Genomic DNA, 61,281 nt, shown 5'->3' on the forward strand with positions numbered 1-61,281 from the left:
CCTTTAGAAAGGCTATTCGTTTCTTACCTTTAGACGTGATCTCTGCCGCGCCGTTCCTCAGAAATACCAGTTTTTACCAGTATGCAAGTGAGTTCTCTCACAGCGATGAGGGCGCCCCCACCGCTGCCAGAGAAGTGTCTCCAAGTGCCGCCTCCTTCGTCCACCGCATCATGTTCAATGTCTTCTAACGATGCAGGTGCATAACCTAGCAGAGCGGACTGCACAGGCCACGGGAAAATGGCTGCTTGCACAGTATTGTTAGCTGCCATTTTCCCGTGGCCTGTGCCCCTGCACAGTCTGCTCTGCTTCCGGCGCAGGCTTGTAACCTAGCAGAGAAGACATTGAAGATGACGTGGTGGACTAAGGAGGCGGCACTTGGAGACACTTCTCTGGCAGCGGTGGGGACGCCCTCATTGCTGCTTGAGTGCTGGGGCCCGCCCCCATTGCTGCGAGAGAACTCATTCGCATACCGGTAAAAACCAGTATTTCTGAGGAACGACGCAGCGAAGACCATGTCTAAAGGTAAGAGACGAATAGCCTTTCTAAAGGCTATTCCAACATCTTATCCACAAAAAAAAAAAAATTTAATGGTAGAATCCCTTTAAGACTTGCCAATGGCCATGTCTGTAGTTGTATGTAGACTTCACGGCTTTCCTGTCTCTTCCTTCCAGGTTGCGATGGCGGCTTCCCTTACCTGATCTCTGGCAAGTACATCCAAGACTTTGGCATCGTAGAAGAGTCTGACTTCCCATACACCGCCACCGACTCCCCTTGTACCCCGAAAGACAACGCCTACAGATACTACTCCTCTGAATACCACTACGTGGGCGGCTTCTACGGAGGCTGCAACGAGGCCTTAATGAAATACGAATTGATTTTGGGGGGTCCTCTGGCCGTAGCCTTTGAAGTCTACGATGACTTTATGTATTATAAGGGAGGGATCTACCACCACACCGGGCTTCAGGATAAGTTCAACCCCTTCCAGATAACTAACCATGCTGTCCTCCTGGTGGGGTATGGAGTAGATTCCACCACTGGTGAGAAATACTGGATCGTGAAGAACAGCTGGGGAGAGTCATGGGGCGAGAAGGGCTACTTTAGAATACGCAGGGGCACGAATGAGTGCGCTATCGAAAGTATAGCCGTTGCTGCAACACCTCTACCTAAACTGTGAGGAGCCCGGGAGTCCTCCTAGGTGTGAGGTGGAAGGGCTCAACGCTGGATATACAATCTTGCTGACTTGGAGATTTCTGATAAAAATTTGGGGTTTTTGTTTTTTAAGAAAAATTGTATTTTTTTTTTTAGTCTGGAACCCGACCATGTTGTGTGGGCTACATACTGAGTATCGGTAACGTAAGGCCCGTATACCTATACAATGGCATGTGCCTACAAAGCCATAATTTGGGTTGTGACTACTTTACACCCCCTCCTAAATCAAGAGAATTTGGCAAGGGGTTCCCTGTAAGCCCCTGCTAGAGTTCACGTCCTCTGCTGCCTACACCCCCACTGACTGTAATAAAAAAAAGCCCCCATTTCAGTATTGGTATACCCATAGGGTATAGCCTTCTTGTTTTTATAGATGATTTTCTATACCTGTAATGCTTTGCCATCAGCAGGGAAAATGTGAAAAATCACTGACATGGCGGGCAGATCTGTATGTGTGCAGAGCGCTCACTCCTTAAAGGGATTTTATGTGCCTTATGACGTAATCAGGGACTTTGTTATCCCCGTTTGTGAATTTTATTGATTATGAATAAAGTTTTTCTTTGTATAAAACAAAATGGCGTCCTCTTCTCTAGTTCTATATCGGTGGTTGAGGCTAGAGTTATAGGGTTTTTATCTGCATGGCTGCAACACATTTTATGTTTGAGGCTGGGGTATGCACAACCTAGAGCAGCCTGCCCACTTTCTTATTTATTGGTTTCTTTACATGTAATTCCGCCAGGAGTAGCAGTAAAATGTCAAACAAATGGCTGAGAAAACCAGGTAACCATAAAATAGGACAGGGGTCTCAAACTCAACTCAGCATGTGGGCCGCAGAGCAAGATCCCAGCCAGTCGGCCGGTCGCACTGTGTCAAATTTAGCTCCACCCACTTTTATGTTGACTCCGCCCATTCTCATTCATTTTTTTTTCATGTGCCCCCACACTGTATAATCCTCCTACAGTCACCTGTAAACTGTCCTCCCCTCCATCTTTCTTTCCCTTAGTTACATATACACCCTCCATCTCTGCCCCCAGATTCATGTTCCCCCCCCCCCCCCCAATCTCTGCCCCAGTGTCATGCCGTTCTCCCCCCCCTCCCTTCGTCTGCCCCCAGTGTCATGAGCCCCGTCATTCCACCTCGATGTTTAACACACAAAAAAAACACTTATACTCACCATCCAACGCTCCCCCGCCGCGCTCTGCAGTTTCACTAATAGACCTGTAGGCGCGCTGTGATGAAGTGATGTCATCACATCGCGCCTATATGTCCACTAGCCGGAACGTAGCGGTGGATATAATCATCTCGCAATGTATTCAACTCTGATCCGGCGTCTCTAGGCTTGTGCGGGCCGCACAAATTTGTTCGGGGGGCCGCATGCGGGCCGCGAGTTTGAGACCCCTGAAATAGATCAGGGGTGCTGCACTGCAAATATAGAAGATCCCTGACAGAGATGAACACAACAAGGAAAGCTGCTTAATGTCAATGGCTAAAATCCTATCAGCAAAAACAGCAGCTAGTCAGAAGTAGGCACACTGTCCTTACACGTACCGTGAGCAACTGCAGACTTCTCTATGAGCAGTGTATAGGCAGGAAGCCCAAACAGCAAGGCCGAGTGTATATAGAGGCACAGAAGAGAAGCCAGCCCCTCCACTCACTAACAATCTTCAGCCTGCTGGTTTCTAAAGTTGGACCTTCCTTAGTGACAGGGAGTGAGCAGCAATTTGTCAAGGTCGGAGAATGTTCACCTTCACGATATCCAGTAACTTTGGCTGTTTGTTCATTGGATTTACCAGTCAGAACATCATGCTGGAAGCTGAACTCTTAGCAGTATAGTTATCTATGATACTAGATGTCCCTGCAACATGGTGTCCAATAATCACTATGGAACAGAACGTTGTTGGGAGGCGGTATGATTTGTGTCGGCTATACTGCTAAGAGTCTGGTTTCAGTTTTTTTTAATGCAACCTTAGTGGTAGCTACTCTAGACCCTTCCCGCTCTGCACATTAATATTGGATCACACTGAGCTTATGGTTAATACTTAGTGTAATAATAGTATGACTCTGTAATGTGACGGGCAGCGGAGCGGTGCTTGCAGCATTACTACACAGCCATGGCCCAGGACTAGAGATGAGCGAGTAGTATTCGATCTAATACCTCCCTACCATAGGTTTCTGTATAAGCGCCCAAACACCAAGGGGTTAAACACATCAAATAGTCGATGCACTTAACCCCTTGGTGTTCAGCCACTTACAAGGAAACCTATGGTGGGGAGATATTCGATAAAATACTACTCGCTCATCTCTACCCAGGACTAACCATTAGGGTTGGAAGATGATCCAGCAGATTAACCCCTCGAATGGCGTACTTTATCGCAATTGGACAAGATCTTCCAATCTCAATCAATCCCAGGTTCAAAGTGACGGTCACCCCAGCACACTGGGAGTACTTAGGAGGACTTTTGGTCCCCCATTATTCTGATTACTGGTGGACCCAGTGATCAGATACTTATCCCCTGTCCTGTGAATGGGAGATGCGTATCCGGAACCCCTTTAAGAGCTAATATTGCTGTCTCAGATTATTTAGATGTCTCGTCTGTTAGGTAGTGCTCTGCCCTCCCAGATCCTCCCTGAAGACCATAGACAAGTCATTTGTCACCTTCTTATTATCCTCATAGAACAAGTCCTGTGTGACTGCTGCCCGCTGACAATGGTCGCAGAGTATCTCAGGTTGTCGTACATCATATAGGGATCGCTGCTGTATTGTGTCTCGGCCAGCTCTTACATTGTGGCCCACTAGAGGGAGCCCTCATTACTGTGTCATACATAACGTTATGTGGTCAAGTGTTAGCACATTATATGGAAAAAAACAAAGCAAAATAATATTGCATAAGATGAAGTTATGTCATATCGCCAATATTCTGCCAAATAGATGTAAGCTGTGTATAGGGGTGTATTATATAAAGACCGCCCGTATAATACATAATGTACTTAGCCAGAAGAGCAATGTAACCTGCATGGAGGATATTATACATGACTGTGTTATGGAGACACTGGCTGACATTGTAGATGACCATGTTATGGAGACACTGGCTGACATTGTAGATGACCATGTTATGGGGACACTGGCTGACATTGTAGATGACCGTGTTATGGGGTCACTGGCTGACATTGTAGATGACCGTGTTATGGGGACACTGGCTGACATTGTAGATGACCATGTTATGGGGTCACTGGCTGACATTGTAGATGACCATGTTATGGGGTCACTGGCTGACATTGTAGATGATTGTATTATGGAGGCACTGGCTGACATTGTAGATGACCATGTTATGGGGACACTGGCTGACATTGTAGATGACCGTGTTATGGGGACACTGGCTGACATTGTAGATGACCGTGTTATGGGGACACTGGCTGACATTGTAGATGACCGTGTTATGGGGACACTGGCTTACATTGTAGATGACCATGTTATGGGGTCACTGGCTGACATTGTAGATGATTGTATTATGGAGGCACTGGCTGACATTGTAGATGACCATGTTATGGGGACACTGACTGACATTGTAGATGACCGTGTTATGGGGACACTGGCTTACATTGTAGATGACCACGTTATGGGGTCACTGGCTGACATTATAGATGACCGTGTTATGGGGACACTGGCTGACATTGTAGATGACCACGTTATGGGGTCACTGGCTGACATTATAGATGACCATGTTATGGGGACACTGGCTGACGTAGATGACCACGTTATGGGATCACTGGCTGACATTGTAGATGACCATGTTATGGGGTCACTGGCTGACATTGTAGATGACCACGTTATGGGGTCACTGGCTGACATTATAGATGACCGTGTTATGGGGACACTGGCTGACATTGTAGATGACCACGTTATGGGGTCACTGGCTGACATTATAGATGACCGTGTTATGGGGACACTGGCTGACATTGTAGATGACCACGTTATGGGATCACTGGCTGACATTGTAGATGACCATGTTATGGGGTCACTGGCTGACATTGTAGATGACCATGTTATGGGGGCACTGGCTGACATTGTAGATGACCGTGTTATGGAGGCACTGGCTGACATTGTAGATGACCATGTTATGGAGGCACTGGCTGACATTGTAGATGGCCATGTTATGGGGTCACTGGCTGACATTGTAGATGACCATGTTATGGGGGCACTGGCTGACATTGTAGATGACTATTACAAGGGCACTGTGACCATTGTGGAAGCGCCGGCTGTCTTGTGCACTTTTCTGGCACTTTTGTCATCTTTTAGGTGGGATTTATTTGTTTTTTAATTATTTTTTTTTCATTTCTTGAGATCCAGATATTAAAAAAGCATCTCCCAAACTTGTCTTCCTTCATGTGCTCCCTAAGTGCTCTCCATCATCACAACCCGGGTAATTAAAATGCACCATCTGACTGCAGCAAAGCCATGTAAATGAGCAGATTAATGTGCCATCCAACGTCTACCATCCATTTTTAATAACCGCGTTGCTGAGGTTGAAACAAACACGTCCATCACTCTCGGCGTTCCTGGAATTTTAACTACATGAAGTAGTCCAGCTGTCATCGGAATGGCCCAGAGACTCCAAAATAAATATGCATAGTATTAATGATCACATCAAGACATTTCTGTCACAGCCGGCGCCAAGAGAGCTCCTTCCTTTTTGCAGTGTATCATGATACCCGTCAGATAAGAGGTCACGGGCACCAAGTAAGGAACCACATAGACCCTTTGCACTTATTTGACCTACAAATTTTCCAAGATTTTTGATGTTTGCCACCCACAAACCGTTATTAAATGTTGGGGACTCCATAATATAACAAACGGAGTCCCAGGAGAACTTACTTACCTCTCTTGGGTCCAGTCTTCTCTTCTGGCGTCCAGGTGTCTTCACCCTTGGGTTCTTGTAGCCTCTTATGGGATCTTCTCTGACGTCAACATGGGGCACGCCAATATTATGATGCTTTAACCCAGTAGCATGACATTGGCCTCAGTGGTGATGGAAGGCTGCAAGAGCCCATTGGTGCAGACTGATACTAAAGGCAGGGAGTGCAGGGTAATTTCTAGATGGAGGGGTCAGGATCTAAGGAATCATGAAGGAAGGATAAAATAGGATAAGAAATGTTAGTGTAGTAGGCAGAGGTGATCTGGTCACGTGATAAGCCTGACTTTAGGGCAGTTTTGAAGCTGGTGTAGTTGGGTGCTAATCCGATTGCCCGAGGTAAAGCATTCTAGAGCACCGGTGCAGCTCAAGAAAAGTCTTGGAGGTGAGAGTGGGATGTTCAGATAACAGAAGATACAAGTCTAAGGTTATTGCCACAACGGAGAGGACGGTTTTGGTGGTAGACAGGGACAAGGCAGGAGAGGTAGGGGGCACAACGCTATGGAGGGGTTTATCGGTGAGAGACGAGAGAGAATCGGAGACAATGAGGGGTTGTTGAAAAGGGCGAATTCTGGAGATGTTTTTGAGGTGCAAGTGTCTGAATATGACGGGTGAAGGTGAGATCTGAGTCAAATACAACCCCAAGACAGCGGGCATGGTGCCTCAGTGTAATAGTAAGGCCACAGACAGAAATGGAGATATCAGGGTTAGGTCGTTTAGTAGATGAAGGGAACACAAGACGTTCGGTTTTTGAAAGATTCAGTTTCAGATAAAGAGAAAACATGAGGATAGAGACAAAGAAAAAACACCATGGAAAGAAGTGTGAAGGCGATGTAAAGGAAAATAAATATAGACAACTCACCAAAAATATTGAGTTTGGAAAATGGTGTATAAGATGAAGCCTACAACTATGCAATCACCATGTGGAAGATACTGAAGACCTCATAGGTTGCTGTCTTTGACTTACGTCAGTATGTTCAATCTGCCCTGGTCACCTCTAAGTGCTAGTATTGTAATGTGGAACCATCCAGGCTCAACCAAAAAGAGGTAGACCACCCTAAATCAAAGAGCCAGGCCACCAAGTACTAAGATATATGGAGCATAACGGTCTCAAGAAGCGACAAGTTACAAGAATTGGGCACTTTATATAACGGTCAGTTTGACGGACAGATTTTGGTTTAGTGAAGGTCGCTACTTACTGAAAGTGCCAGCTGTAAAATTTGACAATTGTCTCTTGGTTGGAACAGTTTGGGGATGGCCCGTTTCCTGTTCCAGCATGGCTTTGCACATATCGAGCTCCAATAAGACATGAAGTGATGGGTTTGGTGTTGGAGAACTTGACTGACCAGGACCAAACCTCAAACCAGTCCAACGCTTTGGGAACCTACTGTGAGTCCAACCTTCACCAAAGTCAGTGACCAGGGCAGCACCAGGATAAAAACAGTCCAAGCATTTAAACCCTTACCCCATCAGTGATGGTTGAACCTCGCGAGATTTTAATGGAAAATATTCACAAGGTCCACCAGAAAGTTTAATTTCAGACAGAACTTATTTGGTCCAAGTGGGTCTTTTCATGACCCATAGTATGATACGTGGAAGTCCAGGGAAGGTGCAGTAGAGTAATAAAGTCAGACTCACCTTCTCTCACCTTCCCGATGTCTGGCTATCCTTTGTGGACATCTTTGGTTCTCTTCTGGCCTCTTGGGTGATATCAGTGGTCCCAGAGTCCACTGCGGCCCATGATTGGGCCTCAGTGGATATGTAGGATGCATTGAAGTCGTGAAGCTTTGACGCAAGCCTGATGATGCCGGTGGACGCCATGTGACCTCTTTCTCTCTGTCATCCTACGTTATGCCAAATGACTGACTCAGCTTTGCTTCAAATGTATATTGTAGAAACTCCATTGACTATAGATCACGCGGTGCCGGCCATACTGCTCAAGGGGCGGTTCTATAATCTATCTACGTTTAAGGTCTGGCAGCTCAACAGTCCAGGGTATTCATTGTGGTGAATTCTGAATTTTGCCCCATAGATTTTTCTTTAATGGTATTTTCTCCAGGCACATGATGAACTCTCCGACCTTGCATGATGTTTCACTACTTGGCCTACGGTCAGATTATAGGGAGAATGATGAAGAGGGGGAAGATGGCCCCCTGTCCTCTCGAAAGGGAAAGCAAGTCCGATGGGTCTGAGTGTCAGCTGATCGGGAAACACTTTCCTAGAGATCAAAGCAAGGATAGGAAGTGATAAGTGAGCGGCCACTTGTAAATTGTATTTTGGCAGACCTATTCATTGAAACATACTGACCAGCATTTTCCAGAGAGACATTTTCTGTCTGACACTGACTATGGGGGTATCCTCTATCTTGCATTGGTTATGGGGTATCCTCTATCCTGCATTGGTTAGGGGGTATTCTTTCTCTGGCAGTGAATAAGGGGACATTCTCTCATGGCGGTATTCTGTGCCCGGCACTGATTATGGGGGCATTCTCTGCCTTGTTTTGAGTCTAGGGACATTCTTTGCCTGGCATTGATTATGGGCATATTCTTTATCTAGCACTGATTATGGGGCCATTCACCTCTTGGCACTTACTATGGTGAATTTTCTGTCTTGCATTGAATTTAGGGACACTTCTTGCTTGGCACTGATTATGGGGATATTCTTTATCTAGTTCTGATTATGGGGATATTTTCCTTCTGACACTGACTATGAGGGCATTCGCGCTCTGACACTGATTATGGGGGCAATCTCTGTCTTGTATTGCATCTAGGGACATTCTTTGTATGACACTGATTATGAGGGTATTCGTCTTTTGGCACTGAATATGGGGAATTTTCTGCCTTACATTGACATATAGGGACATTCTTTGCTTGTCAATGATTATAGAGGCATTATCAGACTGATACTGATAATATGGGTATTCCCCATCTGGCACTGATTATGGTGATACTTGTTGTCTTAAACTGATTTTGGGTGAATTCCTTATATTACCTTGGTTATGGGGGTAGTCCCTGACAATGATAATAGGGGTATTTTCTTATTTTCTGTCAGATACTGATTATGGGAGTATTCTCTCTATACAACTGATTATAGGGTATTTTCTGTATGGCACTGATTATAGGGGTATTCTCTCTATACAACAGATTAGAGGGTATTTTCTGTATGGCACTGATTAGAGGGGTATTACCTCTATACAACTGATTATAGGGGTACCGTATTTTTCGGACTATAAAACGCACTTTTTTTTCCCCAGAAAAAGAAGGGTGCGTCTTATAGTCTGAATGTGGCCGCTGGCATCCACTGTAATAGAAAGGCGGATGACAGGGAGGGTTAGACGCCGGCACGGGTGCTGGGGCTACTACTCTGCCCCCCCCCCCCCCAGAATAGCAGCATCGCTCCTGTAATTGCTTAATGATGTCGCAGGCCCCGGCACCTGTGCCGGCGTCTAACCCTCCCCGTCATCCGCCTTTCTAATACAGCGGATGCCGGGTCTGTATTGGTGGCCCCTTCCCCTCAAGGTGTAAACTACCCCCCCCCCCCATATCCTATCAGTATGTCTTTTGTTAAATGGGAGGAAATCCACACAAACACAGGGAGAACATACAAACTCCTTGCAGATGGTGTTCCTGCCGGGATTTGAACTCAGGACTCCAGCTCTGCAAGGCTACAGTGCTAACCACTGAGATTATTTTATGTTCAGACTATATTGTATAGATCTGGAGGGCCATATACCATAGTACACATTGATGCATATAACACACTTGTAGGCCATATACATAAACGTGTAAAAAAAAAATAAAGAATTCAGAAAAATGTTTAAAAAAAAATTAAAAAAGAAGAAAAAGGGAAAGCCGATGAGAAAGTCACACTGAATAATCCCTTGACATTCATTGCTCATGTGATTCGTCACACTGATGGGGTCAAACTCTAAAGTCATGTGAATATCTGACGGAGACAGTACAAATTACGATGCAACAAAAAGAGCATTGATGTTCCCCACCCTTCGCTTCTGCTTAGGTTTTCTTATATGGGTCTTTACAAAACCACGTAACCCTGTAGTCAGTGAACCTATATAGAGCCCGGACCTGTACAGAACCCAGACCTATACATCCCTGTACATCCCTTGTCATATAATGAACTAGACTTATATATCCGCATAGGTCTAGTTCATTATATGTCAATACCTAATTAGTAATTGCTACTAATTATGAAACAGTATTCTTGCTTATTTCAGCCACTAGGTGGCACCTATCTAGCTTGTTGGCAGCACAGGTTGCCACTGCCAGCTAAATATGTTATATGAGCAACAGGTTAAAGGGGAACACCAATTAAATGTACAGTAGTCATAAAGTTAGTGGAAATTTGGTGCAGTCTGTGCAGGGATAACTCTGGTGTTTTTGCTAATGTAGTAAAATATGAGCTGTAGACCCCTTTCCTTAACCCTTAAATACTATCATGGCTTTTATCATACACCACTATCATACATGTATCATTATGATAGACACCATGACAGTACTGAAGGGTTAAACTGGAGAAGAAAAAGTGAAGAGGTACCCCGTGCATGGTGTACACTGTGACCTGTATCGATTCCCACACCATGATCCCAACACAAGAATTTCCTACACAACACTCTCTGTAGTGCCATAGGTTATTACTGAGCTTACTGCAGACGGCTGATACAGAATTTGGACTTTCTAAGCTACTGTCTAGATGGGGATACAAAGTATAAGGAGTCTTCACCACTAACCCCTCAAGAAAGTATGAACCTTGCTGTACTAGAATTTCTATGTTGCAGCTCCCAGAATAGTTACAGGTTGGTGGTAGAGATAAGTAAATCAAGATTCATTTTGCTTTGGTTTTGTGTGACTCAGGTCCAAGATTTGTTTCAGGTCGAACAAGTTCAGTACAAACCACAATTTGAACATAGTGTATAAAATTGTCAGGACTCCTAGGAACCTATCTATAAAATATAGTGTATAACACTGTCAGGGCTCCTAGGAACCTATCTATAAAACATAGTGTATAACACTGTCAGGACTCCTAGGAACCTATCTATAATACATAGTGTATGACACTGTCAGGGCTCCTAGGAACCGATCTATAAAACATAGTGTATAACACTGTCAGGGCTCCTAGGAACCTATCTATAATACATAGTGTAAGACACTGTCAGGGCTCCTAGGAACCGATCTATAAAACATAGTGTATAACACTGTCAGGGCTCCTAGGAACCTATCTATAAAACATAGTGTATAACACTGTCAGGGCTCCTAGAAACCTATCTATAATACATAGTGTATAACACTGTCAGGACTCCTAGGAACCTATCTATAATACATAGTGTATAACACTGTCAGGACTCCCAGGAACCTATCTATAAAACATAGTGTATAACACTGTCAGGACTCCCAGGAACCTATCTATAAAACATAGTGTATGACACTGTCAGGACTCCCAGGAACCTATCTATAATACATAGTGTATAACACTGTCAGGGCTCCTAGGAACCTATCTATAATACATAGTGTATAACACTGTCAGGGCTCCTAGGAACCTATCTATAAAACATAGTGTATAACACTGTCAGGACTCCTAGGAACCTATCTATAATACATAGTGTATAACACTGTCAGGGCTCCTAGGAACCTATCTATAATACATAGTGTATAACACTGTCAGGGCTCCTAGAAACCTATCTATAATACATAGTGTATAACACTGTCAGGGCTCCTAGGAACCTATCTATAAAACATAGTGTATAACACTGTCAGGACTCCTAGGAACCTATCTATAATACATAGTGTATAACACTGTCAGGGCTCCTAGGAACCTATCTATAATACATAGTGTATAACACTGTCAGGGCTCCTAGGAACCTATCTATAATACATAGTGTATAACACTGTCAGGGCTCCTAGGAACCTATCTATAAAACATAGTGTATAACACTGTCAGGGCTCCTAGGAACCTATCTATAATACATAGTGTATAACACTGTCAGGGCTCCTAGGAACCTATCTATAATACATAGTGTATAACACTGTCAGGGCTCCTAGGAACCTATCTATAAAACATAGTGTATAACACTGTCAGGGCTCCTAGGGATCTATCTATCTAATTTCTACCTCTCTAAGGCAAACACCACCAAAGTTATGTCATCGCTTGCCGGTGGTTTTTTTAAACATATGAAGACAAATTTGCATTGCAGAAATGTTTTGATATGGGAAGGTCCAGTCTTCGTTCTCTAATTGTATGGCAATGTGAATTCATACGCATTCTAAGCTGCGGTCCGGTCTCTCCAACATACAGATTATCAGTGGGACATTTGGTGCACATTATTAAATACACTACATTAGGTGTGTTACAGGTGAACATACCTCGGATTTGATATATATTTCATATATTGATATATATTTGATATCCGAGGTACGTTCACCTGTAACACACCTAATGTAGTGTATTTAATAATGTGCACCAAATGTCCCACTGATAATCTGTATGTTGGAGAGACCGGACCGCAGCTTAGAATGCGTATGAATTCACATCGCCATACAATTAGAGAATGAAGACTGGACCTTGCGGTATCAAAACATTTCTGCAATGAGGATCATAATATCACCGATCACATGAAAATTTTCGTTTTAAGAGGGAATTTTAAATCAAAGAAAGAGCGACGGATTTAAGAGTATAAACCTATGACCCTGCTTCAAACACTGGAGAAGGGGTTAAATCTGTCACATGGTTTTATGGCATCTTACAGAAATCACTGACCTGAGACCCTGAGAACTGATAAGAAGCTGGAATTGTTTACATTGTTTCTACCAATAACTACCCCCCTTCCTCCTAGAATTCTATCCCTATGTGTCCTTTTGTATATAAATATGCAGCCTTCAGAAATGGTTTTTAAATTTACTTGAGAAAGGAGCCTAGAGTTCTGAAACGTTGTAATCTGTCATCATTATTAGTTAGCCATTAAAAAGGTATCAACTACTGAAGACTATCCAGTTTTTTGGGGTTTTTTTACATTTCCTACCCGCTGGCTAACATGGTAGGAGAACAAACAGATTCCTTATACAGATTAGAAGAGACAGATTACTCAATTCCATTATGCAGCAGAAACATGTGAAAGTTATACGTGCGTGTGACACGTGAACAGGTGGTGTCACATGTATGTGCGAAGCCGGAGTGTCCTGGACTAACTGCTTGGTATGATACAGTTTGTATACTATATGAATACTTCAGTAGAATTCATGAAAGATGTCAGCGAAGCGTATAGTATGAACCAACCATAGACATCTGAGGAGACATGTCCACATGGAATAAGTCGCTGGATGTAAAACTGGTCAGGCAGTTCCATTGAGTGGTGTTCATGACATGAAAATTGCCAAAATTTCCTTGGGAGAAGCTATATAGGTCTTGTGCAATAAAACTTGTCTATAGGTAATAACAATACAATAATACAATAACATTGTAGCCTCTATATGTACAGTATACAGTATAGCCAATGCCAGTGAGCAGCGGTGAAAGCTTATATTGTTGTACGATGTATCATTCCTAGTGTCTGGCTACATCATGTTTCTTTAGAATTTTATAGATTTCATACCGGAAATTGAATTACAAAATTTTTAGCTGGAGGACCCATTTTGTCCTGCATTACACAGCCAATGTTGATATTTGAACAGGTGCGGTGTAGTGCTTCATCTCTGCTGTGGGGGCACTGTAGAGAAATTGAACACCTTCTATAAGGATTTCCCACAGATTACAGATAATCACTGGAGGTCTAGAAGGGGATCAGCTTATTGTAGAGGGAACCATCTAACCTATAGGCATTGTCCAAGGCGGAGATACCCTTTAAACTAAGACAAGGCACCAAGACTAAGAGACCTCAAAATATAATAATTTCACATCTGGTTCTATTTGAATTTGTTTGTCTCAAAATGTATCACCGTTATCAGGGTGTTATCTCAGTTGACTATAGGGCCTCAGTAACTGCCCACCTCCGTTGACATTCCAGAGGGTGGCAATTGGTAAAAGATGGTAGCGCCCATGGTCCATGCGCCCTTTAGATGCCATGGTCGTATTTAACCCTGTCATCTAAAGTGTTGACAGCTGCGGTCGAGGTATTTCGTAGCTTCTGAGCCCTCTCCATACAGGCTCTTGCAACCAATGGTCATTGGTCGTGAATGGGTTAAAATCCTGTAGTTCTGACTCCAGCCACTAAACTAAATAATATAGTGAGACTTTCCGTTTTCTATCAATTTTTTTTACAGCAGCTGCCTCACTTACAGCACACTGATGCATGTGTATATGAAACACAGGATCCATCAGCCACAATAAAGAATTTCACATCCTATCCACTCCCCTCTCTGCACAATGACCTCTATCAAGGTCACAGAGCATCTCCTAGAAAGTCAATAGGGCCTTCTCCAGATCATTGTGTCTATGGCCCATGGTCCATCTCCAGGAAACAAGAAGTCACAGACTAGTTTAGGCTTAGTGGTTAGAGTTGGAATTGCAAGGCTTTTAGGATTTTGTACAAATGATAGATACATCTTTAAAAATATGTTTAACATAAAAAACATGATTTAACCAGTAAATACACATTCCCTTTAAGCAAGGGATCCTGGGAATTTAATGGGAATTTTCCGTATACATGTATAGGTATCAGATTGGGAAAACTGAACCCCCCAAATTTCCTCCATTCCCTCCATGTTGGTGTCCTCCTCCTGTACAAGTTAACAAACACACGGGGGACAAAACCGCTCTAAAAGGCTCATAAATTCCAAATCCACCCGAATACACAAAGGGACAGCGTCGGATGTTAAATATATGCAGCAAATGAGTGTTTTGTGTCTCATTATCATGCAAAAAGCCTCTTTCCCACCGAGGATAAACGGAAAATTGTTGCGGTAATTTGCATACGTCAGTAATTATGTTGACAAAGTAAACACCTAGATAACGAACACATCATCTCTAAATCCCAAATCTGTCACAATCTGCCTCCTATATCATCCTGCGGAGCACCCGGGCCATTCCCGTAATAAATCTTTGCAAACATCTAAAGCGGAGGAAGTTTCGAGAGCCTCCAAATTTTCTCTAAATCATTGATGGGAAAATTTTTTGCCTGCAGGAAGGCGACCAGATAGGAGGTGAGCAGATCACATGGACCCAATCTGCAGCCTTGACGGTGTCACAAATGAGAGTCTTGGGCCGACCAAAGAGTGGGCTTAGAAGGACTGGACGATTGAGCTTCACTTCTTCTCCTGAGAAAGTGATTACCTTCTTTAGTCACATTGCCTTGTGCTAGCTCAGTCCCATTCACATGAATGGGACTGATCTGTAATACCAAGTACAACCACTATATAATGTAAGGCAACTGCGTACCCATGTCTATCATTTGCTCCCATGTCTAGATTGCGTTTTTGCAAATCACTACAGAGCTAATACTAAAATGGACCTTCCAGGACCTTAGACTGTGAGGATGATGTCACCAAAAGTCCTGGAGGGTCCTTGTAAAGTTGCTAATAACATTCAGGAAGGTAATGAGGACGTGCAAGAAAGACTGGACTGCACTCCGGTTAGTGTTCAATGGACACTGGGTTCACACCAGCGTCTGGACTCCGTTATCAGGTTTCCGTCTTCTGCATGCAGAAGACGGAAACCTGTCATGCCGAGTCTGGCTGTGAGCACCAGTCAGCGTTTTGAGCTCTCCGTTTTTTTTAAACCGGACACAGAGTCCTGCATGTCCGACTCTGTGTCTGGTTTATAAAAAACAGTTTCGCGCGGAGAGCATAAAACACTCACCGGCACACACGACCGGACACTTTGCAAACCCATTCAAATGAATGGGTTTGGAAAGATGCCAGCAGGTTTCCGTCTCCTGCCCAGTTTTGTGCAGGAAACAGAGACCTGCAGAACGGAGTCCCGGGCGCAGATGTAACAATATATCACAGTTTACATAAGAGAAGGAGTCGCCGTTGTCAGATAGGCAACGTTTCAGGCTAACACTGCCCTTCATCAGGTAAGTATGGATAGATTAATACAAAATGGAGAGCGCCACTAAGATACATGGTTGCAAACCAAATAGAAGGCAAGGAGATAGAGGAAGCAGCGGCCAATGAAGGGCAGTGTTAGCCCGAAACGTTGCATATCTGACAACCAAAGTTCTCTGAGCCATTATCATGTGGCTCCCGATCTTATGTGGACGCTGACATATTGTTATATTAAATAAGCTCACTTGAAAACTATCCAGAGTTCTGTCCATTCTTTTTTGAGTGTCTGACGTCATTGGAGAAGTCCGACCATTCCGCCCTGGAATTGTGCACCCGATGTTTCCCACTTAGAGAGCACTGCCTATTAGAGATGAGCGAGTAGTACTTGATCGTGTAGGTGTTCGATTGAATACTACGGTATTCGAAATACTCGTACTCGATCGAGTACCACTCGCTGTTCGAATGTAAAAGTTCGATGCAGAACCAGCATTGATTGGACGAATGCTATACAGTCGGCCAATCCACGCTGGTTCTTCTCCTACCTTTAGAAGTCTTCTCCATGCAGCGTCCCCGCGGCGTCTTCCGGCTCTGAATTCACTCTGCCAGGCATCGGGCCTGGGCAGAGCCAACTGCGCATGTCCACTTGTAGTGCGGGCATGCGCAGTCGACTCTGCCCAGGCCCGATGCCTGGCCGAGTGAATTCAGAGCCGGAAGACGCCGCGGGGAAGCTGCGCGGAGAAGACTTCTCGTAGGATCCAGCCCGACCCTCACTCGTGGACTTGGTAAGTATAATTTGATCGAACGTTGCCTACCCCTGAAACGAGCATTTTCCCCCCATAGACTATAATAGGGTTCGATATTCGATTCGAGTAGTCGAATATTGAGGGGCTACTTGAAACGAATATCAAACCTCGGACATTTTATTGTTCGTTCATCTCTACTGCCTATCCATGCCTTTGGCTAGTGAGGGCATGGTGACCTAACTGTAAGAAAGGGCTATAGGGAGTTGATTATGTCAAAGGTAGAGGAGGAGCAGAATAAAGGGAGGGGCAGGATTGAAACTTTGGTCACATGATAGTTTTCAATAGTATCTAAAGGCAGTAGAGAGAGACCTTCTGTTTGCACAGCAATTTCTGCTAGAAAAAAGAAGTCACGGGAGAATATAAAGCATTGAGTCCCCACTCTTGGGGACTTCTTACCATATGAAGGGTGGGTAGTCTTACCAGGGTGGTAATCCTGATGATTGATATGTCAGTAGATCCACTAAGGGCCCCACCCAAAGTTGGTGTCATCCCTTATTGTAATGGGTGGCAAGAACCTATCCCGAGATGAGGTCCTTCTGTCCCATGTGTTTAGGAGTGATGGAGGTCCCTTTTAAGGACCTCATCCAGGAACACACCTATTGGTGGTGCAGAGGTAACAATTGCACTGAGGTACCTGAGGAGGCCCAATGGACTCTCTGCTACATAAAAAGACACCAAGATTATCAAAGACATGTTGGCCTATGCCATGTACATTGGGACCTGGAAGGTTCATATTTCGTCACCTCTTCCACCATTGGTTCTTTTCTCTCTTGCAACTTTAGAGATTTCCAATCTCATTGTAAGATACTGAGTGTATCCTGGAAAGTATCGGTCAACTCCCCCTCTATGGTTCCATTTTTCACCAAAAAGTGTGACTGGGTCAGCTTAATGGTAAAATACCAAAAACTCTACCACTGAGCAAACGATTCCTCGTACAACCGATAAGACGGTTACATGGTGTTCCACTACCGAGACCTCAGAGATCAGCCGTAACCTGTAGGGGAACCCAACACCAAGTGTTCCATTTCCATGTAGCGCCTCCAGAGGACAAATGAGACATTACACAGTTGCAATTGCAATCAATGCATGGATTTGTTCGGGTTAAGGGGGTATTGTCACTCCTTAGGGAGTGTGGAGTCTTATTAAGCCATTGTTAGGATCCGGTCTCGCAAGGTTCCGTCCCAGCGCACAGCACCACCTGCGGGTCAGTCAGACTCATGCCCTCATGCAGTGAGGCGACTGGAGTATATGTCCAGTTTTCTCCCTACTGAGCATGCTCAGAGGTTTTGGAGCTGCTCAGAGGCCAAGTCCCATTTTGGCCATGCTGAGCATGACCGGTGAGGTCATGGCCGCCGCCCTGCTGGGCAGGGACTTCCCTTTATATAATTTGAGTGGGCCGCCGCCCGGAGCTCACACTTTGACTGGTAATTGTTAATGACAGTAGTTCAGGGCTAGGTGCCACTGTTAGTAGGACCTGTAATGCTCCTGAACTGTCAGCTCTACACTAGGGCTTGGAGCCGTGGTCTCTGTTCCAGCCCGTGGCGCTGTCAGCAGGTTTGGTCTCTGAGTTAGCCTGTGCTCCGGCCCTCTTTCCCTGTCTGTTCTGTATACTTGGGCTCTGTAGCCACTGAATTCTGTTTTGTGTTGCTGACCAGGAGTGACTTTAACCCCTGGCAGCCTGCACCTGTAGCATCTACTCACAGGTGGGTTTATCCAGTGCTATTAACTGGTGAATGTTTTCTTGCAGTCTGTTCACACTGTATCGTACAAACCCTGACTGTCCAGTGCACTTAACTGGTAGTCATGACTAGGGCCTTGTTCAGACAAACGGCTGCCCTCTGGGCCTGTGTACCTCGGCTGCAGCTACTAGCACAATTTAAAGGGTCCTGCCGTCATTTGCATTATATAGGCAGAACCGTAACAGCCAGTTACGCTCCACTGTGAGGGATCATGGGAAGAATATGCAAATCTGTCTCTCATGATGTAAATAGGGAGACAGTGCCTCAGTCATGCTGCTCACTAGGGGGAGCTCCCTTTAACATCACGCCTGACTTTCCCAGAGGCCTTTGCTGCAATGTGGGATTTTACCAAGTCAGTTTCTCATCCGAGGACAGCTGTTTCTATCTGATTGGATCTTTTCAGCCCAGCGCAGAGAAGACTGACTTGGCAGAAGTGAGAGGACATACCTCCCAACTTTTGAATAGCAGAAAGAGGGACAAAATGTGCGGCGCGTGCAGCACACTGTGGCAAATTTGGCTCTGCCCACTTTTATGTTGACTCCGCCCATTCTCATTAATTTTTCATGTGCCCCCGCACAGTATAATCCTCCTACAGTCACCCATAAATTATATGTCCCCCCTCTATCTCTCCCCCAGTTTCATATACACCCTTAATCTGCCCCCAGTTTCATGTCCCCCCTCCATCTCTGCCCCCAGTTTCATGTCCCCCCTCCATCTCTGCCCCAGATTCATGTCCCCCCATCTCTGCACCCAGATTCATGTCCCCCCATCTCTGCACCCAGATTCATGTCCCCCCCCATCTCTGCCCCTAGATTCATGTCCCTCCATCTCTGCCCCAGATTCATGTCCCCCCCATCTCTGCCCCCAGATTCATGTCCCTCCATCTCTGCCCCTAGATTCATGTCCCCGCCATCTCTGCCTCCAGATTCATGTCCCCTCCATCTCTTCCCCCAGATTCATGTCCCCTCCATCTCTTCCCCCAGATTCATGTCCCCTCCATCTCTGCCCCCAGATTCATGTCCCCGCCATCTCTGCCTCCAGATTCATGTCCCCTCCATCTCTTCCCCCAGATTCATGTCCCCTCCATCTCTTCCCCCAGATTCATGTCCCCCATCTCTGTCCCCAGATTCATGTCCCCCATCTCTGCCCCCAGATTCATGTTCCCTCCATCTCTGCCCCCAGATTCATGTCCCCCATCTCTGCCCCCAGATTCATGTCCCTCCATCTCTGCCCCCAGATTCATGTCCCCTCCATCTCTGTCCCCAGATTCATGTCCCCTCCATCTCTGTCCCCAGATGCATGTCCCCTCCATCTCTGCCCCCAGATTCATGTCCCCCCATCTCTGCTCCCAGATTCATGTCCCTCCATCTCTGCCCCCAGTGTCATGCCGTCATCACATCGCGTCTACAAAGCCAGTAGCTGGAGGATGCAGATCTGAGTTGAAGTCAGGACATACCTCCCACCAACCGGGACCGCGGGACACGTCACCGGAATCGTGAATGTCCTGCGGAAATCGGGATGGTTGGGAGGTATGGAGAGGCTTCTAGACCAGGTTAAGGGGATATTGTCACTCCTTAGGGAGAGACCACCCTGTAGGTGTGTGGAGTCTTATTAAGGACATCATTGCAAAATCCCGCATCATTGAAGCAAAGGCTTGTGGGTAAGTCAGGTATGATGTTAAAGGGAGCTCCCCCTAGTGGGCAGCATGACTGAGGCACTGTCTCCCTATTTACATCATGGGAGACAGAGTTGCATATTCTTCCCATGGATTCGTTTGGTCATCTTAAATTACCGATTGACGTCTACAAGAGTGTTATGGGCCTGCTCCATGACCTGTGAGGGTGGGATGAAGGTGAGCTGTGACCGTCGCCTATTGTCAATGGTGGATCCTGATCCCGAGTGGTAAAACCCAGTATTTTAATGGGGGCTCATTTCGATCTTTGATATTTGCCCCTTCTCTTCTATCTACATCACTACAAGCTGTAATAGACGGGAAACACAATATGATGCAACCCCTTATATCTAGCGCCCAATAACCCATAAAATCTTATAATCCAGCTCGTGTTTCCTGTGCACATCATATTATAAGTGAGTAAAACTTATAGGGTCAGAGCACGGTGGGGAAACAATTGATTTTGGGCCATGGAGACCTAATCTTACAAGGGAACGTTATATCCTTTACTATACCCATCTGATATTCTGGAATATTTCAAAATCCATCTTCTATAGTTCTTTCAAAAACTTGAAATTAAAACCAAAAAATTTCAAAAATATCGTCTGCAACCCATCTCCTTGTAAACAGGGGAAATACAGTAATATTCTTCTGCTGCAAGATATCGATCTTAGAATTATCTTGATATAATGTAACCACGCAAGCTTCCGTCTTCTTTCATCTCGCTACGTTTGGGCATATTGTGAGACCGTGATACTTTTTGCGGATCTTTTTTTTTTTTTTTTCTGTCTTGACTGTGTGTTGTATTCTATCAGTGCTGTTCCCTCATCCCTCCCCCTTTCCATCCTCCTGACCCTGGCAAGAATTTGCTACAGAGCATGGGATTAGTCTTCTGGGAGTTTGGGAATCAAGATGCACAGCCATCACACGGAACATCTCTATAAGATCCTGGTGATTGGTGACCTGGGAGTCGGCAAGACGAGTATCATCAAACGCTATGTCCACCAGAACTTCTCGCCTCATTACCGCGCTACCATTGGGGTAGATTTCGCTTTGAAGGTTCTAAGCTGGGATTCGAATACTGTGGTCCGTCTACAGCTATGGGACATTGCAGGTGAGTGGCGTTGTAGTCGTAGTTGAAGTGGAGTCGTAGTCATAGTCCAAGCAGCAGAATTTTGTACTAGTGGAATTGTAGTCATAGTCCAAACAGTAGAATTTTGTACTAGTGGAGATGTAGTCATAGTCCAAGTAGTAGAAGTTGTACTAGTGGAGTTGTAGTCGTAGTCATAATCATAGTAGTCGTAGTCCAAGTCCAAGCAGTAGAAGTTGGAGTTCTAGACGTAGTCATAGTCCAAGCAGTAGAAGTTGTACTAGTGGAGTTGTAGTCATAGTCCAAGCAGTAGAAGTTGTTCTAGTGGAGTTGAAGTCGTAGTCCAAGCAGTAGAAGTTGTACTAGTGGAGTTGTAGTCATAGTCCAAGCAGTAGAAGTTGTTCTAGTGGAGTTGAAGTCGTAGTCCAAGCAGTAGAAGTTGTACTAGTGGAGATGTAGTCATAGTCCAAGTAGTAGAAGTTGTACTAGTGGAGTTGTAGTCGTAGTCCAAGCAGTAGAAGTTGAAGTTCTAGCTGTAGTCATAGTCCAAGCAGTAGAAGTTGTACTAGTGGAGTTGTAGTCGTAGTCATAATCATAGTAGTCGTAGTCCAAGTCCAAGCAGTAGAAGTTGTACTAGTGGAGTTGAAGTCGTAGTCCAAGCAGTAGAAGTTGTACTAGTGGAGTTGTAGTCGTAGTCATAATCATAGTAGTCGTAGTCCAAGTCCAAGCAGTAGAAGTTGGAGTTCTAGACGTAGTCATAGTCCAAGCAGTAGAAGTTGTACTAGTGGAGTTGTAGTCATAGTCCAAGCAGTAGAAGTTGCACTAGTGGAGATGTAGTCATAGTCCAAGTAGTAGAAGTTGTACTAGTGGAGTTGTAGTCATAGTCCAAGCAGTAGAAGTTGTACTAGTGGAGTTGTAGTCGTAGTCCAAGCAGTAGAAGTTGTTCTAGTGGAGTTGAAGTCGTAGTCCAAGCAGTAGAAGTTGTACTAGTGGAGATGTAGTCATAGTCCAAGTAGTAGAAGTTGTACTAGTGGAGTTGTAGTCGTAGTTCAAGCAGTAGAAGTTGGAGTTCTAGCCGTAGTCATAGTCCAAGCAGTAGAAGTTGTACTAGTGGAGTTGTAGTCATAGTCCAAGCAGTAGAAGTTGTTCTAGTGGAGTTGAAGTCGTAGTCCAAGCAGTAGAAGTTGTACTAGTGGAGATGTAGTCATAGTCCAAGTAGTAGAAGTTGTACTAGTGGAGTTGTAGTCGTAGTCCAAGCAGTAGAAGTTGGAGTTCTAGCCGTAGTCATAGTCCAAGCAGTAGAAGTTGTACTAGTGGAGTTGTAGTCGTAGTCATAATCATAGTAGTCGTAGTCCAAGTCCAAGCAGTAGAAGTTGTACTAGTGGAGTTGAAGTCGTAGTCCAAGCAGTAGAAGTTGTTCTAGTGGAGTTGAAGTCGTAGTCCAAGCAGTAGAAGTTGTACTAGTGGAGTTGAAGTCGTAGTCCAAGCAGTAGAAGTTGTTCTAGTGGAGTTGAAGTCATAGTCCAAGCAGTAGAAGTTGTACTAGTGGAGTTGTAGTCGTAGTCATAATCATAGTAGTCGTAGTCCAAGTCCAAGCAGTAGAAGTTGTACTAGTGGAGATGTAGTCATAGTCCAAGCTGTAGAAGTTGTTCTAGTGGAGTTGAAGTCGTAGTCCAAGCTGTAGAAGTTGTACTAGTGGAGTTGAAGTTGTACTAGTGGAGATGTAGTCATAGTCCAAACAAGCAGAAACTTTACTAATGGAGTTTTAGTCGTAGTCCAAGCAGTAGAAGTTGTACTAGTAGCAGTAGTTGTAGAAGTTGTCCAGAATTCTAGAATTGTTACATTGTTCCGATCCAGTCTCGGAATCTTAAGTTAGTCCCTTGTGAACATCAATATAATGATTTCCAGCCTGTTACTCTCCTTCCGTTGTGAAACAACTGGAGGTCCTTAGATCCATAGACATTACCAAACAAAACTACAACCCCCAGCATGTCCTGACGGATCTGATCAGAACATGTTGGAGGTTGTATTTTTTCTACAACCACAGAGCCTCCGGTTGCGATTCCTTGGTAACGTCTACGGATCTAAGGCACATGGACTTCAATCAATCCAATTCTGGACGGAAAATTCTCAAAAATTGGGTCAAAATCGCAGGGATTTTTGGAATTTTGGGATTCCTAGTTGAAGCCGTTTCTGATTTCTGGACATCCCCTTTAAATTTTTTTGTGTTTTTCCTGGGTTTACAAAAAATAGTGGTGTGTTTAGGGGCCAAATTTTTTTTATTTTATTTTTATTGTTGATTATTTTTGTACTATTATCCTATCATTGTCATGGAGAAATCGCAGCACGACACGCAACCTCAATGGGGAAGCCAAATGTAACTTGTGATACTTCGCGTTGTGAAAAACTGCAGATATGTGATAATGGGGGTGTAACATTTTGCAAAGGAGTCCTAAAGTTTTCATGGTTTTAGGACTCATCTGATTGTTGGAAAGACATTGTATTAATATTCGGACGAATCACCAAGATGTAGCAGAGCTGAATGTTATACGTTACATATGTAATATATTATATTAGTTATAATAGAATTATTGATTAGGCAATCCATGATGAGCAATTTGACCCATTTTCTGCAAGGCTGGCCGTTGTACTACCACCCCAAATGGTGGACACCACCCAGCTACCCTTCATCATATCCCTATAACGTTTCATTATATTACAATAACAAAGTCAGCTCTGCTACATCTGAATAGCGCTGAACGCTCTGCTAGAAGAAACAAGCATTTGTAAATCTATTAACATGGCTATGCTAAATATCACACAGCGAGTATAAAGTTCAGGGTTGTCTGAATGTCTCCTCTATATTACTTTCGAATTTCTGGATGTAGCAGAGCTGAATTTGCTTTTTGTACATTGACTGCTGCGAAAGCACGTACAGCAACTGGCAAGGGTGTAAATATGGGGCGTAATTTTAAGCTTCTGGGCCCCAGTGCAAAATCTGTCAAAGGGGCCCCACCTCATTTGTACGATTTATAACAGGGGTAGGAAACCTTCAGCTGTTATAAAACTACAACTCCCAGCATGCATACTCGCTCTGCTCTTCTTGGGACTCCCATGGAAGTGAATGGAGCATGATGGGAGTTGTAGTTTCACAGCAACCGGAGTGCCGAAATTTGCTGACCCCTGATTTATAGGTTATGTAGGGTATGCATAGGACTGCCTGGGCCCTATATAGTAAAATGGTCAGGGTCCCTTCCCACGTTGGCTAGGCTTCCAAGAAATTGGCCCATGTGTTATATGGAAGTTAGATGGACACAAACTCCAGAACCTGCTATTCCTGGAAGGTGAGGGTGATGGTTGAAACCATTTAGGCCCATTTAGAATGAGACGTAAGTACTGTGTACACAAAACCTAAATACATCATTTTGATTTGAGGCCTGGGAGCAATTAAACCACATTGGCCCAGATTTATCATTGTGATTATGACTAGACACTGTTGTAAACATGGCGCATCTTTTGGACTAAAATGTTTCGACATGCTAGACAAGTGGATGTTAAAAAAAATTCTGTCTCAAAGTACACCAAGAAATATGTTATGAATGCACACCACATTTACCATCCAGCATCAGTCACTGTGATAAATCTGGTGTAGTATCAGACTGCCTGGCTAAGTTTATACTATCTATGAGTAAATCTGGTTCATGATTTGCTAAAAGTCTACGCATCCTTTAAATAGAAAGGCCAAGAGCAAGTAAATTATGGAAGTAACATGGGTATGCCGGTAGTGGTGTGGTATACGGTCAGGTGGTGACGGAGGAAAAGGGGAAGTGAGCGAACCGCATAACCACAGGATATTCTGCAAGTGCTTGATAGATTCTGGGCCTACCTCAGAGGACATGCTCACATGTAGAATAGAGTTTCCCCGATCGATCTGGTGAGGCAGCCATATCTAGCTGGATGGAGAGGGGACCATGGACGTGTCCTTGGCTATATCAAAGGAACGCAATGTATACTACTTGTCCTATCTCCATGGAAATGTATAGGTACAATGGCTACCCATCTCATAGACTTTTAAAGGGTCTCCTAAATATCTGATGAATGGAGATCCAACACTAGGACCTGAACCTATCTCCAGAATAGGAGAATTCCAACTAGAGATGGTAGAACCCCGTTCCTCCACCAGTTTTTATTATACTCTGGGGTCTCTTCACCCCAGAATATAATAAATTGAAGTCCCCCGGAGGTGTGGTAAGATAATACACACTGGTATTCTCCTTCCTTCACCTCTTCTGGACTCTCTTGCAGCATCGGTGCTGCATCATGGTCCTCTTCGGTCATCTTCCAGCCTCTTCTGACCTCCTCCGTAATGTCACAGTTCTTGGGGACCGCTGAGGCTTGTGTTTGGGGTGGAATGCACCGATATTATGACTCTTATGTCACAGCAGAATGAAGTTGACGCACTCCATGTGAGTGTTTAGTAGGCCTCCACTTATTGCATTCTGGGGTCTGAAGAGACCCCACAGTATAATAGAGATTCATGGGTGGTGAATAGGGTTGAGCGATCGGGATCGGAAAAGATCGGATTCCGATTGGCAATCGAGTTAATTTCACAATCACGATCGGGATTCCGATCCCTATCTTTTCCGGCGGGATCGAGGTCAGAGGTTATCTCAAGATCGGCTCAACCCTATTCATGTATATATCATGAATAGGGTTGAGCGATCGTGATCGGAAAATTTGACGATCACGCTTGGGATCGGCATCGGCTGGAAAATGATCGGAACTCGGATTTTAAAATCGATCCTGAAATCTCAAGATTGGCTCAACCCCAGTAGTAAACTGGTGAAATTTTGGGTTCGGCTGAACCTGAGATTTTTGGGAAATTCATAACTCGGCTCACACTTCTGTATACCCAACTCCTGTCCTGGTCCGCTCATCTTTATACCAAACCCTTGTCTGACCTAGTGAGAAACCTACGATGTCTAGGTGGAGATGAAAAGAGAGGTGGTCACTTCTATGATACCATGACGCCTGTAGGAGAAGGCTGTTGCAAATGTGGTCACCTCTTTTTCCCTTTCCACCTGGGCACAGTGGCCGCCAGCTATCTCCGGGGTCGGGGGCCTCCATTTCTGAACATAGGATAGGCTAGCCTATGACTATCTAAGATAAGGAGAACATTGAACCCTAAGCTCCACGCCCCAAGTGGGCATATAACAATAAGATAAGAAACCCTTGGTCCCATCTGAATGTAAGAACATGGGACTGGATTGTTTTGGGAATTACCAAGCTCAAGGTTTCCCCAGATTTTAGGAAATCGTTCACATGACTGACTCTTATCCTGCCACGATAAAAATAGTTCATCCAGTGTAATCCTCGGCGGGTTTTACTTCTCTGGACAAATTCCATTGTGACTTTAATGTGGTTGCTGGATCACTAACATTTTAACTGATTTTGCATACCTACTATAATTAAAGGATTAGAAACACATGCCTGAGTTATACAGAAAACAGTGCCACACTTGTTCACAGGCTGTATGTGGCATTGCAATTCCGCCCTATTTACTGTATTCCTGCATCAAATGCAAATTTGTGTACAATTTTCATTGTAAAAGTTCAAAAGTTGTACTCGCCTCACCGATCCCCCTAAGTTCCTCTGTCAGTTTTTAATTCCCTATCTCTCTCGGTAAATGAATGACCTACTTCTGTGACTTGAGTAGTTATTTAGGGTATATCAAGAGGGATCAGGAATATAGAGGACCAAGGAAGCAGCAGGAATTGTTTTGGGCTTTTATGCCTTTCCAATCTTGTTTATTTTTCATTTTTGCCCCTTTAAAGGGGACTTTTCACCTCCTTCACCAACTCCAGCTTTTTGCATCGTTTTAAAGTTCTCCCTCAACTGATCTGGGCGCAGTTGGAATTTTTCCTCTAGCCCCCACCATTCCTGAGCAATCGATGCTACTAATATCAGCACACCATTAGGCTCTCTACTTTAGGTGGGCGGTTCTGGGCTGGATCAAGTGTCAAGGACCGCCCACCTGGAGGAGAGAGTCTAACTGTGCTAAAACTAACAAAAGTGATTGCTCGGGAATGGTGGGTGCTAGAGAAAAAATTCCAACTGTTCAAGAATCAGTGGAGTGAGGCCTAATGAAGAGTTGGAGTTGGTGGGGATGGTGAAAGGTCCCTTTTAAGTTATTTAACTTTGTATCATGAGTCAAACTGACAAACTTAGCTCCGCTACATCTGTATTTTGTTTGCCATAAATAGGATACCACATATTTTGGGGTGAAAGGGCTACAGTATGTGACAGGACAATGATTGGTTTGTTATACTGTATGTATTATGATGGCAAATATCCTAAACATTCCTATAATGTTCCAGCAGACCGGCCGCACATCTTCATGTTCATGTCTTTGTGTAGTAACGCGTGCCCTAATAACCAGAGATAAACTCTCCTCTCACAATGTGAGCTTGTGTAAGATGCTGCAAGTCATGTGTTGTCAGATCATATGATGCCGCTTCCTGCACAAGAAACCAGAAGAAAGTCAAGTGTTTCAGTGAGAGAACATTCCAATCTCCCGGAGAAAACACCATCTAAAGCTCCAAAAACTCCAGGCATAAGCTGAAAATACAACTATTGTCCACCCCAATCCCAAAGTCACACCTGTGGGGTCCCCATCACTCATGTCTTCTAACCTATCTGTATGTTTAGGTTCTGTTCAGCGGTTATCAAAGAGGAGAGAACCAGTTTTGACCCAAATTTTCCAAAAGTTTAGGTTTCGCCCGAACCTAAAATTTTTGAGTTTTACCTCCAAGGATCACTATTATACTCTGGGTTCTCTTCAGACTCCAGACGATGATAATAAGTAGAGGCCAGGGGAGTTACAGAAACTTAAGAAACACTTATACTCCCTGCATGGTGTCTGATGCTTCCTTGGTCCTCTTCCTGATGGCTGCGGTATGTGATCACGCTTTAGAGGTCACACAACAAGCCCCACTTTCATCTGACTTGGGGGAAGAGGTTAATGTCTAAGGGGCTACAGGGGTGTCCAGGTTAATGTCTGAGGGTGGCCCACTTAAGAAACCTTTGACCAGATCATTGGCCATAGGTAGTTCCAAAGGTGGAGCTTTAAAGGGGTTGTCTAGGAATTAGATAACTGTGGTGGCTCTCCTATCCTCGTCCCAGTGGCCCCTGCAACCTCTCTTATGCCCCACAGTGGCCCACCCAACCTCTATTATGCCCCACAGCAGCCCAAGATCTTACCATTAGAGATGAGCAAGTAGTATTCAATCGAATACCTCGCTCCCATAGAAATGCGTGTAAGCGGCCGAACACCAAGGGGTTAAGCGCAGTGAATATTTGTTGCGCTTAACCCCTTGGTGTTCAGCGGCTTACACGCATTCCTATGAGAGCGAGGTATTTGATTGAATACTACTCGCTCATCTCTAATTACCATACATAGGCCCGAAGCCTGCTAGGCGTAACATCAGATCCCGGAGAGGTGAGTAACACTGTTTATTATGTTCCCTCATCTCCGCTGGGGCTCCAATTATTATACTCAGGAGTCGGTAGTTGGGGTTCACGGGCCCGGGCCTGTTCACAGCTACACCCCACGTCCTATAGTAGAAAGGGAAGCAGGGAGAGGCCATGAGCAGGCCAGAGGAGGTAGGTAAAGAGGCCGCAACCTGCTGGAAGATACTATTACATAAAAACAAAAAAGTAGCTTTTACTTGCCTACCCTGCGATCCCTTGATGGAGCCCTGTGCTGCTGCCGCCACCACTTCTTCTTCCTTCGCCCGCGAAGACGTCTGTGTCTCACCACAGCAGATGTGATGGCATCCTATCATCGCCACCTGCGCTGAGACACAGACGTCTAAGTTAGCCCAAGACAGGGCCACTCACATCTGTTTTCAGTGCGTCCTGTCTTGGGCCAGTTTAGAAAAAAAAAATTAAAATTGCCGCCCCTCAGAAAGTGCCGCCTGAGGCGGCCGCCTCATCTCACCTCATTGGAGGTGCGTCCCTGCACTTGTTATCCACTGGTTCCTTATTAGTGACCAGAAAGACCACTGAGTGGTCTCAGCAGTCAGAGAGGTTGCTCCAAATCTTGGACAAGTCCAAAGAACACTAAACATAGACAGTGCAACGGGAAAATTAAAATATTCCCAGCTCTTCCTCCCTTCAGCCCTTTCCTTTGATCCTAATTTTTTCACATGGCGTACAAAGATCAATCTTTTTGCCGTTCAATAGCTCAGCCACGTTGGTCTACTTTTGGGGGAGGTTCCGTCATATTTAAACACTCAACCCACTAATGCCAGTCATTGCAGGACCTATGGAAATTGTCATCCCACTTTCAACGGCCCCTAATCTTACATAAATCTGCTTATATTTTCCCTCTTCTGCTGCCTGGGTCAGTCATCACTGCAGTTCTCGCATTCTATTCATGAACCAAGAACGCTATTAGCTGCTGGATCTTAGGCATGCAGTGTCGGACCTGTGACTTCAATGTATGGTATAGGGCCTGTGGGAATAAAGTAAACCCCAAGTGTGATAAATCCCCTATAAGTACAATAGTACAGTGTTATACAGGGGCAGGAGAGTAATCGCACAAATAAAACTGCAATTCTTCTACAATTAAAATGTTGGCAGATTTCCCCTTATAACGCGTCAGTAAAACTTGTGAATGAAGACGAGTGCCGCTCAGACGGATTAGCCCGTTTTTTTTTTTCTTTCCCATACTTTCAGAAATTTTTCTGGGGGATTATGCCAGTAAAGAGCTCGAAGTATTAGGAGTATTAGACGCAGGCTACACATTTGTTGTGCTACAATGAGTCACTATTAGTGGAAAGATTAATGTATTATAAAGTGATTGGAGGTACCAGTTACGCTATGTTCACATCTGCATCCTGGTGTCCGTTGCTCTGATCTGACAGAGAACCAGAACAACGAACAGACAGGCCGCTAAAACAGCAGACACATACAGAGCCCAATGGAATCTCACTAACTATAATGGGATACATCAGGTGTCCGTTCTTTTTTACTGAAACCAGTTTTCCATATTCTTTTTGCCAACTTGCTAATGTATATTTAGTCATAAAGTGATCTACACTAAATAATACTGCCATACAGTGCTCACACTCTATTTCTGCAAACATAAACAATTCCACCTTATAACAATTATGCAACTATGTTTAGCAGATAATATTGCCATACAGTGCCCAAATAATACCGCCATATAGTCCTTACACTCTATTTCTGCAAAGCCATAAACAATGCCACAAATATACTCTATAGATAATACTGCCACATAGTGCCTAAAATAATAGTGCCATGCAGTGAGCAAATTATACTGCCAATTAAATATTGTCAAATAGTGACCAAATAATACAAAATATGCAGCTTAAATAATGCTACCATACAGTGATCAAGTAATACTGCAATACAGACCATAATACTGCAATATAGTGACCAATAAATGCTGCCATACAGAGCTTAACCATACAGTTATTAACTGCAACATGGACCTTAAATAATACTGCCATAAACTGACCACTGTCTTACAGTGTACAAATAATACTGCCATTCATTGCTCATATTGTACCTCTAACCAATAAAAAGTTAACACCATCATACCGTGTACAAATAATATTGCGAGACAGTGACAGAATAATACTGCAATACAGAGTTTAAATAATACTACCATACATAATACAGAGATTAAATAATGCCATAAACAATATAATGCCGCAAATGATACTGTTATACATTGCCTATATCATACTGCCTACCAATAAACAATTAACATCACTATAGTGTACATCAGATAATTCTGCCATACAGTGACCCACTTAGGGTGCTATATAGAGATTAAATAATGCCAACATACAATGAACAGATAATACTGCAATATACAGTAGAGCTGAAGCAAAGCTGGCTGTGCGCTCAGCTCGGCTACACCGGAGATGCAGCCGGACTCAGCGCACGGCCAGTGCTGCTACATCGGAGATGAAGCAGAGCTCACCGTGCACTCAGCTCGACTACACCGGAGATGCAGCAGAGCTGAGTGTGCGCTGAGCTTTGCTACACCCAAGATGTAGCAGAGCTGAGTGTGTGCTGAGCTCTGCTACACCTGAGATGGAAGCTCTGGCTGTGACAGTGGTGATGGAGGCTCCTGGTGTAGTATTGGTGAAGGCTCAGGCTATTGAGCCTGGTGATGACGGTTCTGACTTCATTTATAAGTACAATGTATTTGAGTTGTGTAATCTTGAGCCTCGCGGTTATAATCCGGTTATCTTCAGGCATCTGCAGTACTTTTGTTATATATTTATTTTGCCTGGAACTAAAGGGAAATTTCAAGCTGCTCTCATGACCTCCATTAATTTTCTGGAAATCATCAAATACTGGGAATTTTACAAACTTTCCTTTACAGTTTCCTTGTTAAATATTGGTAAATAGAACTAGACATGAATTATTTCTGAGATTGCTGCTTCACCTTCTGGTCCATCCTCTCAATTATCTTACAACAAATTGTATTGTCACTATTATAAGGGTTAAAACAAGAATCTATTGGGCAAATACAAACCCAAAATAGAAAAAGCCCACGTATCTAATTATTCTGCAAAACCTAAAAGAGTGTCCTGAAAGGGATTGTTTCCTCTTGTGAATTTCTGTTTCTATATCTATCCATATCAATGTTTTGTCAATATGCAAATTAGCACTTTGGAGCAACAAGGGTGTTGTCATTGTTCCAACAAGATAAGCCCTTATTGCTACAAAAAGCAAATTAGCATATTGTCAAAACCAGGGGTATCTTGTCAGACATACGGTGATATTTTTCTAATCTTGAGTTACATCCTGTATTATACTCCAGAGCTGCGCTCACTATTCTGCTGGTACAGTCACTGTGTACATACATTACATTACTTATCCTGTATTATACTCCAGAGCTGCACTCACTATTCTGCTGGTACAGTCACTGTGTACATACATTACATTACTTATCCTGTATTATACTCCAGAGCTGCGCTCACTATTCTGCTGGTACAGTCACTGTGTACATACATTACATTACTTACCCTGTACTGATCCTGAGTTTCATCCTGTATTATACTCCAGAGCTGCGCTCACTATTCTGCTGGTGCAGTCACTGTGTACATACATTACATTACTTATCCTGTATTATACTCCAGAGCTGCACTCACTATTCTGCTGGTACAGTCACTGTGTACATACATTACATTACTTATCCTGTATTATACTCCAGAGCTGCACTCACTATTCTGCTGGTACAGTCACTGTGTACATACATTACATTACTTACCCTGTACTGATCCTGAGTTTCATCCTGTATTATACTCCAGAGCTGCACTCACTATTCTGCTGGTGCAGTCACTGTGTACATACATTACTTATCCTGTACTTATCCTAAGTTACATCCTGTATTATACTCCAGAGCTGCGCTCACTATTCTGCTGCTGCAGTCACTGTGTACATACATTACATTACTTATCCTGTATTATACTCCAGAGCTGCACTCACTATTCTGCTGGTACAGTCACTGTGTACATACATTACATTACTTATCCTGTATTATACTCCAGAGCTGCACTCACTATTCTGCTGGTACAGTCACTGTGTACATACATTACATTACTTATCCTGTATTATACTCCAGAGCTGCGCTCACTATTCTGCTGGTGCAGTCACTGTGTACATACATTACATTACTTATCCTGTATTATCAGTGTCGGACTGGGGTGTCTAGGGCCCACCAGTGGAATTATTTCTAGGGGCCCACCATCAGGATCCCTGCAAACCAGCGATACCAAGACAGGGCGGTTGAAGGTAATAACATATCAGGAGCCATGCTGCTCACCCGCCATACAATGTGCAACACTGCACTACCTAAACCTATTGCTACATACTGTATGGAAAGTGAACAGCGTGGCTCCTAGAAATGTTACCATTACCTATAGCCGCGCTGTCCTGGAACAGCTGATCTGCAGAGGTCCTGGCTGTTGTGTCATCACAGATGTAATATTGATGGTCTATCCCAGGGGTAAGGAACGTACGGCTCTCCAGCTGTTGCAAAACTACAACTCCCAGCATGCATATTGGCTCTGCTGTTCTGGGAACTCCCAGGACTGGTACCAGAAGTGGCTCCATACAGCTGATCGGTCTGAGGGCTGGGTGTGGGCCCCCTACAGATCAGGCATTTATAGCCTATTCTGACGATAAACCATAGAAAATTATGCCTGGACAACCCCTTTAATTTTCCCCCCAAATGACCCACACTTTAGAGGTTGTCCAGCATAATTTATTTTTTTTGGTTTATAATTAGTTCTGGGAGGTGAAAAACAAAGTACACATAAAAAAAAACCCCGCACTCATCTGTTCCCAGTGCTCTGGTCCTGCAATTCTGCTAGTAGTTACATGCCGGACTGGACCGCACTGGGAGACACTGGGACAGGCAGACTTCCCCCTGGACACTCCGATCGGCAGTCTGCTTAAAAAAATAGAAAGTGTTTTTAAGGGCTCGTTCACATCTGCGCCCGGGGTCTCTGCCCTGCAGGCATTTTTCAAACCCATTCAAATGAAGTGTGTGTCCGTAAGCTCCTGTGAGCGTTTTGTGCTCACCGCGGCGAAACGTTTTTTTTTTAAACCAGACACAGAGTCGGACATGCAGGACTTTGTGTCTGGTTTTTAAAAAAAAAAACGGTTTTGCCGCAGAGAACATAAAACACTCACCGGCGCTCACGGCCAGACTCGAACCGATAGGTTTCCGTCTTCTACATGCAGAAGATGGAAACCTCAGAATGGAGACCAGACGCTGGTGTGAACCTAGTGTTAACTGTGTTTTGCTCAGTAGGGCCTAATCCTTAGTGGCCCCTGCACACAGTATTATCCCCCATAGTGGCCCCTGCACACAGTATTATCCCCCAGAGCGGCCCCTGCACACAGTATTATGTCCCATAGTGGCCCCTGCACACAGTATTATCCCCCATAGTGGCCCCTGCACACAGTATTATGTCCCATAGTGGCCCCTGCACACAGTATTATGCCCCATAGTGGCCCCTGCACACAGTATTATCCCCCATAGTGGCCCCTGCACACAGTATTATCCCCCATAGTGGCCCCTGCACACAGTATTATCCCCCATAGTGTCCCCTGCACACAGTATTATGTCTCATAGTGGCCCCTGCACACAGTATTATCCCCCATAGTGGCCCCTGCACACAGTATTATCCCCCAGAGCGGCCCCTGCACACAGTATTATACCCCATAGTGGCCCCTGCACACAGTATTATACCCCATAGTGGCCCCTGCACACAGTATTATACCCCATAGTGGCCCCTGCACACAGTATTATGCCCCATAGTGGCCCCTGCACACAGTATTATGCCCCATAGTGGCCCCTGCACACAGTATTATGTCCCTCAGTGGCCTCTGTACACAGTATTATACCCCACAGTGGTCCCTGCACACAGTATTATGCCCCATAGTGGCCCCTGCACACAGTATTATGCCCCATAGTGACCCCTGCACACAGTATTATGTCCCATAGTGTCCCCTGCACACAGTATTATACCCCATAGTGGCCCCTGCACACAGTATTATGCCCCATAGTGACCCCTGCACACAGTATTATGCCCCATAGTGGCCCCTGCACACAGTATTATGTCCCTCAGTGGCCTCTGTACACAGTATTATACCCCACAGTGGTCCCTGCACACAGTATTATGCCCCATAGTGGCCCCTGCACACAGTATTATGTCCCTCAGTGGCCTCTGTACACAGTATTATACCCCACAGTGGCCCCTGCACACAGTATTATGTCCCATAGTGGCCCCTGCACACAGTATTATGTCCCTCAGTGGCCCCTGCACACAGTATTATACCCCACAGTGGCCCCTGCACACAGTATTATGCGCCATAGTGGCCCCTGCACACAGTATTATGCCCCATAGTGGCCCCTGCACACAGTATTATGCCCCATAGTGGCCCCAGCACACAGTATTATACCCCATAGTGGCCCCTGCACACAGTATTATACCCCATAGTGGCCCCTGTACACAGTATTATACCCCATAGTGGCCACTGCACACAGTATTATGCCCCATAGTGGCCCCTGCACACAGTATTATGCGCCATAGTGGCCCCTGCACACAGTATTATGCATCACAGTGGACTTCCCGAAAAGTGAAAATGTGAATCGGGCCTAATACATATAACATACATTTACACACATACCTTCATATACATACACACACACACCATTCTACAAATATACAGGACTCACACAGTATATCAGACACTTTACACAAATATACACACATTAAATATACATATTTTACCCCAAAAATGTACTTATCCCACAGAATGGCCCCTGCACATAGTATTATCCCCCATAGTGGCCCCTGCACACAGTATTATGCCCCATAGTGGCCCCTGCACATAGTATTATACCCCACAGTGGCCCCTGCACACAGTATTATGTCCCATAGTGGCCCCTGCACACAGTATTATAGCCCATAGTGGCCCCTGCACACAGTATTATACCCCATAGTGGCCCCTGCATACAGTATTATGTCCCATAGTGGCCCCTGCACACAGTATTATACCCCATAGTGGCCCCTGCACACAGTATTATGTCCCACAGTGTACCCTGCATACAGTATTATGTCCCATAGTGGCCCCTGCACACAGTATTATACCCCATAGTGGCCCCTGCACACAGTATTATGCCCCATAGTGATCCCTGCACACAGTATTATGTCCCATAGTGGCCCCTGCATACAGTATTATGTCCCATAGTGGCCCCTGCACACAGTATTATACCCCATAGTGGCCCCTGCACACAGTATTATCCCCCATAGTGGCCCCTGCACACAGTATTATGCCCCATAGTGGCCCCTGCATACAGTATTATGTCCCATAGTGGCCCCTGCACACAGTATTATACCCCATAGTGGCCCCTGCACACAGTATTATCCCCCATAGTGGCCCCTGCACACAGTATTATGCCCCATAGTGGCCCCTGCATACAGTATTATGTCCCATAGTGGCCCCTGCACACTGTATTATTCCCCACAGTGGACTTCCCGAAAAGGGAAGATGTGAACCAGGCCTAATACATATAACATACATTTACACACACACACACACACACACACCTATCTACAAATATACAGGATTCACACAGTATATCAGCACTTTACACAAATATACACACATTAAATATACATATTTTACTCAAAAAATGTACTTACATTTGGCTGTGTCCTGTCTGGCTGTGGTGAAAGCTCTTCATTTACAGCAGCCGGCAGACGTCCCCCTGCACACTCCGATCTGTGTGCTCCTGCTAGTGACGGCAGTGTACAGTGCAGGGAGCAGAGACAAACACTCGCACTGATTGCTACAGGGGCCCATTTTGGCACGGTCAGGATCCCGATCGGGCCCCTGAAGATCCCGATCGGGCCCCTGACAAGTGTATTTAGCTAAAACTAATAGTCAGGCTCGGGGGCCCACCGGGGGATTCCCCGGTGCTCCGGCGGGCCAGTCCGACCCTGTGTATTATACTCCAGAGCTGCACTCACTATTCTGCTGGTGCAGTCACTGTGTACATAATTACATTACTTATCCTGTACTGATCCTGAGTTACATCCTGTATTATACTCCAGAGCTGCGCTCACTATTCTGCTGGTACAGTCACTGTGTACATACATTACATTACTTATCCTGTATTATACTCCAGGGCTGTGCTCACTATTCTGCTGGTGCAGTCACTGTGTACATACATTACTTATCCTGTATTATACTTCAGAGCTGCACTCACTATTCTGCTGGTACAGTCACTGTGTACATACATTACATTACTTATCCTGTATTATACTCCAGGGCTGTGCTCACTATTCTGCTGGTACAGTCACTGTGTACATACATTACATTACTTATCCTGTATTATACTCCAGAGCTGTGCTCATTATTCTGCTGGTGCAGTCACTGTGTACATACATTACATTACTTAACCTGTATTATACTCCAGAGCTGTGCTCACTATTCTGCTGGTACGGTCAGTGTACATACATTACTTATCCTGTATTATACCCCAGAGCTGCGCTCACTATTCTGCTGGTACAGTCACTGTGTACATACATTACTTATCCTGTATTATACCCCAGAGCTGCGCTCACTATTCTGCTGGTACAGTCACTGTGTACATACATTACATTACTTATCCTGTATTATACTCCAGAGCTGCGCTCACTATTCTGCTGGTGCAGTCACTGTGTACATACATTACATTACTTATCCTGTATTATACTCCAGGGCTGTGCTCACTATTCTGCTGGTGCAGTCGCTGTGTACATACATTACTTATCCTGTATTATACTTCAGAGCTGCACTCACTATTCTGCTGGTACAGTCACTGTGTACATACATTACATTACTTATCCTGTATTATACTCCAGGGCTGTGCTCACTATTCTGCTGGTACAGTCACTGTGTACATACATTACATTACTTATCCTGTATTATACTTCAGAGCTGCACTCACTATTCTGCTGGTGCAGTCACTGTGTACATACATTACATTACTTATCCTGTATTATACTCCAGAGCTGCACTCACTATTCTGCTGGTACAGTCACTGTGTACATACATTACATTACTTATCCTGTATTATACTCCAGAGCTGCGCTCACTATTCTGCTGGTACAGTCACTGTGTACATACATTACATTACTTATCCTGTATTATACTCCAGAGCTGCGCTCACTATTCTGCTGGTACGGTCACTGTGTACATACATTACATTACTTATCCTGTACTGATCCTGAGTTACATCCTGTATTATACTCCAGAGCTGCGCTCACTATTCTGCTGGTACAGTCACTGTGTACATACATTACATTACTTATCCTGTATTATACTCCAGAGCTGCGCTCACTATTCTGCTGGTACAGTCACTGTGTACATACATTACATTACTTATCCTGTATTATACCCCAGAGCTGCGCTCACTATTCTGCTGGTGCAGTCACTGTGTACATACATTACATTACTTATCCTGTATTATACCCCAGAGCTGCGCTCACTATTCTGCTGGTGCAGTCACTGTGTACATACATTACATTACTTATCCTGTATTATACTCCAGAGCTGCACTCACTATTCTGCTGGTACAGTCACTGTGTACATACATTACATTACTTATCCTGTATTATACTCCAGAGCTGCGCTCACTATTCTGCTGGTACAGTCACTGTGTACATACATTACATTACTTATCCTGTATTATACTCCAGAGCTGCGCTCACTATTCTGCTGGTACAGTCACTGTGTACATACATTACACTACTTATCCTGTATTATACTCCAGAGCTGCACTCACTATTCTGCTGGTACAGTCACTGTATAATAATGTAATGTTATTCTATCTATACAGATAACCTGTATTATTATTACCCGTTCACCTTAAGCTTTTCCTCTTACTACCTGACAAGCTGTACAGATATATTGCACCGCGTCCATGTGAATATGGTAATACCAGCATTATGAGGCAGAGATGGAGAAGTAAATGATGATGTGACCGGAGTATTTCTCGTAGTATTTGATGTCACTCTTCTATGATATCCTGCAGTTAGTGTTAGACCTCTGACCTGTGGCTCGGGGTGACCTGTCACTCTTCTCCTCTTGTAACTTGAAAGTTGGTGCAGGCTTAGATCCTTGTTCTCACTGACAGTCTGATGACATGTGCTGGCTTTCATTTCCACTTCACAAGCTGCGCAGACCCTGTGTGTCCTTCTGTGAGTGTGTCCTCTCAGACTTACCCAAAAAACCATGTGGTTCATGCAGTATGCAAAGTCTTATGAAATTTTAATGATATAAATGTTATCAAGTCCCGTCACTTTGCCTTCACAAGTCTAATCCCACTGCTGTAGATACTTGTCTACTCCCCCGGATTCTACAGGGGGCTACTAGAAAGGTGGAGGTCTCCAAGGATTCTGGCAGAACAGGCACGTCTTCTGTAAAGACTGCACCCAACCGACACTTGGGGCGACTTACTGTCAGGCCCTAGTGCAAAAACTCAGCTTGCACAACTTTTCCTCCCACCTCCAGCCACGTCCTACCTGTACATTTCTGCTGCGTTTACATTTGCCTTTTCTCTATCCAGCCCAGACCACCATGATGACTGTTCACAACATGTCTGTGCACACAAGCCTCCCATGATTCCTATACATTATTTGTGCCCCCAACATAATAGTGGTGCTTCCTTTTGTGCCACACAAAGCCTCCTTTTCTCCTTTCTGACAGTGGAAGGCTGTGTATAATAAATATTCTCCCTTATTTGAGCCATTCTTCCTGCCTATAGTCAAGACTAGAGATGGGCAAACGTTTGGTTCCTGGTTTGGACGAGTTGACCCTTTTTGGTCCAAACTTGTTCGGTTGTAATCGGAAGTGAAATTATTATATTCTGGGGTGTCTTCAGGTCCCAGATTATAAAGGGGAAGGCTCAGGGGAGGGGTAAAAATAATAAAGTTATACTCACCTTCCCTCACCTCTTCAAAATATGTGGCACGCTCCGCCCACTTTTGTTGACTCCGCCCATTCTCATTCATTTTTCATTTGCCCCCACACAGTATAATCCTCCTACAGTCACCTGTAAATTATATTCCCCCCTCCATCTCTCCCACAGTTTCATATAAACCCTTTATCTGCCCCCAGTTTCATGCCCCCCCATCTCTGCCCCAGTGTCATGCCGTTCTCCCCCCTTCATCTACCCCAGTGCCATGCCATGCAGTTCTTCCCCCCTTCATGTGCCACAGTGCCATGCCATTCCCCCCCCCTTCATCTACCCCAGTGCCATGCCATGCCGTTCTCCCCCCTTCATCTGCCCCAGTGCCATGCCATACCGTTCTCCCCCCTTCATCTGCCCCAGTACCATGCCATTCTCCCCCCCCCTTCATCTGCCCCAGTGTCATGCCGTCCCCCTCTTCATCTGCCCCAGTGTCATGCTGTTCTCCCCCCCTTCATCTGCCCCAATGTCATGCCGTACTCCCCCCCCCCCCTTCATATGCCCCCAGTTTCATAGGCCCCCTACATTACGTTCCCCTCAATGTTTAACACAAATATTTATATTCACCTTCCAACGCTCCCCCGCCGCTCTCTCCGCAGTCTCACTCCGCTCACATAGTTGTAGGCCCGATGTGACGTCATCACATCGCGCCTACACACGCCGAAGCCGGAGCGCAGCGGTAAGGCAGGAGTTGAGCTGTGACAGCTCCTGCTGTACTCGCTTATATGTTCAACTCATCGGCGTCCGGAGGATGCTGATGAGTTGAAATCGGGACATACCTCCCGCCGACTGGGACCATGGGACAGGACATTGAATTTGTGAATGTCCCGCGGAAATCGGGACAGTTGGGAGGTATGGTGCAGGGGCCACTATGGGGCATATTAGTATGTGCAGGGGCCATTATGGGGGATAATACTGTGTGTAGGGGCCGCTATGGGGGATAATACTATGTGCAGGGGACACTATGGGGGATAATACTGTGTGCAGGAGCCATTATGGGGGATAATACTGTGTGTAGGGGCCGCTATGGGGCAAAATAGAGCGTGAAGGAATGCTGGGGGGGGGAAGCTGTCGGGGCCCCACCATTCCTAGATACACCACTGACCTCAGTGATTATTTGGGGTGCACCGAGCATGATCCCAGCACGTGATATCACCCTGGAGGACCCTAATGCTGAAATAGACGGAGAGAGAAGTCCTGCTTGCCGATTTAAGATGAATCCTAGACAGAGATGAGAAGACTCTAGTGTGAACCCAGGGTAAGTCACCTCCATGGCAGGGCGTCCATCTTGATTTTTTTCCATATCGTATTTTCCGATCTCATTGCAGTAAATCAGACATCTGTTACCCGATATAAAGCCGACCTGTCACTTTAAGATGCCAGCAGTCAATAATATCACCACAAATCATGTGAACGTAATTTCTCAGTGGGAGTCGGCGGTGATTGAAATTATCACATTATCCCTACAGGCGGCCGCTTCTCACGAGCCTGATGGAACATTCGCTTAATTGTGACTTTTGATTCTCAAAGGGTATAATTTACCGCATCCCATATAATGCAGGATAAGCCGAAATCTGACCTAGAACTTGGAGAAGACAAACTTTTACTTAAGGAAAGTGAAGAAATATGAAGAAATCTATTTATAACATACATGTCAAATGTAATAGGAAGGCATATCATAATAATTCATGTAATACGGTGCAATAGAAAAAAAATTGGAGATTTAAAAAATGCATCCTCCCCCCCCCCTCCCAGTCTTCAATATTATACAGAGTATAATAATTGTTCGTGGCTGTTCACAATGGGGCGTAATACTGTGTATAGGTGCCACTATGGGGTATAATACTGTGTGCAGGGGCCACTATGGGGCATAATACTGTGTGCAGGGGCCACTATGGGGTATAATACTGTGTGCAGGGGCCACTATGGGGCATAATACTGTGTGCAGGGGCCACTATGGGGCATAATACTGTGTGCAGGGGCCACTATGGGGGATAATACTGTGTGCAGGGGCCACTATGGGGTATAATACTGTGTGCAGGGGCCACTATGGGACATAATACTGTGTGCAGGGGCCACTATGGGGTATAATACTGTGTGCAGGGGCCACTATGGGGGATAATACTGTGTGCAGGGGCCACTATGGGGGATAATACTGTGTGCAGGGACCACTATGGGGTATAATACTGTGTGCAGGGGCCACTATGGGGCATAATACTGTGTGCAGGGGCCACTATGGGACATAATACTGTGTGCAGGGACCACTATGGGGTATAATACTTTGTGCAGGGGCCACTATGGGACATAATACTGTGTGCAGGGGCTAATATGGGGCATAATACTGTGTGCAGGGGCTAATATGGGGCATAATACTGTGTGCAGGGGCCACTATGGGGGATAATACTGTGTGCAGGGGCCACTATGGGGCATAATACTGTGTGCAGGGGCCACTATGGGGGATAATACTGTGTGCAGGGGCCACTATGGGGGATAATACTGTGTGCAGGGGCTACTATGGGGCATAATACAGTGTGCAGGGGCTACTATGGGGCATAATACTGTGTGCAGGGGCCACTATGGGGTATAATACTGTGTGCAGGGGCCACTATGGGGTATAATACTGTGTGCAGGGGCCACTATGGGGTATAATACTGTGTGCAGGGGCCACTATGGGGTATAATACTGTGTGCAGGGGCAACTATGGGGGATAATACTGTGTGCAGGGGCTACTATGGGGCATAATACTGTGTGCAGGGGCCACTATGGGGCATAATACTGTGTGCAGGGACCACTATGGGGCATAATACTGTGTGCAGGGGCCACTATGGGGGATAATACTGTGTGCAGGGGCCACTATGGGGGATAATACTTTGTGCAGGGGCCACTATGGGGGATAATACTGTGTGCAGGGGCTAATATGGGGCATAATACTGTGTGCAGGGGACACTATGGGGCACAATACTGTGTGCAGGGGCCACTATGGGGGATAATACTGTGTGCAGGGGCCACTATGGGGCATAATACTGTGTGCAGGGGCCACTATGGGGGATAATACTGTGTGCAGGGGCCACTATGGGGGATAATACTGTGTGCAGGGGCTACTATGGGGCATAATACTGTGTGCAGGGGCCACTATGGGGTATAATACTGTGTGCAGGGGCCACTATGGGGTATAATACTGTGTGAAGGGGCCACTATGGGGGATAATACTGTGTGCAGGGCTACTATGGGGCATAATACTGTGTGCAGGGGCCACTATGGGGCATAATACTGTGTGCAGGGCCACTATGGGACATAATACTGTGTGCAGGGACCACTATGGGGTATAATACTTTGTGCAGGGGCCACTATGGGACATAATACTGTGTGCAGGGGCTAATATGGGGCATAATACTGTGTGCAGGGGCTAATATGGGGCATAATACTGTGTGCAGGGGCCACTATGGGGCACAATACTGTGTGCAGGGGCCACTATGGGGGATAATACTGTGTGCAGGGGCCACTATGGGGCATAATACTGTGTGCAGGGGCCACTATGGGGGATAATACTGTGTGCAGGGGCCACTATGGGGGATAATACTGTGTGCAGGGGCCACTATGGGGGATAATACTGTGTGCAGGGGGCCACTATGGGGGATAATACTGTGTGCAGGGGCCACTATGGGGGATAATACTGTGTGCAGGGACCACTATGGGGCATAATACTGTGTGCAGGGGCCACTATGGGGTATAATACTGTGTGCAGGGGCCACTATGGGGTATAATACTGTGTGCAGGGGCCACTATGGGGGATAATACTGTGTGCAGGGGCTACTATGGGGCATAATACTGTGTGCAGGGGCCACTATGGGGCATAATACTGTGTGCAGGGGCCACTATGGGACATAATACTGTGTGCAGGGGCCACTATGGGGTATAATACTGTGTGCAGGGGCCACTATGGGGCATAATACTGTGTGCAGGGGCCACTATGGGGCATAATACTGTGTGCAGGGGCCACTATGGGACATAATACTGTGTGCAGGGGCCACTATGGGGTATAATACTGTGTGCAGGGGCCACTATGGGGGATAATACTGTGTGCAGGGGCCACTATGGGGGATAATACTGTGTGCAGGGGCCACTATGGGACATAATACTGTGTGCAGGGGCCACTATGGGACATAATACTGTGTGCAGGGGCCACTATGGGACATAATACTGTGTGCAGGGGCCACTATGGGAATAATACTGTGTGCAGGGTCCACTATAGGGGATAATACTGTGTACAGGGGCCACTATGGGGGATAATATTGTGTACAGGGGCCACTATGGGGGATAATACTGTGTACAGGGGCCACTATGGGGTATAATACTGTGTACAGGGGCCACTATGGGGTATAATACTGTGTACAGGGGCCACTATGGGGGATAATACTGTGTGCAGGGGCCACTATGGGGTATAATACTGTGTACAGGGGCCACTATGGGGGATAATACTGTGTGCAGGGGTATAATACTGTGTACAGGGGCCACTATGGGGGATAATACTGTGTGCAGGGGCCACTATGGGAATAATACTGTGTGCAGGGTCCACTATAGGACATAATACTGTGTGCAGGGGCCACTATGGGGAGTAATACTGTGTACTGGGACCACTATAGGGCGTAATAGTGTGCGCAGGGGCTACTATGGGGCATATAGTGTGCAGGAATGTGGGGGGGGGGTAGGTCAGTTAGGGTCTTTGGCGTCGGTCAGGGGGGAGGTTGCATGTCAATGCTAAAAGTCATTGTCTAGTTTACAAGTTTTAGGGCTAGTTCACACGGGGACATGGACGCTGATTTTGACAGCGGATTTCGCGGTCAAATCAGCGTCCATACAATGTATCCCTATGTGAACTGCTCGCTTTTTTTTTTCTGCTAGCTCGCTAGCAGAAAAAGAAGCGACATGGCCTATCTTTCGGGCGGAAGCCACTCGCGATGAGCCGCGGCTTCCGCCCAGCCGCAGCGCCCTCCATGTCGGCTCATTCATTTGAGCCGACAGTGGAGGTGAACGCCGCGACCACGATGGTCGCGGCGGGAGCAGTTCACATAGTGTGGACATTGTATGGACGCTGATTTGGCCGCAAAATCTGCTGTCAAAATCAGCGACCATGTCCCCGTGTGAACTAGCCCTTAGTGTCAGAGACTCTCTGGAGGACTCATTACACCAATGCATTACATTGATTTCAACAAACAGGGTGTAATACTGTATTTTTCCTGCGGGGGTGCTGCAGGGATATTGAATACTGGGTTTATCTACAGATTACAGCCGATCAAGGAGGTCCCAGTATTTTGATACCTTGGGATGAGACTTTCAGGAGATCCACTTTAGGCTTACTAGTCGCTTATCTGCTCATACTAGCCCAAACTAAGGCAATGCGGACATGTTGCCTTACGTGCTGTAACTCTGGTGAGATTATAGATTTTGGCATTATCTTCTCCGCTATGTCCTATCAGTAAATGATGGGTAAGAACGCTTCTGGGGAAGGACTCATGACTCACCACGTCTCATCTGATATCTCCGCTCACAACAGTCATGAGACACAATACAGTTATACCATAAGTAAGTGAACCCACAGAACCCAGGGCGGGCCCCTTCTCTTACATTATGGCAACCATTACCCCTTTAACTGCTACAATAGATACAATTGTAACAAACCCTCGGCTCTAGGAACTCCGCCGGTAGATTCAGAACCTTACAGTGTTAACAGCAGCACAGAGGATGTCAGAGTACAGGTGTTAATCCTCTATTTTTTACACTCTCTTTACCTTTCATCCCCAGGCCAAGAGCGATTTGGGAACATGACGAGGGTCTACTACAGAGAAGCTGTGGGAGCGTTCATCGTCTTTGATGTTACGAGGCCGGCGACCTTTGAGGCTGTCACTAAGTGGAAAGAAGATTTAGACTCAAAATTGACTCTCTCTAATGGCTTGCCAGTTTCTGCAGTTCTGCTAGCCAACAAATGTGACCAGGGCAAAGATGGCTTTAAAAACAACTGCAGCAAAATGGAGCAGTTCTGCAAGGAGCACGGCTTTGTGGGCTGGTTCGAAACCTCGGCAAAGGTGGGTGTCCTAGAAATGGAGTCATACAGTTACTCTATCTAACAGGGGTGTCAGGGACCATGATATGGATGACTGCGGCCTCTTCACTCCTTACCAAGTACAGCGCCATGCATTGCAAAGTGGTTGTGCTTAGTATTGCAGCCTCATTTGCTTGATGGGACTGAGCTGCAGCATAGCCTTGTGACCAATGGACGTGATGTCATAAGAGGAAGTGGCTCTCAATAGAATAGTCCTGGATATCCCATTAAATAAGTTTAATTAGGGTTTCTGGGACTATAATATTGATTGGCTATCCTTAGAAAAGACATTAATATTATGGGGTCCAAACTGACCCATCAGCTGAATTTAGGCCCCATGTGGTTCCCCTACCTACAAAACATCTGAGTACTCCGATGGTAGCGATCACAATGTTAATAAAATAAGGAGCATTTCTTGTAGCATTCATTAACAACTATGTAATGGCCCCCTCAATACCCCCACATATAGTATAATGGCTCCATCAGTGTCCCACATGCAGTATAATGGACACCTCACCGCCCCTACATGTAGTATAATGGACCCTTTAGTGCCCCAATTGTACTATTATGGCTTCAATAGTGGCAATACATGTAGTGTAATGGCCCCGTCAGTGCCCCGACACCCAGTAGAATGTCACTGCCCTCATACTCAGTGGAATGGCCCTGTCGCTGCCCCACATGTAATATAATGATCCCCAAAGTTCCCCCACATATAATAAAATGGGCCCCTACAGTGGCCCTATATATAAAGGTCCCCATGCTACATGATGTTTAGAGAATGAGTGGTAACTTGTATTCATTACCTACCAATGAGGCAGGTTAAGGGTACCATGGACCTCAGGCTAATAAGTGCCACCCCCAATCATGCCGAAGATCTGTGTGACAGTATAATGTTCCAATAGTGGCCCCTGCACACAGTGTAATATCTCATAGTGGCCCCTGCACACAGTATAATGTCCCACAGTCATCCCTCCTAACATTATTATCCCCCATAGTGGCCCCTGTACACAGTATTATGCCCCATAGTGGCCCCTGCACACAGTATTATGTCTCATAGTGGCCCCTGCACACAGTATTATGTCCCATAGTGGCCCCTGCACACAGTATTATGTCTCATAGTGGCCCCTGCACACAGTATTATGCCCCATAGTGGCCCCTGCACACAGTATTATGTCCCATAGTGGACCCTGAACACAGTATTATGTCCCATAGTGGCCCCTGCACACAGTATTATCCCCCATAGTGGCCCCTGCACACAGTATTATGTCCTATAGTGGCCCCTGCACACAGTATTATGTTCTATAGTGGCCCCTGCACACAGTATTATCCCCCATAGTGACTCCTGCACACAGTATTATGTCCCATAGTGGCCCCTGCACACAGTATTATCCCCCATAGTGGCCCCTGCACACAGTATTATCCCCCATAGTGGCCCCTGCACACAGTATTATCCACCATAGTGGCCCCTGCACACAGTATTATCCCCCATAGTGACCCCTGCACACAGTATTATGTCCCATAGTGGCCCCTGCACACAGTATTATGTCCCATAGTGGCCCCTGCACACAGTATTATGTCCCATAGTGGCCCCTGCACACAGTATTATCCCCCATAGTGGCCCCTGCACACAGTATTATGCCCCATAGTGGCCCCTGCACACAGCATTATACCCCATAGTGGCCCCTGCACACAGTATTATCCCCCATAGTGGCCCCTGCACACAGTATTATCCCCCATAGTGGCCCCTGCACACAGTATTATCCCCCATAGTGGCCCCTGCACACAGTATTATAACCCCATAGTGGCCCCTGCACACAGTATTATCCCCCATAGTGGCCTCTGCACTCAGTATTATGTCCCATAGTGTCCCCTGCACACAGTATTATCCCCCATAGTGTCCCCTGCACACAGTATTATCCCCCATAGTGTCCCCTGCACACAGTATTATGTCCCCATAGTGGCCCCTGCACACAGTATTATCCCCCATAGTGGCCCCTGCACACAGTATTATCCCCCATAGTGGCCCCTGCACACAGTATTATCCCCCATAGTGGCCCCTGCACACAGTATTATCCCCCATAGTGGCCCCTGCACACAGTATTATCCCCCATAGTGGCCCCTGCACACAGTATTATCCCCCATAGTGGCCCCTGCACACAGTATTATCCCCCATAGTGGCCCCTGCACACAGTATTATCCCCCATAGTGACCCCTGCACACAGTATTATGTCCCATAGTGGCCCCTGCACACAGTATTATGTCCCATAGTGGCCCCTGCACACAGTATTATGTCCCATAGTGGCCCCTGCACACAGTATTATCCCCCATAGTGGCCCCTGCACACAGTATTATGCCCCATAGTGGCCCCTGCACACAGCATTATGCCCCATAGTGGCCCCTGCACACAGTATTATCCCCCATAGTGGCCCCTGCACACAGTATTATCCCCCATAGTGGCCCCTGCACACAGTATTATCCCCCATAGTGGCCCCTGCACACAGTATTATCCCCCATAGTGGCCCCTGCACACAGTATTATCCCCCATAGTGTCCCCTGCACACAGTATTATGTCCCCATAGTGGCCCCTGCACACAGTATTATCCCCCATAGTGGCCCCTGCACACAGTATTATCCCCCATAGTGGCCCCTGCACACAGTATTATCCCCCATAGTGGCCCCTGCACACAGTATTATCCCCCATAGTGGCCCCTGCACACAGTATTATCCCCCATAGTGGCCCCTGCACACAGTATTATCCCCCATAGTGACCCCTGCACACAGTATTATGTCCCATAGTGGCCCCTGCACACAGTATTATGTCCCATAGTGGCCCCTGCACACAGTATTATCCCCCATAGTGTCCCCTGCACACAGTATTATGTCCCCATAGTGGCCCCTGCACACAGTATTATCCCCCATAGTGGCCCCTGCACACAGTATTATCCCCCATAGTGGCCCCTGCACACAGTATTATCCCCCATAGTGGCCCCTGCACACAGTATTATCCCCCATAGTGGCCCCTGCACACAGTATTATCCCCCATAGTGGCCCCTGCACACAGTATTATCCCCATAGTGGCCCCTGCACACAGTATTATCCCCCATAGTGACCCCTGCACACAGTATTATGTCCCATAGTGGCCCCTGCACACAGTATTATGTCCCATAGTGGCCCCTGCACACAGTATTATGTCCCATAGTGGCCCCTGCACACAGTATTATCCCCCATAGTGGCCCCTGCACACAGTATTATGCCCCATAGTGGCCCCTGCACACAGAATTATACCCCATAGTGGCCCCTGCACACAGTATTATCCCCATAGTGGCCCCTGCACACAGTATTATCCCCCATAGTGGCCCCTGCACACAGTATTATCCCCCATAGTGGCCCCTGCACACAGTATTATCCCCCATAGTGGCCCCTGCACACAGTATTATACCCCATAGTGGCCCCTGCACACAGTATTATCCCCCATAGTGGCCTCTGCACACAGTATTATGTCCCATAGTGTCCCCCTGCACACAGTATTATGTCCCACAGTGATCCCTCCATACAGTGCTATGTCCTGAGTGGCCCCTACATTAATAAAATTTAAAAAATCTCACATCTATAGGGATTTTCTAACAAGTTCCTATTATACCCTGAGGTCTCAGATATTAGTGTACTGCTTGCTGGCTCTATATGGGAATCATTACCACCCCCCAGAGCTAAGCATAGGATATCTATACTATAGTCCAGAGATACCCAAAGCAGCAGTCTATAGATGGCTGTCTGGGGTCCCTGATCATGTTTCGAGGCCCATTAATGGATCAGGTACCTATTTACCGAGTAGTTATCTATAGGGGGCATTGGGGAGACTGTTATCGCCCTCTGAAGGATGGCTAATTTGCATATTTACCATAAGGCATTGCTTGTTAGTCTCCATATATTAGCTGGATCTCATCAATGAGAGTGATTAGCACCCCCTATAGCTAAGAATATCAATCATGTGCTACAGATATAGAACTCAATCAATCCAGGAAGGACATCGCTGGTATTACTCATGTGCTATGTGCTGTGTGCTCAGAGGGGGGCGCTAAATAGGGGGTCATAATAATGAGACTGGGGATCTGCGTTTGATACTCTGCCTTTTGTAGCAATTTACTAAAATTAGCCTTCACAGAAGTTCTGTCGTCCCCCATTATCCCTCCTCCATGAAGCTTCGCTCGGGCTGACAGCTGGTGGGAGGGCGACGGCGACTTCTCAGGTTTTCCAATCAGCTGAGTTATTATTGTAATGGCGAACTTGTTAGAGGAGACATTTTCCTCCCGCGATCTGCTCTGTCCGTGTTCACTGCCCAGCGCCCCTCAGAAATAATACAGAATCCCACTTCTGGAACATTTTCGGAAACATTGAAGCAATTTCTATCCGTATATCCACATCATGTTACTGGTCCATGAGCTCTTTGTAGAGTAGACCTAGTATAGCTTCAGTCTGTGCCAGTGGCGGACATATTGTTTTTACATCACAGGGGCCCATAAGGGGGAGAGGGCCCACTGTGGCCACTTAGTATTGTGCTCCCCTCCCTATCTTATTGGACAACCAAATATGTTCTCAAGCTCTTCACTGCCCTATTCCAGCAGGAGCATCACCATGAACCTATTTACTAAGAGGAAATATCGTTGGAGCAATCTGTACAGGTGCACAGGGACCCTATAGGTCAGGGGGCCAGATAGGTCAGGAGACCCTGTAGGTCAAGGGGTCCGGTAGGTCAGGGAGCCCGGCAGGTCAGGGGGCCCGGTAGGTCAGGGAGCCTGGTAGGTCAGGGGGCGCTATCACCTTTATAGCAGCTTTTGAATGTTAGTTACATTGCAGGTAAATGTTTAATCTATAGAACACCATGGCAGACAATTACTGGTGGATTGATAAACATGGGGGGCGCTGTATGGTGAGATACTGGAAAACAAGGGGCCCATAGCTGTTCTTTTACAGGATTTTTATTTTCCTGTGTCCAACTCTGTACCCTAGAGAGTACCCCCGGCATGTTAGTAATAAACCCTGCCCTGCCCCCCACACCTACAGTGATGCTACCACTATCCCCTCATTGGTCTGGTCATACAGGATATCTGCAGCCTATATGATTTTATTTCACAGGGACCTTCTTGCCTACGTGGTAACCAAGAAAACCCAAAAAGTCACTCTAAATAATCACAATAATCCTTGTGTTTGTAGCAGCTGAGCTGTGTGTTATGATGTTCTGCAGCAGCTGAGGTGTGTATTATGATGTTCTGCAGCAGCTGAGGTGTGTATTATGATGTTCTGCAGCAGCTGAGGTGTGTATTATGATGTTCTGCAGCAGCTGAGGTGTGTATTATGATGTTCTGCAGCAGCTGAGGTGTATATTATGAGGTTCTGCAGCAGCTGAGGTGTGTATTATGAGGTTCTGCAGCAGCTGAGGTGTGTATTATGAGGTTCTGTAGCAGTTGCAGTGTGTATTATGATGTTCTGCATCAGCTGAGGTGTGTATTATGAGGTTCTGCAGCAGCTGAGGTGTATATTATGAGGTTCTGCAGCAGCTGAGGTGTGTATTATGAGGTTCTGCAGCAGCTGAGGTGTGTATTATGAGGTTCTGCAGCAGCTGAGGTGTGTATTATGAGGTTCTGCAGCAGCTGAGGTGTGTATTATGATGTTCTGCACCAGCTGAGGTGTGTATTATGAGGTTCTGCAGCAGCTGAGGTGTGTATTGAGGTTCTGCAGCAGCTGAGGTGTGTATTATGAGGTTCTGCAGCAGCTGAGGTGTGTACTATGAGGTTCTGCAGCAGCTGAGGTGTGTACTATGAGGTTCTGCAGCAGCTGAGGTGTGTACTATGAGGTTCTGCAGCAGCTGAGGTGTGTATTGCACATCTTCTGGGTTCTGGCACTTCATCAAGGTCCTCTTCTAGCCTTCTGAGTGATGTTACGGGCCCGGGGCACATCTGGTGGTCCCCCGGAATCTGTGATATCATACTGGAGGCCAGAAGAAGACCACGATAGAACACAAGATGCCATAAGGGAACGCAGGAGGGGTCAGAGGGGCCAACCTCTTCAGTAACACTTATGGTTCGGAGCAAAACAGTGGGGCAAATCTTCTGAATATTCATGAAATTAATCTTGCAAGGTTTCTCCATCTCCAGTGGAAATATTCTTTTGGTATTTGCCCAACTTATGGAGTCCTTGTGAGTCCTTCTTATAAGAGTTACCCACAAAAACATCCGAACCTTTACATTATCTTCAGTTACAATCCCACAACTAATGTAAGAACATGACAACCATGTGGTGCGGCCCCGGCCTCAATGACTGAGCTTTTTATTTCACCCCTCGCTGACTGTAATGCGCGGAAATATTTTTACACTTCACTACTTAAACTCTTGACCCGATCCCTTTCATTGGTTGCGAAATGCTTTGTCCTAAAATTTTCCACTTAATTTACCATTTTAGTTTCCGTGGTGGAATTAATTTAGTAATAAGAAAGTTTCTAACATATTTTTTAAGCATCAATTAGTTCAGCGCCAGTAACAAGAATAGAGTCCTCAGTGCGGCCCGGGATCTGCGGGGTTGGGGCTTCCGTGGCCAAAGGTCGCAACGATATAGCAATAAAAACCAAAATTTAGAAACTCAGCACAAATGTCCCCTTGTTGGATAAGATAAGATAAGATAATCCTTTAATAGTCCCACAGTGGGGAAAATGTAAACCATGGAGCATCGGCCCACTGTCCATGGAGTAGAAGACATTGCCCATACACTGAAGAAGAAGGGTCGAGAGCGCTCAAAATACGGATGGGTGCTCTGGAATAAATTAGGTTAGAGCGAGTAAAAATGGAGAAAGGTAAAATAAAATTTTTGTGAATTAAATATTACAAAAATGGGAGCATTTACTAGGCAAATTGGGGCATATTGATAAGCGCCAGTCATCATAGCCCCTGAGCCGGTGGAGGGTGCCCCCAGCGCCGCACCTCTCATGAGGCGACCTGAAGCGACCGCTTTAGGCGGCGCTATTCCAGGTCTCGGCAGTCCAGCACGGGAAGCGAGCGGTGGATTGGGGAGGCCCTGTGGACGCAGCGCTGCTCCAGCGGCCTCCCCTCATGCTTAGCAGAGAGCAGGTCCTCTCTGCTTGCTAACGCCGCCCGTCCACCCCCTCCTCCAGGGGGAGGCGTCTTTCTGTCGTCCGCCTCAGGCGGCAAAAAAGCTAGGTTCACCCCTGGGTGCACCTAGTATATGACAACGTGCTGCTTCCTCATAAATAAGATGCACCCACTGCCGGGCCATAGGCCTGGAGGGAAACGTATGCCAATAAAGATGGGCAAACCCCCCCAAGATTTTTCATTTCAGATTCGGATGGCTCAGGTCCTTGATTCAGATACTGAAAGTGACATTATTATACTGCAGGGTTTCTTCAGATCCTGGAGTGTAATAGGTGGAGGCCCAGGGGTGGTGTAAAAAATAAAAAAATATAATCAGCTTCCCTCACCTCATTTGGGCCTCTTCCCTTCGCCCACTGCTCTCTCTTGGTTGCCTTGGTAAACATCATATGCCCAGGGTCACCGATGAGGCCTATGATTGGCCTACATGGACATACCTATTGTCGTGACGTCACCAAGAGAGCCCCGGACACCGCAAAGAGGACTAAAAGAGTTAAGGGAAGGTGAGTATAAATGCCTCCACCTATTAAACTCTGGGGTCTGAAAACCCCCCAGAGAATAATGATTTACCACAAGACATGTCACAGCGGCCATTTTAGCTCATCCCGGACGAGTCCCCAATTGTTCAGTTTTGTTAAAAACTGAACAATTTGGAATATTCAGGTCGAATTGGTTGGAAGGGGTTCACTCATCTCTATACACCAGTCTTCATAGCCCCTGAGCTGGCAGAGGGTGCACCTCAAGACATAAATAAGGGGCACCCTCTACCAGGCTGTGCACATGGAGAGAAATCTATGCCAGCCCTTAGACCGATCAGATATTTATGGCCTATCCTACCACACCCCTTTAGTATAAAGATTGGTCTTCTATTGAAGTTAACGTCTACTTGCCCTATAAAAATAAATCTTAAAGGGAACCTGTCACAACTATTTGGGACGTCAGGTTCCCTTTAAAGTCTTCAGACCAGCAGATGCTTCTTCTCGTTCCTTCTCTCTGGTATTGGTGTCCCTGACATTTCTCCTGTTTCTAGGAGGTGGATAAGTGTAACATTTGCAGAGATTTGCAATACTCATGTTGCGTTGAGTGCACTTACGTCTAGGTGATAATTTCCTGGAGGGTTCTAGTCTGGAAAAGCTTCAGCTGTACAGGACACAGATTTTGCTTTGCTTTGCTTGAGGCTGATGCAAGCATTGGCTTCCTGAGACATAACTGACCCACGGACATCTCTAATAGTCTCTAATGGTAATATTTACCTCCGAAATTTCCTCTTTTTTGAGTGGTTGTCCTACAAAAGGGACATGGTATCTGTCATTAGGGCGTTGTAACAATAGCAGCTCGTGGCCACCAGTGTCTTGCTACTGGGGATCACGGTCACCAGCTTACATACTACGTCCACTACTACTGTGTGACCCCAGCCCATTAACTTATTCTGTTTGACCCTAGCTTGTTCCTGACCATGGAACTTGTACTACCTGCCCTGACCTACTGCCCGACCAATGACTATGAACAAACTCTGCATGCCCAGACCTCAGTCTGTTTCACGACCTGTCTCTTGCTTGATCTTGTGTCTTCTCAAGCCTTGGCTTCAAGGCAGCTGTCGCCATCTATACCAACAGATCCATCATTGCTGTACTGTCCAGAAATGGGGTTTGACGGATAAAAACCATGGAGTACACCAAGACAACACCCATATGACTGGGCAACAGGAAGATGAACCTCATTTAGCTTCTTGTAGATGTCCTGGTGCATGGGAGGACCAGCAAGACCACCAGTGACCTTTCCGTTAACCCCTTCCCTTACCCTCTAGAAATGCTTAGTTAACCATTTGTGTTCCTTAGACCACCATGGATGATTTCTACCAATGGGAAATCCTTGTGGAATTTGTTTTGCGAATATTCACCAAGTTTTCCTGTAAGATTAGATTCAGACTGGACTTGTTGGGTCTTAACTCAACTAGACTAGACCAGGAGGATGCTCCCACTAATCAGGCTATTCATGGCCTATCTTTAGGAAATCCTCAAGCCTGAACAACACCTTTAACCTCTGACCACCCTAGGCGACCAGGACAGAGATGCGGACGGTAACCTCTGCATTGCCCTGGACCACATGGATGCCAATATTCACCCTTTCACTGCTGTAGATCTGCAGCGACTCATTTTATGCCTGCACCACCAGTCACTAGTAATCCTGTATAAATGGATATGAAGCCGGCTCCCCCTACAGGCGTCCGCCATATGTAGCGTCGTGCCAGAAATCCGGGCGATCCGATAGCGTAGATGGATGAGTTAAAACGCGGACACCTGTCATGTTCCTGAATTGACACTTATATTTGCTCCGCTTCTTGTCCTCAGGGTTGTTCTTTATGTTTCTACTTTGGGCTAGCAGTAAGACAAGCAGCCGGCGCGTGATCTACCGATAAATAGCCCGAGCTCTCACGATACGCGGGGCTATTGATTTCACATCCAGTCTGCTGATTACAAAGTACTGTAAATTTAGCCGTGAATTACTGCGCTGTTATGTAACGGGGAGCGGATTCATCAGAAGAAAGAGACGGAAAACAATGCTTACTATAAAAATCCCGCTATTGTTCTGGCCGCGGATGAGACGAGGTGAGCGAAGGATTTCTGGTATAACACAGGTGTTCATGGAGTCCCCAATACACACATCAGGCCAACAATACAGCAAATGGGGCGGATTGGTCACCCCTCACCCGATGACACCCTATTTATTATAAAGATAGGATAGAGAGCTTGGCTGCATTCACACTGGAAATTAGTTTCCACCCCCCCTCCCAAAACAAAATCCTGGATCTTCCCTCCATACCATATCCACAAAGGTCTTAGGTACATTTGCTGTTATCATGTATCATATTTATAATGTGTGAGAATTCTAATGCATTGCCCTACCAGTCCCCGCCACAGTAGGTGTGGGGCGCTGCAGGCACAGTGCACAGTGTTTTATTACTCTACTATAAGGGTTGATTATGTATTTCTGGATTCTTAAGCAGTGTCTGGTGGCTCCCTTATTTGTGCCCCAACACAGATTACACCCCCTACTTCGTGACCCCACACATGGACTAATGACTCCTTAGTGCCTCCAAACACAGCTTAATGTTCCCTTATTGCCCCCACACACAGTATAATGCTCCCTTAGTGCCCCCCACACAGTATAATGTTCCCTTATTGCCCCCACACACAGTATAATGCTCCCTTAGTGCCCCCCACACAGTATAATGTTCCCTTATTGCCCCCCACACACAGTATAATGCTCCCTTAGTGCCCCCCGACAGTATAATGTTCCCTTATTGCCCCCACACACAGTATAATGCTCCCTTAGTGCCCCCCACACAGTATAATGTTCCCTTATTGCCCCCCACACACAGTATAATGCTCCCTTAGTGCCCCCCGACAGTATAATGTTCCCTTATTGCCCTACACCATATAATGTTCCCTTATTGCCCCCACACACAGTATAATGTTCCCTTATTGCCCCCACACACAGGTCAATGCTCTCTTAGTGCCCCACACCATATAATGTTCCCTTATTGCCCCCACACACAGTATAATGTTCCCTTATTGCCCCACACCATATAATGTCCCCTTATTACTTCTGCACACAGTATAATGCTCCCTTAGTGCCCCCACACCATATAATGTTCCCTTATTGCCCCCACACACAGTATAATGTTCCCTTATTGCCCCCACACACAGGTTAATGCTCTTAGTGCCCCCACACACCATATAATGTTCCCTTAGTGCCCCCCGACACAGTATAATCCCTTATTGCCCCCACACACAGGTTAATGCTCTTAGCGCCCCCACACACCATATAATGTTCCCTTAGTGCCCCCCGACACAGTATAATGTTCCCTTATTGCCCCCACACACAGGTCAATGCTCTCTTAGTGCCCCCACACACCATATAATGTTCCCTTATTGCCCCCCACACACAGTATAATGCTCCCTTATTGCCCCCACACACAGTATAATGCTCCCTTAGTGCCCCCACACACCGTATAATGTTCCCTTAGTGCCCCCACACACCATATAATGTTCCCTTAGTGCCCCCCGACACAGTATAATGTTCCCTTATTGCCCCCACACCATATAATGTTCCCTCCGCCATCTTGGAGACCTAAGCACAGATCTTCTGTGGATGTAGGCTTTTTCAATCCATCTTTCTCTTCATGTTATCCCAGACAGACTGGATGATGATGCGATCAGGGGGCGGGATCATCACTTCCAGAACTCCTCCTCCAAATGAACAGAGAGCGGGTAAAGGGAAGAGCGTGACTCATAAGTAGAGAATCAGACTTCACAGGGTTGGCTTGTAGTCTGTTACCACGGAGACACATTGATCTGCATGGGAGCTGTGTACAAATAAACACGTTTGCCATTTTTTCATTATATGCTAGGTTCACGCTAGAGTTTCAGTATCTGTTCATCGGATTCGCTTGAGGAAAAACAGAAACCCTAAAAAGCAGTTACCTACAGAAAACCCAGACCCCATAGACTCTAATGGGGCTCGCCCAGTTTTCGCCCAAAATCTATAGTCTCATAGAAAAAATCCATATCCTATAATGCAACAGGCCAAAAAGCAGCGATTGTAATGGATTCTGAGAATTATAATTATATTATAATTCCGAATGCTGCTTTAGATGCGACTAGAGCGCACACAAACAATGCTGCATTATACATTTATTCATGTTGCCTCTCCGTCGCCTGTCACTGCCAGGATTCTCGCGGCTTACACAATACTACGCGGACCCTAGAGCCTCAAACGTAAGAAATAAGGTCACGTAAGCTACCGCTGAACACCTGCATCAGATCTGAGACCCCGCGCTGGGAACGTCGCCATCCCTGCTGTAATCTCTGAGGTCTACCTAAGCCCTTGTGATGTTTCGGGAGCGAGGACTATTTTCGGCTGTGCGTTCCTAATCCCCCGCTCGCCGTGTAGCCGGCTGTGCGGCGTCGCCTTCTCCTTGGCTCTTTGCATTGATTAGATTTTCACAGCGCTCTGAATATGATATGTTATAGAGCTGTGCAATCTGGGAACCTGGCCTCGAAATACCCCGCCGCCATTGGGATCGGGCGGTATTCAGAATATACTGGAGAAAGGAATTATATTATATTTAGTGTGTATGTGAGATGTAGCAGTGCCGGATGCATGTTGTATCTCCAGTGAGTGCTGTAGGGTCATCGACAGACCCAAGTAAAGCCATAGATAAGGTTAAGATTATCGGCAGGCCTAAAAACACAGACAAAATATCGATACTGCTGCGTTTTTTGGGGGGGTTTTAATAGGCCATTACTCCTGCCGGTAAGGGCCCTATTTACTTACCGATCCAGGAACCGGGATCGGCAGGTAAGGCCGCAGGGCCCGCAAACCCACAAACACTATCATTATACTTCGGGGGTGTTTTCAGACCTCCCCAAGTATAGTGATCAGAGGCCCAGGGGAGGTGAAGGAACAAAAACAATACTGTTACTTACCTCTCCTGGCTCCGGCAGGCTTCAGGCCTACTTGGGTCATGTTCCAGACGGCGCATGGGCTGGGCTTGTGTCCTTATGTGTCACGACGCAAGCCCTGGCTCAAGTGACGTCTCTTCCATCAATGAAGATGGCTGACCTCAGCGGGGAGTGCGCCAGAGCCCAGGAGAGGTAAGTAACAGTGTTTTTTATGTTCATATCCTCCTCTGGATCTCCGATTATTATACTTGAGGTTCTGGAAAGACCCGGTAGTATAATAATTGTTCATGGGTGGTCCACAATGAGGCACAATACTGTGTGCAGGGGCCACTATGGGGCATAATACTGTGTGCAGGGGCCACTATGGGGGATAATACTGTGTGCAGGGGCCACTATGGGGGATAATACTGTGTGCAGGGGCCACTATGGGGGATAATACTGTGTGCAGGGGCCACTATGGGGCATAATACTGTGTGCAGGGGCCACTATGGGGGGATAATACTGTGTGCAGGGGCCACTATGGTGCATAATACTGTGTGCAGGGGTCACTATGGGGCATAATACTGTGTGCAGGGGCCACTATGGGGGATAATACTGTGTGCAGGGGCCACTATGGGGCATAATACTGTGTGCAGGGGTCACTATGGGGCATAATACTGTGTGCAGGGGTCACTATGGGGCATAATACTGTGTGCAGGGGCCACTATGGGGCATAATACTGTGTGCAGGGGTCACTATGGGGCATAGTAGTGTGTTCAGGAATGTGGGGGGTCGGTTGGTTGGGGTCTTTGAGGGGGGGGGCATGTCAAAAGTTGGCGATTGCTAGTTACGCCACTGTAGGTTTTAGGTGCACAGAATGAGCCAGAATTGAGGTGCATTTAGTTTAGTAAACTTCCCCATTCTATGGATTTTCCTTCCTAAGGAAAGAAATAACAGATATCACAAACTCATCTCTGCTCCTTCACTGCTGCTCTTCTATTTCTATGTGTGAAGCTTATCCCAAGAGCTACCTTTACAGTATAGGTGCAGTAGGAGAAATTTAAAAATTTTTAATTTTATTTTTCCAGTCTTACGAGCTTTGCTTTTATTTGTATAATTAGTTTGCAAAATGTTTTTAAAAAATTTGTTCAAATTGTAACATTTTTTTAATTCACATTTTTTATTTTATTTTTTATTTTTTTCAGGAAAACATAAACATTGACGAGGCCTCCCGGTGTCTGGTGAAGCACATTATTGCGAGCGAGAGCGACCTAATGCAATCCGTGGAGCCGGACGTCGTAAAACCCCAAATGAATTCCTCCAAAATAGCTAGTTGTTCTGCTTGCTTTAAGTTCTAATTTGTATTAATATTTTTGTTGCCTTGGTTGAGTTGTTAAATAAAATCCAATAAGCGTGTTGCGGTGGCAGGAATGATTCCTCCCAGTGACTCATCTCTCGCAGGGAATGTTACTCTATGTATCAAGGTCGCGTCTCGTCATGTATCAAGACGCCAAACACCATTCTGTAGGTTACACTCCGGAATCTACAAAACAAATCACAAGATTTACAATATACAATAAATATTATAGTAACACTCAATTAACAAACAGAAATTTTAAAAAAGTTCTTTAAGCGCCATCTTCAGGATGGAGCAAGGAACTGCACTATGTGAACTTAAAGGGTATGATCACTCATGGCTATAGTGGGGTCAATGTTTTTCAAAAAAGGGCAACGGATGTGTTCACCTTTGCTAGAAGTCGGTTGAGGACTAGGGTTGAGCGATTGGGATCAGAAAAGATCGGATTCTGCGGGATCGAGGTCTGAGGTTATTTCCCACAATGCTTGGCTACTGGACAAGCCTTGTGGGAAAAGCTAAAATGATCGGCCAGTAGCCAAGCATTGTGGGAAATGACCTCCGACCTCAATCCTGATCGGAACCCGATCTTTTCCGATCCCATTGAGGACTCCAAATTCTCATGAAACAAATTCAATACATTATTACGAAACCTTAGACCAGCCGCAATACACATCATAACCACTGGGTGGCAACACATCCAAAAACAGCATAAACAGGTCCTATTGGAGTGTCACAAAATCATGTTTTGTTTTTTTTTCAAAGCTGGTCATCTCACTCCACTCAGAAGAAAAGTAAGGTTTATAAATATGAGATATCATATGATATATAAGCCCCCTGATATATCATATCTTATAGTCATGGTCACCCTGAGCATTTTGGTGTTTTGTTGTTCTAAATCCGTTCAGCCATTCCAAAGATATAAGCCCTTTAGTATTGTAAATTAAGGTCTACTAGCCGGTAACACTGTGGTTTCGCTGGGGATGGGGTCTTTGCATCACTTTCTTGGGTAGTGTATCCTGAACTAAAAGGGCCTATAACTTCTGAATAGCGTTTTTTTTAGCCAAAGCCAGGAGTGGATTGAGCAGAAGGTAGAAGTATAAGGACTTCCTATATATATCCATTTCCATTTGTAGCCATTCTTGGCTTTGGATCAAAAAAACGCAGCAAAATCTGCAACAAAAGAAGTTGCGTTTCCGCAAGGTGGGGTCTCAGCCTAAAGGAGTTATCCAGTTTT

The 61,281-nt window shown here is 45.8% G+C and overlaps 2 protein-coding genes across 2 annotated transcripts in view; both read left to right on the forward strand.

The window, feature by feature from the left end:
* CTSC (cathepsin C) overlaps nt 1-1,748 on the forward strand; it is a 9,500-nt gene extending 7,752 nt beyond the window's left edge. The window contains exon 7 of the mRNA XM_075266216.1: nt 672-1,748. Coding sequence (XP_075122317.1) covers nt 672-1,174 — 503 coding nt within the window. The 3' untranslated portion in view covers nt 1,175-1,748. The remainder of the gene's footprint in view (nt 1-671) is intronic.
* Nucleotides 1,749-21,172: 19,424 nt separating this feature from the next.
* RAB38 (RAB38, member RAS oncogene family) lies at nt 21,173-60,110 on the forward strand. The gene is made up of 3 exons (XM_075262990.1): nt 21,173-21,436; nt 45,789-46,069; nt 59,896-60,110. The coding sequence occupies exons 1-3, from the start codon at nt 21,235-21,237 to the stop codon at nt 60,046-60,048; spliced, it is 636 nt and encodes a 211-aa protein (XP_075119091.1). The 5' UTR covers nt 21,173-21,234; the 3' UTR covers nt 60,049-60,110.
* The last annotated feature ends 1,171 nt before the right edge of the window (nt 60,111-61,281 follow it).

Source organism: Leptodactylus fuscus, chromosome 2, assembly GCF_031893055.1.
Source record: "Leptodactylus fuscus isolate aLepFus1 chromosome 2, aLepFus1.hap2, whole genome shotgun sequence".
Taxonomy (NCBI): Eukaryota; Metazoa; Chordata; class Amphibia; order Anura; family Leptodactylidae; genus Leptodactylus; species Leptodactylus fuscus.

Excerpts from the sequence above, each read along its gene's own strand:
- RAB38 (XM_075262990.1), top strand. The coding sequence starts at position 21,235 with ATGCACAGCCATCACACGGAACATCTCTATAAGATCCTGGTGATTGGT. Across the intron at positions 21,437-45,788 it reads ACAGCTATGGGACATTGCAG|GCCAAGAGCGATTTGGGAAC; the intron begins GTGAGTGGCGTT and ends TTTCATCCCCAG. Across the intron at positions 46,070-59,895 it reads GGTTCGAAACCTCGGCAAAG|GAAAACATAAACATTGACGA; the intron begins GTGGGTGTCCTA and ends TATTTTTTTCAG.